The sequence below is a fragment of the Anguilla rostrata genome, chromosome 2, assembly GCF_018555375.3.
Source record: "Anguilla rostrata isolate EN2019 chromosome 2, ASM1855537v3, whole genome shotgun sequence".
Taxonomy (NCBI): Eukaryota; Metazoa; Chordata; class Actinopteri; order Anguilliformes; family Anguillidae; genus Anguilla; species Anguilla rostrata.
In genome coordinates this window covers 20,046,536-20,116,271 of record NC_057934.1, presented here as the reverse complement: position 1 = coordinate 20,116,271, position 69,736 = coordinate 20,046,536, and the positions used below count along the sequence as shown (strand labels likewise).

The window sequence follows — 69,736 nt, the reverse complement described above, 5'->3', positions numbered from 1 at the left end:
TGTCTTTTTTTAATGGTGCGTTCATGTAGCAAAATGTTTTAATACAGTAGTTCCCAAACTCGGTCCTGGGACCCGCCTGTGTATGTTGGTTATCATTACAATCAGAATTGCAATCCCATATTTTTAATAAGTCTTAAATTTTTCTTAATTAAACACTTTTCAATATGTACATTGGGATGTTATTCTTCATGGCATGCATACATATTTCTCATATAATGTGGTTTCAAATGGCAAATAACCCCTCTGAACATGAAAGGCACCTAATGAAGAAAAATAAACCGCTCTAATAAAATCCTGGGATTGCAATTGTCGTTGGAATGAAGACCAGCATACAGTATACAGGGGGGCCCAATGTCTGCGTTTGGGAAGCACTGTTTTAATACATTTAGCTTTATTTTTCTTTCTTTGTCCTGAACCTGTTGTGCCTGTGTTTGACAGTAATGCATCCGTCAGTTGCTCTACTTTATTTTACAGACAGTTTAACTGGTAATGAACAACCTTTCCATAAAAAAGCAAATCTCCAATGTTCTGTATTCCTAGTTTTTTTTTTCTCTGACAGTGTTTTGTCAAGTTTCTTAAAAAACACAACATTTCAGATGATCCACTTTTTCATTTAGAATGTTTGCGCTGACCAATGCCGACAGAAATCATAATTTAAATTATGCCGCATCTTATTGCCTTTTTCTCCTTTTGCTTCTAGACAACTGTTTCGCCCTTACTTGTGCTCAATCTCAGGCTTCTGTTTTCTTCTGGCTTTTTATTACAATCTTTGTCCTGTGGTCTAAAGATAAGTTGCAAGATGGGCTAAATAAATCAGCAAGTGTGCTGTGCACCTTTAATATAACTCTGTCATCTGTCTTGACATTGTATGTTTGGAATGTCATTGTTTTGCTCAAATGAACAACTTAATTGTATAGTCACATGCCTTGTGTGTTTTCATGTGTGTGAGAACAAAATGTAACTGAAAAGCACTCCAGTAAGATCTGCTTGCACGCATTGCTCTGGGTGTTTGTTTTATACATTTGTCACGGAACAGGAATGTTATCCCATCCAGATCAAAAGAAAGCTATGCTAATACTATGTTCAGATGACTCAGAGACAGATACTACATTCACTGGCATCATATATCAAATGTATTGCTAATATTAATGCCGCCATATCTGTGATGTTATACTTGTCAACCTCTTTAGGAGAGCTGTCCTAATTTTAGGCTTTCAAACTAAATGCATTTAAATGGATGGACGCTAGCTAGATTAGCTACAGTTAATTGCATGGTTCCTAGATAGCTATTATGAAGTTCAGCTATCAGATCAGGTGCAGTTTAAGAGTGCTTTTCATATTTTGACTTGAGTGGGGAAAAAAGCTTTTATTCGCTAATTAACTCCTGAGCTTTTATATGCACACCATACATTTTCATTTCTGGCTTGCTCTGATGAGCAACCAAGAGAAAATCTATGGAACATACATTAATATATTTTTACATGTCACTCATCAGTACACGTCAATTCTTGATGGGCAAATGTATTGTTTTCTCAGGATATAATTTGTGGGTCTCATGCATAATGGAGCCATTGTGGAAATTGTACCTTTGTGTCTTCTGTCCTCAACACAATTCTGACAAGGAGTCAGGCAGACAGAGAGCAAGAAAATATGTGTCTAAACCCATTAAAATGAGGTCGGGGGAGGTAAACAAATAGGTATCACAAATCAGTTCACTGTATACATATTAAGGCTAATAGTGTAGCAAACATATGAGCTTCTGCTCTCAAGCCTTTAGAGTTGTATTCTAATGGATGAATAGCAGAGGCTTGGCTACACTTTTATTACAATTATTGCTAATAGAAGCAATAACAGTTTAATTGTCCCATATCAAAACTACATCAGCACTATCAGCTTGATTACACAATTTATTTGTGTCATTTTCCATTCGAGCTGTGACTGCATTTTCTATTTTACAGGCTTGTGAGTGTGTGTTTGAAAGTGTTTTTCATCACAGACACAATTGTCTGTTTCATAAATACAGCCAAACTTTGCAATTATAATCTACAAGCCTCTGGAGTAGAGCAGGTAATTTGTCTGAATCACAAATTAGTTTAACAAGCTGTGAGCAGCTTGGCTTCAGACAGTGGAGTGAGTGAAGAGTTCACTCAGTGTGGGTACCAGGCACATAAACACTCATGACACAATGCCCTGATGTGTCATAGAGACGGATGAACAGTTGCTATGGATACCAGCTGGTGCAGTATGCTCACAGAATCTCCAAGGACAACTGGTGGGAAAGCATTTTACTCCATAGGGACCAATGTCCACAGAAAAACAGCACATAAACACATTTTTTTCCCTCAAAAAAAAAAAAAAAACTCAAACATTTCCCCAGGGCGTGATAAAATGACTGCTAAAACTGCAGGAAGACCACATATCCCAGAGTTCCCCCAGAGTCATCACATAATTAGTTTTTTTTTAAAAAGGGGGGGGGGGGGGCAGTTCTTACCCGTTCTTGACTGTAAAGAATAACCAAAAGCCATGCCCCATCTGCATCTACTAGGGAACGACAATGCAAAACCTTTAATACATCAATATGCCATGGCACAGAAGTAAGAATATTGTGCACACTTGAAGGGTAGGTTGAGAGGAATGAGTCCACAGAATACATTACATATTTATATCACTCAATGTACATTGAACCACATTTGCTAAGGAAACGTGAGCCTGCTCACACACTACAGAAAGTTCATAAGAGGTCCCAGTGAGACTGACACACACATACACACATTATATATAGATTCATAGCAGCAGACCTTCCTGTCCAAGGTCAGTCTCGTCTTTGTCATTGGCTGTAGTGGCGGTGACCTGCAGTCACATTCAATGTGCTGCTGCTCAGTAACATGGGTGAAGAGCTCTGAGAGAGGTTGACCTCAACAGACTGCGAGAGCAAGCTCATGTCTAATGTGAGTGCACTTTGGTTGAATGTGGGAGCTACAATCAAGGGAATTTAAAAGCACAAGATGCTTTTAACCAATCAAAAAAGAAAGAGAAAACATTAATATTTGTGTTTGCCTTTGAAACATAATAGGGTAGGCTTCACTGTCACTGTCAAATGTACACAATTAGAAAGGATAATGTATAATGGGATTTTGGTCTATTTACTACAAATTACAATAATCTATTCGCACATCTCATAAGACATTCTTGTCAGGATTACAACGTCGGTCGGCTATGTTACCCATTTAAACAGCAGGTAAATAAGTGGAGTGATTCTGGTAAAGGTGTCCCATTCCAATATGAAGATGCGTCGTATCAACGACATAGGATGGGAATCAGGAGCTTTTATGATACATGTGAAACCTTACTGTATTGTTTGGAGTCGTGCTTTTCTGTTGGTAATATAACCGTTTGATAGATTGCTTTATATGGGATTGAATTCACAAAACTTCACCCGTGACATTGAACCATGAAGACGCCCAGCCTTGTAACACCAAGCGCGATATTCATTTTCACATGACACAATCATATAGCCTAACAGAATGAGAACTAAGATGCAATGTCGTGTCATTGGTTTACTTTACTCACATACGTAAATCTACATTTACACCAAGCTTGTTGCTAGTTGTTTGGCGAAAGACACGTAGCAATCAATGTTCACAAGCGCCAGACCTGTAAAAACACATTTACTCCTGTGTTATTCGTGTTGCATTCTGTCATCTGCTCTTCGGCATCCTGATTAGAGAGTCACTGAGCGTTTGAGAAAGCCGTTGTGATTCGCAGCCCCAAGTAAAAGCGATGAACCATAGTACACGATTGGTGGGTAGTCTTCCCGTGTGATTCTTTTCCGATCGTGTCCCTGAGAGCAAATGGCTCCTCCTGCAAGAGCTAGACGGAGCTGACCGAGAGGAGTACGGGGGGAGCAGTTTAGAAAAACATAGATAACACCCCCCAAAAAACCCACAATAGCTCGCCGCCTCAAAGACAAGATGTTTTAGAGTAGGCAAATGACGGAATTTTATATGCGATTTGCACGTAAAGATACATTATTCTAAATCAGAGAGAAGGGTTCGATTTTTTTTCTTTTAAGTAATCAACTCCCCAAATGAACTCCGTCAGAGCAACCAACAGAAGACCTAGGCGAGTATCGAGGCCGCGCCCGGTGCAGCCGGAAAGGAACAACGGGGAAAGAGGTGAGAAAAAGTGTATTTCCCCCAGTGCATCATATGTGAGAAAGTATTTAAAAAGCGCGTTGCTCTTGTACGTTGACCCCGGTGCCTAATTTCATCATACGAGTTTTGAACGTCTAGCTGTTCAAACAAGGCCCCTGTAGTATATCAGGAAAAACCGAGGCTTCTCAGTTGGTACCCATTCAGCCCAGGCCGCGCTTTGTTCGGCTAGGCTTTCCACTAATCCCCGCTGGTCTTGGCTCAGACTGTAGCTGGATGACAGTTTGATACGTAGCTATTTAAATAAGTGGTAGCTGGATATCCTCCCAGAGAATAGCACACACATGTTCTAGAATCTAAGATGGTTCTATTACTAGCGAATTGTATGAAAGTGTAACTAACAAAAACCTGCATTTTTCCCGTACAGACTGCCATATTTGGGGGGGTGTAGTGTTGGCTAACAAGCTAATGTTTTCTAATTGGCTGGCTAACGTTAGCTAGGCTGATCACTAGCTTGTTGGCTAGGTAACTTGGCAGCTCTTACCAGTAATTTATCTACTAGACTAATGTGGTATCTATTCGGCATCACAAGTTACACTGTGATCATTTGGAAATATGTACTGAGTTGTGGAGTTTTGTTTATCAGCTATGGAGGTAACGCGGATATTTCTAGCTAGTCTACCAACTAGTTTATGTGAATTTGTCATTTACGTAGAGCTAGCTACGCAGTTCAGTTTTTACTCTGGCTGTTAGCTCTGGATGGTTGGCTATCTATTTTATCCACATAAAGACCGCTAATGGCTACGTTGGTTGCCCAGCTGATAGGCCCAGTAAGCGTTATCTGTAGTCCAACTGAAAGTTATGTTCGTTTAGCCTGAGTTGAGTTTTCGGGTGGCCGCTAAAATTCACCAGGCCCATGGTTGCTTCAGATCGGCATCTGTGATGATCAATGCATCTGGCACCTTTGTCTTCAAAACAGTAGTATCTGGATTGTCGAGCTAGGGGTTACGAGAGATCACACACATTGCTAACGTTAGTTGGACGGGCGATGGCTCGTTTTCAAAGATAAACACTGACGTTAATAAACGACATACGGGCGAAGCATTTCACTTGCAAAACTACCACCAGCTGGCGTTAACTTCTGGCTGCCTATGTACATTTAACGGCCGTTGGCTAGTAGGTGTATTTAACGTAACTCTGCGTGGTTATAATCATTAGAGGGACTATTTCTGCTCCTGGCGGGTGACTTCACCAGATTTTCCGTAACATAAATGTAGCTAACATTAGCTTGCCTGCTAGCTACCTAATCATTCTTCGTCTTCTGAGCCGTTAAGATTGTGAGTATCCCGGACCCCAGATTATAGTTAACGTTAGATGAACATTGTGACTAAAAGCAAGTAATAACTAGTTATGAGCAAATTTAGCTAACGCTGCCGTTTTAAGAAAACACTCACAGAAATGAACTGTGGGCCATTGTGCGAGTAGGGGGCATTCAGTCATGGAAATGCTGTTTGGCCATCTTTAGCTTGATTGCTAGACTCGACTAGCTAAATAATGTGCATTTTTTGACTGTGTTTCCGAGTTGTTTGTAATTAAACATCAAATAATTTTGTGTCCTTCACACTTAACATGTGGTTTATGTTTTTCTCAATAGCGTTATTTAGAACAAGATCCATATTGAAATGTCAGTGTCCTGATCTGGACAATTATTTTAACGGTAGTAAGTGTGTCCCAGCGTAATGTTGAGGAACGCCTTGAGTCTGTGAACATTTCCCCCCGCACAGTGGATAATGTTGCAACCGAAGGAAAATGTAATATGGGCTATGGCTTGCGTCTAGTAATACGCATGCTGATTTTCGGCTTAACATGAATGTACGTGCAGTAAGAAGTAGTGTAATTTATTTACCAGATAAGGAATACGTCATACCGAATTCATGTTAACCAATTACATCCATTTTGAGGCTATAAACTTGCTTTTAAAAATTAAATGAACCAAAGAATGGCACTTCTTTGACTGCCCATCATTAATGAAAATGATGAAGAATTTATTGAGTTTTATTTCACAGACAGAAACCAAGATCTGTATGTGCTGTGTATTGAAACCCTGGAAACCCCCTCCCCCCAAACCAGTCACTGAAAGATCAGCATTATAGATCTCTGAGAGTGTTTAATATGAGTATAGTACATTCTTTCTCCGGTAGTAACTTGATGCTTAATTTCTTGCTGATGTAAAATGTAATGGTGGAAGTTCGGGGCTGAAATTGCGATATTGTTTGGGAAACACAACTTGTGCCCAGGTTCCATCAGTGCTAGGCAGCCAACTTGCTTGAGCCATATAAATGGATATTCTTGCATGTGTGAACAAAGCTAGTCATTTTCAATAAGGATGTTTGCCAAGATATTAAATAATATAAAGTAAACTTATATGACTAGAAGACATGGTCAAAGGCACTGAAGTTAACAAACCTTCAACATTTGGATGTTATAGCTGTGGATGGATGGTCATCACTGAAGCCATCTTAGTACTTTCTCTTGGTATTGCTTTGGTAACTTTTTTGCTGTCTTGTTCTCAAAGACAGTGATCACACAGCCTTCCTGATGCACTGTTGCTGTGTGTTCACTGGTTGTTGCAGTGGATTATGAGGTGGCTCCAGTGTACTAACCTATATAGTGGATGCATTTTGACCAAATTCATGAGACATGCTGAAAAAGATTTGCCGACCCGTCAGTGTGCTGTTTTGCGAACTGGTAGATCATTTGAGGGACAGTCATGTGTTTTTTCAGACCCTAGATTGGGGCCACATCATATTAATTAGGCTATAACCTAGCTCTCATGTCTGTTGATTTAGGGATGGGCTTACCCCCCAAAAATGCTCAAGTTCAAGTCAGTGTGAGCTTCACAATATTTTTGAATTTAACTTCTTTAAGTTAAGTCTGGAAATATTACATTTTCACTTGCAAGTGATTTCATTCAATAAAATAAACGTTGTTGCATTCAAATGTATGCTTTTGTTTTTGGTGGCAGTGTCTGTGTCCAAATTTGAGAAAATACTAATTTGCTCATTTGTAGCCTATATGATATGAAAACTGTACCTAATTTGGCTTGTAGCAACTATGGCTAATTTAGAAAAATATGAAAAGGACCATATATGAAGTTATTTACCAAGTTTTTTTGCAAATCTATTGTAGATTTTGAGATGATTTGCAAATTTTTCAAATTTCAAAGTCCTGCATGGTGCATTGTATATGTCTTTTGCAATTGTCTTCAACATTGTATGAGCTATGTCAAAATATGTGAGAATTTCTTTGTTAACATGTGCTGAATTAGCATTTTGGTCAAGGACATATTGAAAAAATTTAGGCTAATCTGTCAATTTACCAATATGCAGCACTGATGTTTGTTTTTAATAACATATGCTTTTCATACTGTAATAGCTAGCAAATGAAATAATGTATAAATACATAGCTGATATGTCTGTATAACCAATGGTGCTTAAGAACTAAAGAAAAGAAAAAAACAATGAATGGGCTACTCATAAATATGTAAATAAAAATGGGAAAATCTCTGTCAGGAAAGTGTCCTTCCATGACAACAATTAGTTTCAGTCCTCAGGCACTGACATAGTAAGGGTTGTTTTCTAGGCTTTGGTGCATTTTACTGCACTGAAAATGAGTTATTTAACAGGATTGATGACCAAGTAGCCTCAACTCGTTGACTTTTTGATGGTAGTTAGACAAGTACTGTGTTGAGTGGGCCACATATTGAAACAGGGTGGTTTTACATCCACTTACATTAGCAAGTTTAGTAAGGCTGTAAATGTCCGCACGGCATTGATTGTAATGGTCGAAGGGTGTAAAAGATATGCATTTTATTAGCTTTTTATTTTCGTGCTTGCTTTTTCATTTATTGAAGTCTTCTGTAGTATATGGCCTGGGAAAACACTAGACATAGCTTTTCTACTGTTTGCATAACAATTCCTCCTGTGGTTTTAGGACTTTTCTATCAGAATGTGATAATGACTGAACACTTGGAGAGTGCAATGCTACCTGCATGAGAATGTTCTGTGTATACATCTAAAAGTATTATTATGATTATTATTAGGCTATAATTAGTGTTAGTATTAACCCTTTGTTAAGTCCTGATTCACCCTCAAAATATAAACTTTCTTGCTGGCACTAACTACTTGAAGCCAAGGAGGCTACAGTTTTGGCATGTTGCTGTGGTTACATAGGTTGGTTTGCTCAAAATCGAGAAGCTGTCAATGTTGGCTAAATCCAGTTTGGATTATTAAGCTATGTTAACTATTTGGCTGATGTTTATTATTTGCAGCTTCTTGTTCGCAATTATACAGGCTGATTCAGAAAGGCTTAAATCATCTTGAACCCCATATTACACACAATATAGCCAACATAGTTAGCTTCTCTATTTTGTGCTGGTGATACCTAGCTAGCTACTCAAGAAAAAAATTCTAATTATGTTATCGCCTTACACCTAACCAATTCAGGGTGTCACATAGTATCGGAAATACAAATCATTACATCATTAATACGTGATGTATTGTTATTCAGGAAACCACTCATTTCTATCAGAGGCTATGTCACGTTTTTTCAATTCAGATAGCTTTATTGGTATGGCAAAATTGTGGTCAATCATATTAAATTGCCATAGTGTTTCACCGAGAGAGAATATGTTGGTAACATCGGTAATGTTGGCGATGTTGCTAGAGAGCAAACCACCATAAGGTTGCCATGATTCCTAACGATACCGATCTATTTTTGCGCGTTGTATTTATAGATTTGATTTGTGAACCGATGTGTCAGTCCGGATCAATGTTTTGTTACGCTCCCACTCTAGGGTACTATAGCAGTGTTTTGATTTGAGCCTGGTAAATGCCTAGTTCCATAATCATTGTATACTATGCTTGATTGAAATGCTTTGTCACTCTGCTACTCTGCACAACTAAAGACCCTGCCATTTCATCATTGTAGGCTGTCTCACAAAATTGCAGAATTCACCCTTTGGAAACTTAATTTTTACTTTTGAAGTAAAGGGCATTTTAACCCATGCATTTCAAAATTGATTAATTGTTTGGCCACCTTGTGAAATGGGCTCTGATCCAAAATAGGGGTTGGGGGCCATGTTGATTAACATTTAGCCTAGCTATGCTACACAGAAATAAGAAATTTCTTAACTCAGACTCTTAATTTTGCTTGATCGATCTCCTCAGTGATATTGCAATTACTGCGTCGTGTTGAGAAACACAGAGGCAAAAAGATTCTGGACTTCATTCCGTTTTCTCGATGTTTGACATCTTAACCATACTCGGCAGAAAAGGCAGCATACTCATGAGATGGGACTGCCGGTTCCTGAAAACCTGTCTCCAGGACAAAGCAATTTAAACTTTCATTAACTTTGGTTCAATTCATTTTCGCATAGCCTACATCATTTCATTTATAACTGAAAGTTTAGAACAAAGGGACCATTTTTGAGAAACCGTTTTTCTTTGCGCAATATGTGAAGGTTATGGCCCCATAACTCCAATATAATTAGGCCCTGCACTACGGAGGGGGATATACACACCCTCCACCATTACTTTCAGTCAACAAAGTGAAGTGTATTTGCTTTAAAATGATTGCATCTGAATATTTCATTACGATTATGCAGTCTTCTGCAGCATTCGTTTCTGAAATGTTATTCATTGAGCACGGGCTGTTTGTGGACTTGCAGTACATTCACACGTTTCAGAAGTTGCCATAGTCACACAGTTGATGAGGAGCAAGTTGTCGTGGAGTCCCATTTCACCAATGTTGTCGGTAAGTTGGGCAAGCGAAACTACTGGCTGCGCTTCTGTGGATAGATGGGAATTGTGGTTTGCTTGCAGCCACGCCTGCGCAAGTAAATGTAGACAAGCTGTCTTTCAGAGAACTAGACAGTTTGTTTCTCCTGTGACTACACAACTGTACTCTCTTTCCTCTTATTGGAGCAGACAAGCAGTTATACCGATTCTAAATAAATTTGTCCTAAGGAGAAAGGTATCTGGACTGATGTTTATTTAGCTGCCTAATGGTGTCAATGTGTAACTGCAGTCTTATTGCATGTAGGAGTTCCTCTCAGTGCTGGGCATGTTTGGGATGAGACTGATTGTTAGATATCTGAGTATTCAAGTTACCCCTGAGGCCACTAACAAATTTCTTGGATTTTTATTTGAACTTGCATCTCATTTTTTCGTGTTAATTCTAGAAAAATTTAGTTTTGCTCAATAGCATACATTTTTGGTAAATGGTAAATGGACTGCATTTATATAGCGCTTTTATCCAAAGCGCTTTACAATTGATGCCTCTCATTCACCCATTCACACACACACACACACACACCACCGGTGAAAGGCTGCCATGCAAGGTACCAGTCAGCTCGTTGGAAGCAATTAGGGGTTAGGTGTCTTGCTCAGGGACACTTCGACACGCCCAGGGTGGGGGATCGAACCGGCAACCCTCCGACTGCTAGACAACCGCTCTTACTTCCTGAGCTATGTCGCCCCCACATTTTTAAGCCTGAGAGCCCCATTGATAACATTATAAATTTTGCTAGGTTAAGCATAACTCAACGTAGTCTACAGAGCTTTTACACTGAATGCATATTTCTACAGTTATGTTATGTCAGTTATGATTTTGTTATTCATGTAGTCATACAGCTTAGGGGAGACAGATTGAAAAAATCTGTGGATTGTTACTAGGAGGGTAGATCAGTTGTGTAAGATTTGTGTGTCAGAAGTGGGCTGTGAAAGACTGATCATGCGCTTTTCGTTTGAAGGCTCCCCTAAAATGGTGACTCCCCACTTTTTACATCTCGGTGTAAAATAAACATCTGGCTGAGACCCCCCACCTCAAATGAAATTGTAAACTGTTTACTCCTTTTATACAGCCTTTATACCACCAACAGCATACCACCATGCACCCTGCTCCTGTTGAATGGCTGAAGCTAAGCAAGTATGGGCTTGGTTAGTACTTGGATGGGATATCTCCTAGGAAAATTAAGTTGCTGCTGGAAGTGGTGTTGATCTTCCCTCTGTTTGAATAATCCCCTATGCCCCAGTACAGTGATGGGGACACTGCTGTAGGAGATGCACTGTGTAATAAGCGTAATAAGCACAACTGCCATCATAGGGTGTATAGTTGTTCATGGTGAAGTCGTTGCCTCTGTGGTGGCTGTGGTACTGAATTGATCAAACGGTAAAATATGCATACTCTTGGCACTGAAGTAGAATCGTATTTGGGTGACTCAGTAAAGCTTAATTACAAGACATATGGCTGGTTCAAGTCAATGATCCAGGTTGACACAAGTCGCTAAGGTAGTGATAGTGCTGCGGATCTTGCTTAGTACGTTCTGAATCTCCTTTGCCAAGCACTCATCTCAAGGTAAATGGTAAATGGACTGCATTTTATATAGCGCTTTTATCCAAAGTGCTTTACAATTAATGCCTCTCATTCACCCATTCACACACACTCACACACCAATGGTGAAAGGCTGCCATGAAAGGTACCAATCAACTCATTGGGAGCAATTAGGGGTTAGGTGTCTTGCTCGGGGACACTTCGACATGGGATCGAACCGGCAGCCCTCCGACTGCCAGACAACTGCTCTTACCTCCTGAGCTATGTCGCTCACAGGTGAAGCAGTTTCTTGTTTTTGGTAGGTTCTGTGTGAAATAATTGTCTGTTCATTCACTCCCTCTTTTTTCATACTTTTTTTTAATCGGAGTTGTCTTGTCATAACGTTATGCAATTATAACACAATTTAGCTTGCCATCTAAATAGCTAGTTACGTTAGTACTGGTCAGTACTGTTATACTGTTCAGTGAAGTGATTACAATTAAAACTATTTTAGGCTACGTCCACACTAATACGTTTTTGTTTCAAAACGCATAACTTTTGCTACGTTTACGCCTAGCGTCCAGCCATCCACACTACTCCGGCGTTTTCAAACCCCTTAAACTGAGACTTTTGAAAACGATGCTGACCCCGTTTTAGTTTGAAAACTCCAGGATTGCGTTTTAGTGTGGACGGGCAGAAACGGAGACTTTTGAAAACGATGACGCGGACACCCACGTTCGCTTCCTGATTGGGTCTTATCAGTCACGACGTGTCCTTCCCTGATTCGTCACGCCCCTATCACGTGACCCTTTTCCGGAATAAAACAAGCGACAATTATCAGCCTTGACTACCAGCAGTTAGTTCAACATGGATAACGAATTACAGGCGTTGCTGACCTTGTTGTCTATGCTAGCAGGCTGTTGTGCAGTTAAATTCAACATTTTATGATGCTACGACTGCCTACATGCGCAGGAGGCAAGCTATTATTCGAGCAATTTGCGACAATTCCCGTGTCCAGCGGTGTTATCAGCCCTACATGGAGCGCCAGTGTTGAGTGAGGCCGGAAGGACCAGTGCCTGGTGGGATAATTTTATCAATGAAGTTGTGGTTCCTGAGGAATGGCGAGAGAACTTTCGAATGTTCAGTCGGCCCTGATCAACCTTCGCAAAAGACTGCGCGTGCTTCCTGTTTACACCGGCACGCGCATGCCCACTGTACGTGAATGGTCATGTGATATGCGTTTTCAGGCGTGTTAGGATGGATGGAGATCATTTCTGAAACGGTGCTAAAATGCTCGTGTGGACGGAGATCGTTTTCGTTTTAAAACGCTGTTTTAAAATGAAAACGTATTTGTGTGGACGTAGCCTTAGGCACCCCTGTATCTTCTGGCAGCTACCTTACCTACTGTGTCACATAGAGAGCTACAGTACAATCATGAAAACAAACAGAAGGTCTGGCTTCCACGGAGCTAGTACATTACTTGACGGCTAACATTAGCTAACTACAGTACATAACATTCATTTAGCAGGCAGTGTTGTAGTATTTTTTCCCCGGAGAAATGTGTTTAAACTGCATGTGTCACCTGAGGAACACTAGGAGCAGTGCAGCTCTGCAGGAAACCGCAAATGCTCACAAGAATCATTGATTTTCCATAAAACATACGTTTAGTCAGAGAGGCGTCCTAGTGATGGGATAGAGGGGCTGCTTTTCTTGTACTTGAGGTTACTATGGCTTACTTCCTGTTTTGAATTCATCACTCAATCTTAAGGTGTCACTTCTTGAATGCCCCCCGTCCCCCCTGCTCCACACCACTCTTGTTGTTCACACAGCCGAAGCCTTTGATTGGCTCAATGACCATTCCTCTTGCTCTCTGAATTAGATTGATCAGCTTAATCATTAACGCCCACTGTAGAAGGACAATGGAGCCTCTTCTTCGCTCACCTACGTTAATTGAATATGCCTGTCATCAACCCAAGATTACATCTTTCATACCCCCCCCTCTTCTGTTTGGTCTTGGGGTGGTTTCAGGGCCTGCTGTCACCATTGCAGCACCCCAGAGGGAGGGGGCCTCATGTTTTACTCCCGGTTAGTCAGTGGATCACCTGGGTTCCACCGATAGGGGACCCCCCTCTTCCCTGCGGAGGTTCCTGGAGATCTTCTCTATTATAGACTAGTAAGATAACAAGCTGAGCTAAGCAGAAAGTGCATTTTAATTAGAAGTTGGCTTGTTATTGGTATTGTTAGAGCAACAGAGAATATACAGAGCTAAGCTAATGTACGAACAATTTAAGGTGTGTTCTTTAATTAGGATCAGTTACACTTATCAAGGTGCCCCACATCTGTGATGCTGTCTTAGACCTTGTAAGTACTGTCAGTGCCCTCACTCCCTACAGTTCTCTCACAGTTTATAAATTTGATGAACAAGTTTGCATAAATAGCTGCTCCTGAATTCAGGTAATTCAGGCATACACAAAAAAGTATCATCTCTGGATTTAGAGACTGGCTTCAATGGCAAAAACAGGGCAGTACTTAGCCTATTTTTTTAATTTATTTATTATTATTTTTTTTTTTTTTTGCAGTTTCTTGGAAAGGCCTGTGCTTTGCAGTTCTTTCACACTGTCTATGTATGTCCCCCAGACTCCAAAAAATAATGATAATAAAAAAAGAAATAACAGATTCCACTTGTAGTCAGGATGGTCTGTTTTTTTGGCCAAAGCTTTTTATTTCAAAAAGTTTGAAAGAGATCAGTATTAGACCAAAATGACTTTGTCTTTATGAAAGTGCGGTTACATTATAAACATGTCAAAGAATGGGTAAGGAACTGGTCTTGTAACCCAAAGGTTGCAGGTTTGATTCCCAGGTAGGTCACTGCCTTTGTTTCCTTGAGCAAGGAACTTAACCTGCATCGCTACAGTATATATCCAGCTGTATAAATGGATGCACTGTAAATGCCGTGTAAGTTGCATAAGTTGCTCTGGTTAAGAGCATCTGCTAAATGCCTGTAATGAGAAGTAGCTAGATTTGAATGCATGGGTGTTTCTAAATTAACATTGGCATATTAAAAGCGGAATGGAGTTTCTTTTCTACCCAAGCCACTAATACAAGCATGCAAGGCGGTATACAACATGTATCTGAGAATATCCATGAATGTTAAAAGCGTATTGTATTGACATTGTAATGTATTGACATTTGAGGAATTGTCGTCTGCTCCGGAGATGTCCGAACTGGAAGTTCAGTGGCGTGGGATGAATCCACTCTGGTATTAGCACGCCTCTGTTCTCCATTGTCTTTGTGTTGTATTTGGGTGTTACTCAAGCCCTGACTTTTTTTCCCCCCCTCCCCCTCTCTGCTTGGGTTTCTAGAGCAGAACCTGCACTGTTTCTGCGAGGCAAACCTTTGGGACCTAAAATGAGTGATGTCATTGCTGTTGAGTCATTTCAGTGTAGCCCTTCCTGAACGCTATTGGGGGACAGGCCAGTGATCTCATAGTGTGACAGCTCAAAATGTGTCATTAATTGTGGAAAAATGCATATGCACTAAAACTAGGCCTACTTTTTACCACAGGATGTATCTTTTTAAAATCCTACTTAAACCAGTCTGACTTTGTGCCTGTTTTCTTGAAGAATTCGATTATTTCTGTTGTCACTGCTATTGTAAGTTATGAGCACAATTATGTAACTACGAATACCTTTTCTCACTCTTGTTCCATTGCCGTTAATTGATTGAATGGATACCGATAATCGGTTAATCTGCGCACTTCTATGAAAGATTTCAGGCTACAGAGAATGAGAGAACATGACCCAGCTCCTTTTGCTTTAGATGCCCCCACAGATATGTGTGTGGAGTTCATGTGTCACTCTGTGATGCGTCTGAGCGAAATGTTTCCCTGTGCATTTCATGCTCCCTACCAAAAGAAAAACTCCCTCAAAACCCCAAAACGGTTTCATTTTTTTTTTTTTTTGTTGCCGTTAAGCGGTGGTTTAAAGCATTTTCTGATCATAAGTTAAAAAACTAGGGCTTGACATGAACCGTTGTCCGCTTGTCCGGGACAGTCAAACTTTATGATTGGACACGTGTGATGGTTTTTGCAGTTGCCTAATCATACAAGTAAAAAATAAACCTGATTTAAAAAAAAATCTGTAATATATATACGCACATATAATTGTAGCCCTAGCCTGTCTTTGTTTTCGATACTCAGTCCGTTTTCCAGCTGCGTCTGCTCGCTACAAAGGCACGGGTTAGAGAACACTGAGCTGCGTGTGTGCGCGGTTGTCATCAGCGAGCGAGGCGAGCCTCAGTCTGATGCGCTCCTCTAACGCCTGTTATCGACCGGGCTTGGGGGGGCGGGGGCATCTATCCACCACCTCAAACACAAACATATTTATTTCAAATTTATTTAGGAGGACTGGTTGCTGAAGACGGAGGAGTCTTCTTTGATTGTAAACACTGGACTACAGCATGGCTAAAAAAAATCCTGTTTAAATGTCAAATAAAGAGTAAGATATCGTTTTAAATGTTTTTAATGCAAGATTAAATGCAAGAAGTGTTCTGCGTTGTTCGGAGGCGGGTTTCAGTACTATCTGTGGTATCTCTGCTCTGCTGTGAAGCACCACTGTGGCAGCACTGTGAGAGCAGGATTGACAGGCAGGTTTAGAAGCCTCTGTGCAGAGAGCAGTCACGAATGGTTGCTAGGATTCAGGCGTGGTGAAATTTAGAGTAACTGATTTCAGAGCCTTGGGCAGTTAGAGAGACTGGATTTTTTCTTAGAGCTTTTAATTTATTTATATCTGTTGGGATGCGAAGGAAATTTAACCAAATATGAAACAAATTTACATTTACCTTTAATATCATGCTAACTCCATTATGATGCTGAACTGCATTTAATGCAATGAGTGAATTATGTTTAATGAATTTCTTAATGGTTTAGCCCATTTAATTATGATGTATTTTGCATGTACTGTATTCATTAAATCAAAGTAACTGTAAAAGTGGATGTTTGAAATGTTTGTTTTAATAGGATGACATTGTCAGTTTCAGTCAAGTAAGTTGGTGGACAAGTAAATATCAAGGTCAGATCCTGAAGGGTTTGGGCTTTTTATATTCAAAAAGGGTTTTATGTTTTGAAATATTTTCAAAATCTATATAGTTAAGTATCTGCATATTAAGACTGGCCAGGGACCCCCTACAGTACCTTTTAGCACCCCCTGTTGAAAACAGAGGCTGTTTAGGCATTTTATGTGATGGTATTCTGGGTTATTGATGGGGGTAGCCAGCCATGGACTTCCAGGAATTCAGCACTTGTGGTCATGTGACCCCCCCCCGTGCGCCCAGGCCGTTTGTCGTACCACAGTTCCAGCCTGTGGTCTGGCTCACGGGCCGAATCTCGGCTCGCTTTCACATCGCTGCTCTTCTCCCGTGCCCCGTAGCTGCGCAAGCCCGTACCGTCACCAGGCCCGCGGCCCAGATAAGTCCAGTCAGCCCGTCGAGGGGGAGAAAAAAATCAGTGGCAGCGTGGCTTATTTCCACGAGCCGTGCTTTCGACGAACGGCAGAGTTGCAGTCAGATAAGAGGGACAGACAACGAGCGCGAAACTCCGTCTAAGTATACTCGCGACTGGAGGAAGTCCCCTTTTAGCTGCGCGTTTGGGCTCCACTGACTGGGAGACTGTCGTGGTGATGCACAGAACACGAAGTAAATAATTTAACACATTTAAACCCATATTGAAAAGTAACCTGGTAAAGGTTCTTTTGAATGTTCATAACGGGTGTGTTTATTGGTGGAAGTTTGTTCTGGAGTACGCCACATTGAGTAAAAATAGCTATAGTGCAATAGAGCCTGCAAACGTCTGTTTACAGATGGTACTTCCTAGAGTCGAGTTAGCTGATGGAACACAGAAGTTGACTGTCTGGTTATTTTAGAGAGTCGGTGGTTAGGTATGTCACAGTTTGCGTCCAGCGCTCTAAAAATGGAACGCGGGCGAAATGTCACCGACGCTCCCTGCGCCAGTCACAAGGAGGCGCTCTCGTGCATAGCTGGAATATCCTGGAAGGCACGGGCAACGTGATCTGTGGTGCCGTCTTTGGGGGGCCGCGTGGCTCAGGGCTGGCAGTACACCACGAGGAAACCCGGCTGCTTTCAGGTGCCGAGAGAGGGGAGGGCAGCAGCTGTCGTCCCGGTTGTCAAACGAGGGTATGACCCGGCTTTTTAATTTCGGTTTGTTCTGCATCGCGGCATCGTCTTTCAGGTCATGTGAGGAGGGACGGCCTTGCAGGCTGAAGCCCCGCCCCTTCAGACAGCATGACAGGTCCCTGAGTCGTTTTCCTAGAACATAAAAAGCACCTTATTTCTGGGTACCTTGTCAGGTTAGTTTAATGTCTTGGGGTCAGTTGAGTGTGTTTATATTAGTTGAACATGGTAGATTAGCTGACGGTTGCTTGCTGATTGGTTGAAAATGTTTATCAGGTTAACTGACTATGTTAACAGTTAAGTTGGTCCAGCACTGCATGGATACACTGTTATCTTCATGTATGGACAGATGTGGATTTGAATGTGGATTTGGTTTTATAAGTCACTCTGGATCGAGGTGTCTTCAGTAATGAGTCGAAATGTAATCGTGAAGGTCTCAAGTAATTTTTTATTTTCATTATTATTCTTTTCAAATAAATTTGGTGCCCAACATGGGGCTGAGCATTTCCAAGTCCCACCCCAATGACTGGAATATCCAGTCATCTGCAACTGCAGGGGTGTGAGTTTTGTTCTTGGTGTTGTTTCTTAATTTTAGTCCTCCGTTTCACTCTTGTTCCTCTATTGTCTGCTTCTTTTAATTACATAAAAAATGTTATTCTGTGATGAACTCATTGGTTCATTTTAATTTCTCACATTTAATTTCAATTCCAGTATTCACTCATTCATTTCTATTTCAGCTTAGATGTAGGAAATTATTGGAGTCCCATTTTTGGTAGGCTATCTGGCGTGATAGGTATTTGGCATGCTGTTATTTTGGCCTGAATGTGTGAGCAACCAATGATCTTGTCTGATCCTGTGCCACTCGTGTTGACTGGCAAATTTCCACATCTTGAAATAACAGCGTGATTATGAAATAAAAGTCCCATTATAAACTGTTGCCATGAAATGAAAAAAGTACTGAGTAAAAAAAAAAAGAAACTACTTGGAAAAGTGCCATTATGACCTTTTTTAAAAATAAAAAGATCAATTTTGAAATAAAACCCATTATTATGAAATGAAATATGTAACAATGTTGTCAGAATGAGTATGAGGAAATATTTTGTAATAATGAGTTGAGTTTTTAAATTATTGAATTATTTCGCTATTTATTGATTTGTATATGGACGGAGGACGGAGTGTAGCACAGTGGGTAAGGAACTAGACTTGTAACCGAAAGGTCGCAGGTTCGATTCCCGGGTAAGGACACTGCCGTTGTACCCTTGAGCAAGGTACTTAACCGAAATTGCTTCAGTATATATCCAGCTGTATAAATGGATACAATGTAAAATGCTATGTAAAAAAGTTGTGTAAGTCGCTCTGGATAAGAGCGTCTGCTAAATGCCTGTAATGTAATGTAATGTAATGTATATATATCCCCGCCTTAATTCATATGACTGTTTATACTATAATGGCTCATTTACTAATTTAATTTAGACAAAAATGGGATTCCAAAGAAAATGTGCTAAATACATGCATATTTATTACTATTGCGCAGTAGAGAAAAGAAAAATCAGCTTAAGTTTTAAATAATCTGATCTTTACCCTTGTCACTACTCCACACGTTCCTCACATCTGAGTCTCCAGTTTAATTTTAGTCGAAGTCGTTCATGGCTTCCTGGCTTATAGTTCTCAGTTAAGGAGCCTTTAAAGAGACGTTTTTTTCAGTTTTGCTGTACAGTTTACAGTACAGTTTACGGATGGACCCAGTCAGTTTTTGTGTTCGATGAAGTATGTTTTACAAACGTACCAGGGCCATCAGTGGGTGAAAACACACTTCAGGTGACCGTGAATGAGTGTGTGCAGTGGTGTTATGCCTCCGGAGGCTGTGCCATTGTAAGCGCTGGTGTGAAGCTGCTAAGGCTGAGGGCCTGAAGTAGGCTGGAGAGGTAAGGATGTGAGGGGGAGAATGACTCAGGCAGGGTAATCATGGTGATGAACACCAAAGCACTCAGTGCCCGGGATGCACAGGGCCCGTCTTTCTGAGGCAGCCAAACGCCTTCACTTCTCACTGCAGCCTCAGAGCTCTGCTCTTACTGATGGGGTATTCCTGGGGAGTGCCTGTGTGTGTGCGTGTTGTGTGCGTCGTGTATGTGCATGCTTGCACGTATCTGCCTGTGTGCGTGCGTGTGCGTGTCTGTATGTATGTGTTTATTGTGTACTGTAAATAAATGACTAAGGTGTTGTGGTGCGAGTTTGCTTCTGAATGTTTCTTTTTATATGAAATGTTTACAAAGTTAATATTAGTAGTTAATATCCGTGTTAAACTCAGCTCATAGAACATGCTAGTTGCGTGCGAAGAAGCTCATGTCTGCAGAAAGTGTTAATATATTTTGGTTCCATTACATGCTGGGAATTCCATTTAGAAAATTTGGTGATGGAGAGCTAACGGTTCGAGGGATACTATTGGCTGCTTTGTGGCCGCAGTGAGCAGAGGAACGTTCGCAGAGATGCCTCAGACTGGGCGGTGGTGAGGGGCTTGTGAAGACAGGTGCAGTGAAACAATGCTGTAATGGTTTGTTCTTTCTCTCTCTCTCTCCTCTCCCACCCCCCTCTTCCCCCCCTAGATGAGGACATACCTGCAGATATGGTTGCAGAAGAATCCGGTCCAGGAGCTCAGAACAGTCCCTACCAACTGCGCAGGAAGTCCCTTTTGCCCAAGAGAACCGCGTGTCCAGCGAAGAGCAGCATGGAGGTCTGTGTGCCCTAGTGCGACCGTGCCCGTGACCGCACTCCGCCCGGCGTTCGCCTCTGTGCGACCAATAGACAAACATCTAAAACCGAACGCAGGTTTCTGAAACATGCTACAGCCAGCTGCCGTAGAGACTTGAATTTTTCTTTCTTTTTGTAGGGTGCTTCCACCTCGACCACGGAGAACTTCGGACACCGTGCAAAACGCGCCAGAGTGTCGGGAAAATCACAAGACCTGCCAGGTGAGCATCCGCTCAACCCTCGTCCGCCAGTGCTGTGGGACAGCGTGGGTGGGTGGGTGGGTGGCGGGCGGGGGGGTGAAGGGGGTTGATGGCGATGAGCGCGCGTTGGCGACGCTGACGGTCCGCTTGTTCCCCGTGCTCCCCAGCCGCCCCCGCGGAGCAGTACCTGCAGGAGAAGCTTCCGGACGAGGTGGTGCTGAAGATCTTCTCCTACCTGCTGGAGCAGGACCTGTGCCAGGCCGCCTGCGTGTGCAAGCGCTTCAGCGAGCTCGCCAACGACCCCATCCTCTGGTGAGCGCCGTTCCCCGACCGTCCGTCCGTCCGTCCGTCCGTCCGGCCGCCGCACTGAAACCGCGGAGCCGGAACAATCGCAGCAGCGCGCTAGGAATCAGAGCCGCATCGCTGTCGGAAACGCGTCCCGCACGTCGCTATGTCCACAATACAGACCCACACAATGAGCACCCTCCGCACCGTTCTTTCCCAGTCCTGCTTCATGTCCAGACGTTCTTCAGTGTACCCCTGTCTAAATTTCAGAAGTTTGAAGCGCTTGAATTGTTGTGAAAAGGATTTTGGCGTCCTGAAATGATTCCAGATCAAACTGCCGGTCCTCCATTCACAGCAAACCTACAAAGAAGGTTTCGTTGTGTTTGTTGACATGAGATCATCAATATCCCAGTTGCTAGTAACTTGTGTGGATGAAAGGTCATTTCCCTCCCAGAGTGCTTGGTGTTTTTGTTGGTGGGCCTGAGCCCTGTGATTTCTGCACATTGCAGGAAGAGGCTGTATATGGAGGTGTTTGAGTACACGCGTCCCATGATGCACCCTGAGCCCGGAAAGTTCTACCAGATCAACCCTGAAGAGTACGAGCAGCCCAACCCCTGGAAGGAGAGCTTTCAGCAGCTGGTAAGGGGGGGGGGGTGTGTGATTAAGTGTGTGAGGGAGTGTGTGAGAGGGAAGATGTCTGCTTGTGTGGATATTTGTCTCTGTGTGTGTGTGAGTGTTGTACATTCAAACTGGACAATGCTACAGAGATCAATTGTAGTGCCTTCCACATGCCAGAATACTGACCTGAAGGAGGAAACGCTGATGATTTTAAATTTACATGATATATGATCAAAAAAACACCTTGAAATCTTAAATGATCAGGAAGTGATCCTACGTGTGATTTCCTTCAACCATCATCTGTATGCTGAGCTGAAATTTGTGTGAAATGGCGTTGTTTGCAGTACAAAGGAGCACACGTAAAGCCAGGCTTTGCTGAACACTTCTACAGCGACCCAGCCAGGTACAAAGGACGAGAGCACATGCTGGTAAGCGATCTCTACTCCAGTCCCTTCGCTCACCCGTCTCTCTTGACAAACGCCAAACGCACGTTATCACGTCTTTACTGACGTTGCTCAAAATTGGCCACGCTGTGGCGTCCATTTGAGGAGAGATTGTAACGATGCGTCTGAGATACGAGGCGCATCTGCAGTTTCGTTTGCACATGTCCGGGGTATCTTACGCGAGAAGGGCCAGTGGGGGTGAAGGGTTTTTGCATTAGTCCAGCACTGAGACACCTGATTCTGCGTATTAACTTTGATGCTCTGATGAAGGCAGTAATGCCGAAACGCGTTAGCGTTATTTTAATGTGCCTATAAATAAGCAGTAAAAAGTAAGGAGTCTGTATTTTTTCCATTATTTTTGGATGTGCTACCTCACTCGTGTTTATGAGTTGTTTGATGGGTTAATGTGTATTTGGGCTCAGCACTCCTCTTCATTCTGCTGGTTGATGCACACTTTTTCCTATCTTCGATATCTGCATATTAACATCTTGATTGAAAACCAGGGTTAATTAATTGGTTGAATTTGGTGTCATAGTGCTGGGCTTAAAAAAAAAAAAAAGTAAAAAAACTTGTATAGGCAGAAATGACAGACAGAAGGCCCAGCGGAGCTGAAAGCTGGGGGCGTGGCTGCCTTCTCGTGTTCTCCCAGCATTCACGCCTCTGGTCCCTCCCTCTCTGTTCTGTCCCCTCCCCCTTGGCGCTGGCTCCTCCCCACCAGTACTACGACACCATCGAAGATGCCCTGGGCGGAGTGCAGGAGGCTCATTTCGACGGCCTGATATTCGTCCACTCCGGGATCTACACCGACGAGTGGATCTACATCGAGTCGCCAATAACAATGATCGGCGCAGGTACGAAACAGAATTTTATCCTACAGGAAGCAGCATTCTGGTAGAAGGGAAGTTGAGTTCTGGCCAGCAGGAAGCAGAATTCAGGCACATGTAAAGCAGTGTGCAGAATTCCTATGGTGACCAGATCGATACACCGATGGAATTGTAAACGCTCTTCAAGCCATTGCAACGCGCTGTCATTAGTGATTTGCCGTACGTGTGTTTGAGTTGAAAGTAGTATTTGTTGGTTGAATGTGTGGAAATATTTTTCCCCCTCACTTTTTGCAGCCCCTGGGAAGGTGGCGGATAAAGTGATCATTGAGAACACCAGAGATTCCACGTTTGTGTTCATGGAAGGGTCAGAGGATGCCTACGTGGGCTACATGACCATCAGGGTACGTTCCCCCATCTGGCTGCCTGCCCTCTCTTAGCCCCGCCCCCGCCCTCTTCTCCGATTGGGTACCTGAACTGCTGTCTCCCTCCCTCTCTGCTGCAGTTCAACCCCGACGACAAGTCTGCTCAGCACCACAACGCCCACCACTGCCTGGAGATCACCGTCAACTGCAGCCCCATCATCGACCACTGCGTCATCCGCAGCACCTGCACAGGTAAGCGCCGCATTCACCGTAACTGCAGTGCGTCGCACAATCACGTGATTGCAAAAGTGTTATAGGCACTGTAGTGCATTTCTCTATGGAGGATTGTGGGTATTGTAGTCCATAACTGTGCTTGCTCTCCTCTCCCTGCAGTGGGCTCAGCAGTGTGTGTGAGTGGCCAGGGGGCGTGTCCCACCATCAAGCACTGCAACATCAGCGACTGTGAGAACGTGGGGCTGTACATCACGGATCACGCACAGGTAAGAGCCAGCCGACGTCACCCGTCATGCCCAGTAATATCAACACGTCAGGTACACACACACACAATCAGTAGAGGTACACCACTACCCATCCACAGAAACTCTACTGAACCACAGCAAGGAAACTGTTGAAAGTAATATATACTACACGCAGATGAAGGCAGGTGACCCAACAGCTTTATTAAAATATGCACCTGTTTACAAATGATAAATTGTGAACGACCCATAAGCCCAGGAAAAGAGTATCGGCTATGCTAATCGCTTAATTTTTAGTTGCGTCATTATGAGTTGATGAGTCTGTTTCCCTGCCGCTCTTCCACTAGGGCATATATGAGGACAACGAGATCTCCAACAACGCGCTGGCGGGGATCTGGGTGAAGAACCACGGCAACCCCATTATCAGGCGGAACCACATTCACCATGGGAGAGATGTTGGGGTCTTCACCTTCGACCATGGCATGGTAACCATGACAATGCCGCTGCCTTTCGCAACTTAATGAACAGTCAACCTTTGTGTCCATCCTCACCCACCATACAGAGCCCAGGGTCAGATTAACATTAGGAAGTGAGGGGGCGGAGTCTCCGGGGTTTGAGGTGGGCCTTGGAGTCTGATTTGGAGACACCCGAGTCACTCAACATCCATTGGTCCACATTTATTTTTATTTTACAGGTTTCATTTTGTCTAGCCAATTGGTAGCTCTAATTGTAGAGAAGAAAACCAGGGCGTGATTCGGATTCAAGGTCCAGATTTGAGTGTCCGTGGCGTGCGTGGGATTCGGGGCGTGTCCCGCATCGTGAGCGCGGCCGCACGAGTCCGGGGGTCCTCACTTCCGTCTCCCGCCGCAGGGCTACTTCGAGAGCTGCAACATCCACAGGAACCGGATAGCGGGCTTCGAGGTGAAGGCGTACGCCAACCCCACGGTGGTGCACTGCGAGATCCACCACGGCCAGACCGGCGGCATCTACGTGCACGAGAAGGGGCGGGGCCAGTTCATCGAGAACAAGATCTATGCAAACAACTTCGCCGGCGTGTGGATCACTTCCAACAGCGACCCCACCATAAGGTCTGCACCCGTGGTTTTTGTGATGTCACCCTGCCTGAGGCTCCTAAACTTTCTAGCACTTAATTTTAGTGTCACTGGGAGTGTGAAAGTTTGGTTTTCTTCAGTTTTTATAAAGAATGTTGGCTGAGTGAGATGGCAGTTGGAACAAACCTTTGCAACTCTGTCTAATTGGGTCAGCCTGTCATTGGTTAAGATAAAGCACTCTACTCCTTGCTATTCCGATAAGCATTCTGTTGGCGTTGCCATGGAAACAGCCAATCTTGGCAAATGAATGGTGTGATTTCCTGTCCCTTGTGAAATAACTTCCTTGTGGAGATCTGCTTTATTATAAATAGTACTTTCTGATCAACTTTTTCTAAATCCAGAGGGAACTCCATCTTCAACGGTAACCAAGGAGGCGTTTACATATTTGGCGATGGGCGGGGCCTCATCGAAAGCAACGACATCTACGGCAACGCCTTGGCGGGGATCCAAATCCGAACCAACAGCTGCCCCATCGTCCGACACAACAAGATCCACGATGGTCAGCATGGGGGCATCTATGTGGTGAGTGGAGTTCTGTACACGTGTGCAAGCGCGCACACACACACACACAGCAGAGAAAGTGCTTGCATACACTCACTCTCACACACTGCAGTTTTCTTTTTGCTACAAAAATAATGAAGTTATGTGCTGATGCGCACACATACACATCCTGACATTACAGGCGCAGTTTTCTCTCTCACACACACACACACGCTGAACACACACACCGATCTTCCTGCATACTTTACGAGGATGGCATTTATTTAGGGAGATCGATGTTGTGCAGAAAAGGGGGTGCAATCTCACCCGAGCGCGTGTGTTCACCATTCTCCCTCCAGCACGAGAAAGGGCAGGGCGTGATCGAGGAGAACGAGGTGTACAGCAACACCCTGGCGGGCGTGTGGGTGACGACGGGCAGTACCCCCGTGCTGCGGAAGAACCGGATACACAGCGGCAAGCAGGTAGAGTGGGCGGGGCCGGAGGGCGGGGCTTGCCTCCAGTAACCCTGGACACCGCACACGTCAGTTTTATTCCGTCCCTCCCTACAGAAACCTAAGGCCTGGTTTTTCTTCTTTTTACGCCTTTCTGACACACAGGTCGGTGTGTATTTCTATGACAACGGGCACGGTGTACTGGAGGACAACGACATCTACAACCACATGTACTCGGGCGTTCAGATCAGGTGAGTCTGGCCTGAGTAAGGGGTGAAGCTGCAGCACATGGAAGTTCACTCGCAGTCGCCAGTAGTTTCTTGGAAATTTCACACTGCTGGGCTTATGGTGGGTGCAGTTTGTTTTTGCTGTTGCCGGCCACTCTCTGGTAGATAAATTGATCCATCTTTGTTGTGCATAGAAATTTGCATTAGGATGAAGATGTGTGCAGAGTTTCCCTGGGGGTGATCATGGCACGGCCACCAAGGCAGTTCAAATTGTCGTGCAAATTTGAAAAACAAATTTGAATGGCTAGTCTTTGCTGTCACTGATATTCAAAAGTGTATTAATGCTTGCATCTGTTTGAGAGTTTTCTGGCTGTGCTGAGTGGCGTATTGTGGTATACCGACACGAGCCGGTGGATCTGACCAAGACTTTTGACGTCCAATTTGTTCACAGAACCGGCAGCAACCCCAAGATCCGGCGAAACAAGATCTGGGGCGGTCAGAATGGTGGAATTCTGGTTTACAACTCTGGTGAGTAATAGTCCGTTACGATACCCCCTACCCCCATACCATACTTCCACTGAACTGCAGTCACAATTACCATACCCCCTCTGAACTGCAGTCACAGTTACCATGCCCCTCTGAACTGCAGTCACAGTTACGCAGGTGCCCTCTGAGTGCAGTCAGTCAGTTACATCCCCTCCCTTTAAATGCAGTCACAGTTACCATACCCCTCTGACCTGCAGTCACATTACCTATGCCCCTCTGACCTGCAGACACAGTTACTATGCCCCTCTGACTGCAGTCACAGTTACCATCCCCTCTGAACTGCAGTCACAGTTACCATGCCCCTCTGAACTGCAGTCACAGTTACCATGCCCCTCTGAACTGCAGTCACAGTTACCATGCCCCTCTGAACTGCAGTCACAGTTACCATGCCCCTCTGAACTGCAGTCACAGTTACCATGCCCCTCTGAACTGCAGTCACAGTTACCATGCCCCTCTGAACTGCAGTCACAGTTACCATGCCCCTCTGAACTGCAGTCACAGTTACTGTGCCCCTCTGAACTGCAGTCTCAGTTAACCTTATCCCCTCCGAACTGAAGTCAGGTACCATGCCCCCTCTGATCTGCTCAGTCACAGGCAAGGGGTTCTGGGTGTTGTAGTGTTTTACCACACACTCCCTGTGCCATCATTGTTGAGTTGCACCTCGTTATCACTGCATGAATCACACTCCACTCAGTTCAGAACCATGACCTTCGCTTTAACCTCCAGGCTTGGGGTTCATTGAGGACAACGAGATCTTCGACAATGCCATGGCCGGGGTTTGGATCAAGACAGACAGCAACCCCACACTCCGGAGGAATAAAATCCACGATGGGCGAGATGGAGGGATCTGTATTTTCAATGGAGGGAGAGGTAAGGCCAGTGTGAGAGGGGGGATAGTGACTGGGAGCTCACATTGGAGGTGTCACAAAACCAATTTGTTTCTGTACCGAAGTTACGGTTAAGACAGACAGGCAGATGTATGTCAGGCTCCAGATAAGTTTGTCCTCTTGTTTACACTGTTAGTTTTTGTTTGGTAGCAACACTACTACGCTGTTGGCCTTACCCTTGTTTTGAATTATCATGGTCTGTACTGGAAAGCTACTAGTTCATAGAAGAGATTGCACGGTCATGAGACGAGGACGTTAGTTCAGATGATTTTTATCTATTTATTTTTTTGGCTATGTCATAAAATGTGAAAGCCATCACTCAAATTCACGCACACAGAATAAGTGAAAATAAGTGAAGGTCCTGTTGAACAAATAATGAGTGCGGAGGGCTTGACTGAATAACGGTTCAATTGGGCCCTCTACTGGTTCTGTGCTGTAATTGCAGTTCCCTTGGTCTTTGAAAAACCTTCAGTGCTTTTATTCTGTGAAGCCACAGGCAGCTGCTGAAATGTTAGGGACACATTTAATCCCTTAACTGTATGTAATGTGTTCATCTTTCTCTTCAGCCTACTAACTTCACATTGTTTACTTTCTGGTACAGTCGTGTCTGGATTGTTTGCTGTGGGAACATTAGACACTGCTGAATAGTATTCACAGCCCAAAGCATCCATGAATGTCTATACTGACATTTCTTTTTTAGAAACAATCCTAACCTCTATTCCATGTACTGTTGCACAATTTTGGGAGAACTTCAGTATTGCATCAAAAAAATTTTTTTTAGAACTGTCCTTAAAATGCCAGTGGCTTGCCATGGAAGACATGACTCTCCACAATTCTGGTTTATCTGGGTGTAGTGCCTTATTTCTCTGCTTCTCTCCCACAGGGCTGTTGGAAGAGAACGACATCTTCCGGAACGCCCAGGCGGGCGTGCTCATCAGCACCAACAGCCACCCTGTCCTGCGCAAGAACAGGATATTCGACGGCTTCGCCGCCGGTGAGCCTTCTCAGCTTCCTGTTAATGGGGCGGGGAGTCTGACTCTTTCTGTTGCTCATTGAAAGCCGTGGGCTACGTGAGCTCTGGTTTCTTGGGCCTTGTATTCTCTCTAAGCTTAATTACGGAGGGAAAGAAAGACTTCAGTGATAGGAGAAGGGTGTGTCATTAAACCAAAAAGGATAGAGCACCATAATCTATCAGTCACTTTGATTTGAACCAATCGTAATGGATTGCTGTGGAGAGCAAAGTAGTATGTTCGGTGCAAACGAGTCGATGATTGGCTGCTCCTTGTAGCTCCACCTCTGTGGGTTTCATGAAACCTCACCCTCCCATCACAGTATAATAACAGAATATTATACAGGGTTCGTACGGTCATGAAAAACCTGGAAAAGTCATTGAAATTTAAAATGCAATTTCCAGGCCCTGGAAAAGTTATGGAAAATAATATTTTTTGAAAAGTAATGGAAATATAGCTAAAGTTGCATCAAATATAATTACTAATTAATCCAATCATAAACATAGTATGTATATCATAAACAGCTTTCGATAACGCTAATAAATTGAACATAAACTTTTATCTTCAGGTAACATTAGTTAACACGTTAGCTCTCTGTGTCGCGTGACAGTGGAGTGCTGCGAAAGGAAGTGATTGAAGGCTAATATTAACCTATTTAAAATTAGCATTAAAGGTAAGAATGTCAAGCTCACGATTGGTTAGAAGGGTCACCGTCAGCTCACAAGGCACATACTGAGTGTACTAACTAGCGAATGTACAGAGAAAGAGACGTTCGACTGGGGAAAAAAAAAGAAAAAAAAGGTCGCACCAGAACAATTATTTGCACTCGCACAAATGCTCCCAATTATATTTCGAGGTCGCACAGATTAAATTTCGGGAGCATATGCGACCAAAATGGTTATGTTAAACTAAAAAATGTTAAACTATTCGAATTAAAATATGAGAGAATGTATCTGTGTAAGTGTAAGTGTGTCTGTCTGGCGTTTGTTTGTTTTAGAGAGGCACCATATGTTTCAGATGCAGACCTAAGTTTACTTAGCGTTACAATAAATAATTTTAAATCGTCCCGCTGAGATAAAGTCATTTGTTTTGGTCATGGAAATTCAGTTAAAGGTTGTGGAGAAGTCATGGAAAAGTCATTGAAAATCATTGGTGAAAAAGTGTATGAACCCTGATTATAAAGATGAATTTAGTGTTTTAAATTGACTGTGTTTGACTCTCGCTGTCAGGTATCGAGATCACGAACCATGCCACGGCGACACTAGAGGGCAATCAGATCTTCAACAATCGTTTCGGAGGGCTTTTCCTGGCGTCTGGAGTCAACGTTACCATGAAAGGTAAAGTGCGATTTTTCTTTAGCTTTTAACCCCTTGAAAACAGGCTGCTAATGCACATTTTCAAAAGGAGAAGAAGGAAATAACTTTCCAGAATAACAGCGGGGTCAACAAACAGGGAAAATGTAAAATGATACCTGAGAAAAGGAATATAAGCCAATTTACAGCTTCGAGTTGATTTAAAGTTCATATATGTTCATAAGCTACGCACTGGTGCACCTTTGGGTCATTATTAACTCCTTCACGCAGATGGCAACTGTGGGCAATCCTCACCCATTTAGGGGGTGTTCTATTTAAGGCTTTATATCTCCAGATGTGAGCATCATAGAGACTCGGAAAATGGCTTAAATGAAGCAAGACACTTGTACCATTTGCAATACTAGATTAGGTTATAGAAATATTTTATGTTGAAAAAAAAGTGCCACACACCCAATTATCTTGGCAGAAATGCGAAAATGAAGTTGTCCTTCAGTTTGAAATGAAGTACAAAGAGATCACGTATGTATAACAGGTAAAACTATACGTGTCCTGGATCATAAACTTCTTGACCACTAGTCGAAATGTAAGGGAGATACGGAATGTAAGGGAGATATGTGGACGTGATATGAGATCTATGAAGCAAAAGCAGTGTACCCTGGTGTCCCTTGGTGAGAATTGCTGCCAATCATAACTTAATCCTATATTTCAATAACTCGGTTAAATCACTTTCAATTCATATATCAACTGTTTTGACTCACTTTTTAATTTTCTAGTGGGAATGACATCTCTTCATCAGTATAGGGTCTGATATATCTAGGGGTCCAAAAACCTATCCAAAATGAGTAAAATGCTTTTTGTCTATTATAAAGCGTATAAATGTGCCCCTTATGATGGTTTAAGATGAAAAATTGATATCACGTTGAAAAATAATGCAAAAACATTGTGACACACTGTGGAACACATACCTGAATATGTAACCATTCACTCTTGTATGTGTTTTTTTGTACTGTACGGAATGTAATCTTTTGTTGCATGGGGATGGGACAGCATTTGCAAATGTTACTATTTATCGCTCCCAAGGGAAATTTTACGTTCATCTAGTACATATCAGGACACGGTAAATTTCAATTTTAAGTTCGAGTATTTCAATGTGCTAAGTGACAAGTGGAGATACTAATAGCCCACATAATGTACAATAATATTACAATAAAATAATGTTCCAGCATCAGAATTTTGGCCATGTTCTGGCTTCACAGTAAATTTGAGCATCAAACATAACGCGTAACTGAGCCACCTATGAATGCTTACACTACACTATGAATCGCTGCATCTGTGAATAGCGCAAACCTCTTAAGAGGCACTTCACATTTCATTGTTTTAACAAAGCGGGCCACTGCGAGCCGTTACACTACGCTGACACTGCCCATGGTGCACTTACAGTGGCCCTATACAAACAGCTAGGCCTGTTAGTTAGCCCCCAATACAAATGCTCTGCGCATTATTAGCAAAGGCTAACGGTTGTCTCTTACAACCAATGCGAATTTAACAATATCAAAAATATGACACTGTAGATAATTGAAATGTTACAAGCAGTAAATACTTACATCTTTATATGTATACGGGGTAGACTTTGTTTCCTCCTCCTCTTCTTACGCCCCAGAGAATTTGTTTCAGGCATGCTGATGAGTTGGTAATTAGTAAAATCTTCCAAAAACCAAAGGAAAAAAAAATTATTTTGCCACAACAAGTGCTTGTATATTACCACGTGAAATGTTACAGTTTACTGCACAGTGCTGTGAGGAAGTAAGAGTTCAAGCTGTTGCACGCTGCTCTTAGTCCTCGTAATAAATTAAAAATGAGACAGGCGAATGCCATTGGGCTAGCTGGTACTGTCCTTTACTAGATGAAATGGTCATCAGTCAAACCTGAATGAACTGAACAGTTACTCTGGTCTAAGTGGGGTTTTGCACATGCCAGTTTCTATTTGCGTGTTTATTTCTCAAACGGATTGTTCAAGACAATAAATGACCACTGAATATTGAAAGGGACATCTTTATGTGTAAAACCCAATGGCAAGATTCCTATTCATTTATCTTGCTGCTGTGACGGAATACAAATTTTTGATGGTGAAAGAAAATTTTTTATGAACTCCCAGATGGTCGCTGTTGGGAGTATGTCGTGCTTGGGGGTTGCAGATGAGACTGCAGGGAGGGGGTGCTTTTTAAATGGAAAACGTGCACGACAAAGGCACTTAGAAACTATGCCAAGTATTTGGCATAGTTGTTCTGTATTTTCTACTAATGAAGCTAGAATGCATGTTTGTTGTTGCACTTCTAGTTTGGTCGCAGGAGCACTGAATGTCTGAGTTGAGTTATTTCAGCATGCCAGATTGCTGGTCACTAGTGGGCTTGTGTGAAAGGGTTAACCCACCTCAACCCTAGAAATGTTCAGTGGTCCCTTTGGCCGAGTTCAGCACTGTCGCCCTTGGGGTACTTCCTTCCTTAACAGAATCTCTACCTCCCCACAGATAACAAAATCTTGAACAACCAGGATGCCATCGAGAAAGCTGTGAGCAGAGGCCAGTGCCTCTACAAGATATCCAGCTACACCAGCTACCCAATGCACGATTTCTACAGGTAAGGTACCCTCCTGCTCCTTCCGTCACTGTCCAAACATGTGTCAGAACCTCACCAGGTCACCTCTTCCCCCCCCCTTTCTGCTCTCCGCTCAGGTGTCACACCTGTAACACGACAGACCGGAACGCCATCTGTGTGAACTGCATTAAGAAGTGCCACCAAGGGCATGACGTAGAGTTTATAAGGCATGATAGGTGAGTGTGCCATTTCCTTTTCCCTAAGGATGTTGGGAGTTGTAGTGATTCCTTCCTTCCCAGCTGTACTGGCTAAAGAATACTGGGAATTGTAGTGTTGACTTTGTAGTAGTTTTTAGTAATTCCAGCAGGTGAACATAGGATAATATTTCTATTGAAAGTAAGACTGTTGTTCTTATTTGTTTTTCAACATTATTATTTGTATTATTGCAATTACTATGGGATTATTCTGTTACTCAAAGTAGCAGCTTTTGCCGATGAAATTGGATGATAAAGGAATCTGTAATATTTGAGCTTCCGTGTAACATTTCATAGTGTTAGTGTGTGTACCCATTCACAGCATAAATGAAAGAAGAGCTGACTGCTGAAAATGACCTGTTTTCTCCAAATTCTTGGTGATTCTTGGGTTGCATTATGCAGACAGCCTGCAGGTGGCAGTGCATCACCCTCCTGCTAATCACTGATCTAACTGAACCTGTCTGGTAACCTGGCGGGAACGTAGTGCGTTGCACGTCTCGCGCGCTCACCCGCTGTTTTCGCCTCCAGGTTCTTCTGCGACTGCGGCGCTGGGACCCTGTCGAACCCCTGCACCCTCGCCGGAGAGCCCACGCACGACACGGACACTCTGTACGACTCCGCCCCCCCTATAGAGTCCAACACGCTGCAGCACAACTAAGCGGGCCGTGCACAGCACACCCCCAAGCCCCTCCCACTGCCCTACCCCCCCCCACCCACCCCCCCGAAAAGCCACAAACCCACCACTATGAACCACCCCATTCCCGCCCGGGAACCCCGCCCCTTTAAAACTGAGTGCTTCTGCCTTTCCAAAACCCAGAAGAACTCCATGTGTACAGTTATGGCGTGAGAAGGAAACGCAAATCTAGGTTATTAAAAAAAGAAACTTCAACCAGTATATATAAAAAAAACCTCCAAAAAAACAAATATAAATATATAAATATACAGACTCGGACAATGCAAGAGCTTGCCAGGCTCAGAATGGAGATTACATTTATATATAGATATATATATATATATATATATAAATTTAAAAAAGCTTACTGATATATGTGGATGTGAAGCCTTTCTGATCTTTTCTGTTCCTGCGTTGTTTCTAAGAAGAAAAGGAGAGGGAGAGATACCCGAACGGCAAAGAGAAGCAATATGTTGACTCAGGACTGGGGAGTCGTGGCGACGGCTGCAGCAGCAAATTGGGGGAGGGGCTAACGAGAGACTGCCTCGGTCCCTCCCACTGCCCCGCCCCCCTCCCGACGCCAGTCACACGGGGGACGGAAGCGGAGTCGTCCGGCCGACGGGTTTTTTGTACAGAACGACACGGATGGAGAGACGTGTGGAGCCATAGAGAGAGCACAGCGTGAGAGGGCGCTTTCCTCGACAGGAAGCAGAGCCATCCCCGCACTGCTGCCCTGGCAACTGTCTCTAGGCAACGAGCGTGCTGGTATATGTGTATGGTCATAAAATAATAATAAAAAAGAAACAATGTGATTTAGCACTTCAGCTTTTTTTAAAAATATGTTATTCTGATTCACAAATATGATTTTAATGCTTTTCTCATGTAGTTTTGTATTTTCCAGCAAAAATCTTACTGTACTTGAATGTCTTTTATTATTGTTATTATTATTATTATTATTATTATTATTATTTTGTTAGTTCACCTTAGGCTTGCTGTAATCATATTCGTGTCCCAGTATATAAGTTCTTTCTGTGAAAGAGAATAACAAAAAAATAATAATTTTGGAAAAGAAACACTAAAAAAAAATTTCTTCCAGCAATGTTATTTTAAGTGTAAGTTGTTGAAGAAAAGGAAAAAAAAAAAAAAGTAAGTGAGGCGAGGCGGGTTTTCATGAGAGGGGCGGTCGTTTGAAAGCGAAGTTTCTCGCCCACACGGTCATTTCTGCATTTGAGCTCTTCAGTCAGACAAAGAGGGTTCCGCTTCAAAACGGCAACCCCAAGGAAGGTCTTTGTTTGACGTGTATCGAACATTTACTAGTCAGCCTAGCAAGGCCCATTAAGAATGAGTGGTGTCCAGCCGAACACTCTTCTGAGGTTCATTGCATAACATTGGAACCATTTGTACATCTGATCTGTATTCGGCATTGGTGAAACGAAGTATTCAGAGAATGGCCATTTCCTTTTAAATGCAGCATACGTCTGACCGTAAACGTGAATACTGTTCAGAACCTTTCATTACTAAATGAAATTACATTTACAGCAGATTTGGAGCCATTTGTGGTGTTTATTGTCAATGCAGTTTGCCTGTAAGAATGGAAAGGTGAACACTGCCTCCTGAGTACATGTACAGAGGAATCCTTAGGCCCGGTGGTATTTTCAGGGATTCAAGGAGTGAACAAACTAATGAAAAACATAGATATGTTAGGGTATTAAGCCAGGGGGATACATCTAAGTGAATTGGTTGTTTTAATATTATCGTTTGTATTAATTTAAGCGGTTCCCCATTTTAAAGTTTTGTAGCCACTGTAGAAGTGTAATCCGTCTCTTGAAAACGCTGCCATTTCAAGCCTTCATGGTTCCGCCAGCTGGGACATGACGCTATAACGTCGCTGCGGTGTTTTTAGCCGCGGCACGGCGTTGCTGAAATGTCACCGCGACATTTTGAGAACATTGTGTTAATGGAGGCTGCCCTCTGGGTGCCCCCGACTGTTTGAGTGTTTAAAAAATAACAAAATTTATAAAAAAAATAAAAAAAAACATTGCTGGAGATAAAATCTGAAGCTTCTATGTACATTGAAGCAAAGACGTGTACCCATAATGCCCTGTTGATAGCTTCCTTTTATCTGATTTTATTTTATTTTTTTTTTTGCTTCATCCATGTGTATTGGTGACTGTGGCTTCTGCTGCTTGAAGTGTATGCATGTACCATAACATCTAGACTTAATATATTGTGGAGTATCCAATAACCATTATGTAGATGCTAGTGTGAATTAAAGGGGTTTAATTTCCTATGAAAGATTTCCAAAAAAAAAAAAAGAAAAAAGGAAATTGGTCATTTTTTAAAAAAATAAAAAAATAAACTTTATTAGAATGTTTCAGAAGTTGGGAATGTTTTTTAATGGGCAAAGTGTATTGTGAGGGGCTGGACACATGGAAGAAAATATGCTGACTTCTCTGATTGTCTGAACCAGTCAGATTGTCTGAGGCTCCTGGTCTATCAGTTGGCAAAGCATGGCTGTACTGGAGAGAAACCTGGAGGAAGTGACAGACTAAGGTGTTCACAGCAGCAATGTCTGTTCCTGACAGCCTTTTTGGGGTTTTTTTTAAAACACTGAATGTGGGCATATCTTTAAACCTAGTAATCTAGTGAGGCTGTGGCTGTACAGTCAGCAGCTGCATCTCGGACTATTACAAATTTTGGCCGAAATAATCTTACCCAATTGATTGACTCAGTAAGATATATTTTTATTGTATTTTATTGTAAGATATTATGTGTTATGTAATCACATTCTCAAATGGCAAGTACATCCATCTATCCACAAGGATTCCGTTAAGAACCAGATTGTGTGTTTGCGTGTGTATTATGAATATCTTCGGTACACCTTCTCCAAACAGTGAACCCTGTGGCTACAACTCCGTATATAAAGCATGCATACATGTAGAGGTTTAGTCGTTTGAGAAAACAGCATAAGAAAGGGGCAAGACGTGTGATGAGAGCTTTTTGTGGTATGTTTGTTGATGCCAAACGTAGTGGTTCCAGAATCTCAGAAACGGCTGCTGTCTTTGTTTATTGGGTAGGGTTTGATAAACAAAAAACATCCAGTGAGCGGCAGTTTTGCGGGGGAAAAAAACCTTGTTAATGAAAGACATCAGAGGAGAGTGGGTCGATTCAAGCTAACAGAAAAGCCACAGATGTTCAAGTAACAATAGTTTGCAACAGGGGTGTGCAGAAGGGCAACTCTGAACACACAATGGGTGGAGCTCACATGATCACCAAAACTGGATGGTTGAACATTAGAAAAATGTCTGGTCTGATTAATCTTGATTTCTGTTGTGACAAGCAGATGGTAAGGTCAGAATTTTCACGTAAACAGCAGGAATCCATCCTGCCTTGTGCCAATGGTGCAGGCTGCTGGAGGTCATGTAGTGGTGTGGGGAGTATTTTCTTGGCACACATTAGGACCCTTAACACCAATGTCATTTCACCAACATCATTTGAATGCCACAGCATACCAAATTATTGTTGCTGACCATGTGCATCCCTTGGCCACCTTCTGCCCTTTTTTGTACTTCCAGCAAGATATTGTGCCATGTCACAAAGCACACCATCTCAAGCTGGTTCCATGAACATGGTTCTGACTTCAGTCAACTCTGATGGCATGCACAGTCCTCTGATCTCAATCCAATAGAGAACCTTTGGGATGAAGCGGAATGAGAAGTTTGCACAGCATTTGTGGCTGAGAAATTTGCAGGAACTGTGTTCTGCAAGCAAAAGGGGGTCCTACCCAGTACTACATAGCTGTACCTAATGAAGTAGAGTGGTAGAGTAAAAAAATATATATTTTTGTTATACACTTAAGGCGTTTAGATTCAAGATCAAAAGATGAATGAGACAAAAGTACAGACAATGAGCTTCATGGTATTTACAGTGCCTTGGAAAGTATTCAGATCCCTTCACTTTTTCCACATTTTGTTACATTACAGCCTTATTATAAAATGGATTCAATTCATTTTTATTCACAGTCTACACACGATACCCCATAATGACAAAGTGAAAACGGATTTAGAAATTTTTGCAAATATATTAAAAATAAAAAAATCACATTTACGAAGTATTCAGACCCTTTACTCAGTACTTTGTTGAGGCACCTTTAGCAGCGATTACAGCCTCGAGTCTTCTTGGGTATGACACTACAACTTGTCAAACCTGTCTTTGGGGTATTTCTCCCATTCTCTGCAGATCCTCTCAAGCTCTGTCAGGTTGGATGGGGAGCGTTGCTGCACAGCTGTTTTCAGGTCTCTCCAGAGATGTTCGATTGGGTGGGCCACTGAAGGGCATTCACAGACTTGTCCCGAAGCCACTCCTGCGTTGTCTTAGCTGTGTGCTTAGGGTTGTTGTCCTGTTAGAAGGTGAACCTTTGCCCCTGTCTGAGGTCCTGAGCGCTCTGGTGCAGGTTCTCATCAAGGATCTTTGTACTTTGCTCCGTTCGTAGTTCCCTCGATCCTGACTAGTCTCCCAGTTCCTGCCGCTGAAAAACATCAGCGGCAGGAACATACAGCATGATTCTGCCACCACCATGCTTCAACGAAGGGATGGTATTGGCCAGGTGATGAGTGGTGCCTGATTTCCTCCAGACGTGAGACTTGGCACGGTCTAAGAGTCCTTTAACTTCAAGCAGGCTGCCATGTGCCCTTTACTGAGGAGTGGCTTCCGTCTGGCCACTCTACCATAAAGGCCTGATTGGTGGAGTGCTGCAGAGATGACTGTCTTTCTGGAAGGTTCTCCCATCTCTAAAGTGAAACTCTGGAGCTCTGTCAAAGTGACCATCAGGTTCTTGGTCAACTCCCTAACTAAGACCCTTCTACCCCGATTGCTCAGTTTGGCCAGGCGGCCAGGAAGAGTCCTGGCGGTTCCAAACATCTTACATTTAAGAATGGTGGAGGCCACTGTGTACTTTGGGACCTTCAATGCTGCAGAAATCTTTTTGTACCCTTCTCCAGATCTGTATCTCGACACAATCCTGTCTCAAAGGTCTACGGACAATTCCTTTGACTTCATGGTTTGGTTTTTTCTCTGACATGCACTGTCAACTGTGGGACCTTATATAAACAGGTGTCTGTGCCTTTACAAATTATGTCCAATCAATTGAATTTACCACAGGTTGACTTTAATCAAGTTGTAGAAAAATCTCAAGTATGATCAATGGAAACAGGATGCACCTGAGCTCAATTTTGAGTGTCATAGCAAAGGATCTGAATACTTACGTAAATGTGATATTAATTTTTTTTATTTTTAATACATTTGCAGAAAGTTATAAAAATCTGTTTTCACTTGGTTATTATGGGGTATTGACTTAGATTGATGAGAATAAAAAATAATCTCATCCATTTTACAATAATTCTGTTACATAACAAAATGTGGAAAAAGTGAAGGGGTCTGAATACTTTCCGAAGGCACTGTACATGTCCATATGTTTACCTTTTTGCAGAAACAGCAGCTTTTGTGTTGAGTCACTACATTTTCAGTTGGGCAAAGTTAACTGATGAACTTAAAAGCAAAGCAAAAAATTGAATTGCTCTTAAATGCAATAACTGCATCCAGTTTACTGATATCACCAAACATTTGGTATCTTTGTTGCAAATGCCTTTCCAGGCCTTCACTGCAGCCGCTTCCATCTGATCTTTGTTTTGAGGGTTGCTGTTTTCAGTCTCTTCATCAAATGAAATGCATGCTCGATTAGATTTAAAGCAGCTGTCTTAGCCAGTCCAAAACTTTCCAATTTTTCCCACTGATGAATGCTTTGGTTGTGTAGGCAGTGAGTTTGGGGTCATTGTCTTGCTGCAGAATGAAGCAACAGTCGATGAGGTTTGGAGGAATTCATTGTACTTACCTACATAATACCTGTCTGTACAGTTCCGAATTCATCCTACTGCTGCCATCCTCTGTTACATCATCAATAAAGACCAGTGAGCCTGTTCCAGAAGCAGCTATACATGCCCAAGGGATGACACTACCTACTCCATATTTCACAGATGAGGGGGTGCTTTGGATCATGGACTCTTTTCCTTTCTCCACACTCACTCACTTTTCCTTTGTAATGTGTTGTGCTGTGGCTGCGACTAATTGGCTTCAGCTAATTACCTAATGATTGGGCTCTATACTGTAAGAGGCCTGAGTTTCGGGGGAGAGTGGGAAGACAGTTTGAGGACTGGTTGTGTGAACAGTGGTGTCTGATTCTTTTGGGGGCTATTTGGTGAATTCTTGCTTGCCTTTTTTGTGAAGTTCTGGTTGCCAGATTAGCCTTTTTCTTAGTTTATCAAGTATTCCTGAGTTATTTTGAGTTGGAGCTAATAAAGGCGGCAAGGCAACATTACCAACTGTCTTTCTGTGTCTGTTCACCACGTGATGTTAAGGCCATCCCCAGCCATGGATGACGTCTGGTGGAAAATGCAATGGTAGCGCGCCTGGTGGACAGACAGCTTTTCAAAAAAATAAAAATACAAAATTATAATTTTTTTTCCCCTGGTGAGCCATGCCGCAGAAGAGACACCACCGACAGAAGTCACAGCGAGCCAGCCGGCCTCCCCACCTGCCCTATACCAGGAGAATGTGGAGGCTTGCCCCCTGGATTGCCTGGGGGACCTTCTAACTCTGGTGGCAGAGGCCTACTGCACCCCCAGCAGCAGCTGGTAGGTCTGGGCCCCAGAGGAGCTGGGCCCATGCCTGGGACACGTCTGGTATGCTTCTATGTTTCAGTTGATGAAGATGCCTGTCTAAAGGCTTAGGGCAAGAGCTGTGAGAAACTACACCAGCTGGGAGTTGGTCTGGCACCCCATCCTGAGGAACCCCTGCAGGCAGCTGCAGTGGGCCTTCCAGCCGAGGAGCCCCCTCAGCCTGCCACAGTGGGTCCTCTACCTGACCTGGGACCCAGAGCAGGAAGAGGACTGGGACGAGTGGAATGGGTTCAGGTTCTGGGAGTGGTCTGGAAATTCTTGCCACCATGGGAACTCTGCCTTACCAGAGAACCTGCCAGAAGCCGGTGTCCTGCAACCCTGTCTCCAGGTACCGCCGGAGGCCGCAGCTCCTCCGCCTGATCAAGGGGAGCTGATGGAGCACGGGGGCTCCCCCGCAGACAGCCACAACAGGTCCTCAATGCCTGCTGCAGCAGGCCTTGCAGAGGGTCTTTCACCTGCTGCAGTTGTAGGCCAGGTGCCTGCTATAGCCTGCTGGATGCGTCCACCCAGGCCACCAATGTCAGGACACCTGGTGTTCCATCCTGGGGGAGGCCATTGACAGGTGTAATTTCCTGGCTCTCTATTATTGCCTCCTCCCAGGGCTCGAAGCTAGGAGAGGATATATGGTGCCAGGAAGAGAATTGGGGTGCTGTCCAGCAGGGGGCAGCAGCTGTGGTTCATTGGAATCACATCAGCTGCAGCCAATTACCTAATGATTGGGCTCTATAAGAGGCCTGACCTGCAGGCCTAGGGGGAGAGTAGCAAGATAGTTTGAGTACTGGATGTGTGAACACTGGTGCCTGATTCTTTTGGGGGGCTATTAGGTGACTTGATTGTAGGCCTGAATCTAGACTGCTGTGATTGGGGGGCAAACAGAGATTTTGGGGGGTAACTTTTTATTCACGGCACAGCGTGTGCCATACAGTTTACAGGTCTGCATTGCTTTTGGCACTTTTGAGTTCAAGATCATTGACTCGGTTCTTTTGTTTGTTTTTGCACACATGCCAAATTACGTGCTTGTGGTCAAGAGGTTAATATCAGATGCAGAAGTTGCGTCAATGTCGGATTCTGTGTTTGTCTTACAAGAATAAGAACAGAAAAAATACACTTAATTCATTTGAATGAAAAGTGGAAAAGACATGCTTGTCTTGCTTTGAAATAACACATTTGATTTGTTTTCCGTGCATGTCATCGTTGTACTGTGGTCAATTAAAACTCTGTAACATCAAGAAGTTACTGTGCATGGAAAAAAAAGAGAGCTAGTGGCAAGGCTAATTACAACAGGCCCCTATGCAAGTTTTTGTTTTTATTACTGACCCCCTTTCAGCCTTCAGAAGCAAGCAAACAGGTGCACACATGACACCATTAGGCCAAGGTATTCTACAGTCAACAGTGTGTTTGGTTGTACAACTTGGGTGATTGAGAAAGTAGGTCAAGGTAGACATCAGAACCATGAACGGGGCTCAAGCTGGCTAGTGCTTGGCTGTAGTCGAAATGTTAACAAACAGTGACCAAAACACATTACAACTAGCTAGGCCGATAGCTTGCTTAGACCTACACATCTGTCCAAAAAGCTCTAGAAAGAAGCATAATTGGGCACAGTGGCTCACTTGTAGTAGGCTAGGCTATGCATAGATGCATATTTCCCAACTCATTACTGGGCTAGGAGTTCACCTGCCAGCTAGCTAAGTATTGCTACAGCGATAACCTGCATGAAGTTTAACCATTCTTGCTAGCTAAGAATCACCTTACAGTAAAAGCCGCCAGTTACCGCCTTGACACTTTTGCTCTCCTCGAAATCTCAAAAGTGACAGGAGCAATGCACAATGAATATCCCCAATCCACGACATCAGTGCTCTCGCTAGCCCATGGAATGCTGCGTCTTTTGACCGCAGGACATTTCAAAGTCTGTAGGCTATTTTACACTAAAGGTCCAAAGGTGGTCCAAAATTAACTCAAATTGTTTGTTTTTGCAGCTATATTGGCATGTTTGATTACAAGATATGTATTCATGCAAGCAAATATGACAAAGTGTTCAAGTTTGCTTTTATATTAGCGCCTTTGTTAAATAGCTGTCCCATAATCCCCACCAATCAAGGAACAGAGATGCATTGATAATTCAGGAGATGTACTGATTTTATCAGATTGAATTAATTTTCTTATATAGGCCTGCTGCAGAGCAATGCAAGCAATATTTAGTGCAATTTGTAGTCTAGGCCTAATGGTATGCTTATTCATTGAGTGGCTATGTTCTGGCCCAACAATAAGCATTTCATTTCAGTCCCACTAATCGATGTCAAATTGACCTCTATGGCCAACGTTGACTACACTGCTAATCGATGTCAAAATGTTTTGTGGGTAGAATGCACATGGAAAATGCAAACAATATTAGAAGTATTAGTCCATATTAGGATTTTTTTTTTTTTTAAGAAATGCTTCTATTTAAGCCTGTAGACTGTACATGGTACCATAATGAGGCTGGCATCAAAAGTGTATAAAGAGTTTATGAATTGCATTGCTTTTTGATTGCTGATAAGCAGTGAAATAAGCATAATTTCAAGGTATTTCATTTCACATCAGTTGTATATAATGTGAACTATGCTATAATTAAACTATAATTGTAAACTATGCTCTTACAGCAGGCTTTGTGCATGCTTCTCAAAGGACTTTTAGTTGGTACACCAAGTTATATTTTATATTATGTGCATTATTGGATTTTTTAAAAATGAAAAATAAAATACTAAATCCACCATTTCACCATTTACCCCTTTTATTTCTTGAAGAGTAACAAAGTGCCTCGTTGGTGTATGAATCTAGCGGAGCACTGATTAATATTCAATAAATTGGCAAGCATTGCCACCTACAGGTTTCTTATGGTCCTACAGTACATTGTGTTAATTCTGACAATATCTGACGCAGATCACAGCATGTGTGCTTCCCAGCCCAAACACATTTTGCAATACTTGCAATTACACTGCCTTTCTGTACACTCCTGGGAAACAGTATTACTTTTTTCCCCAGGAGGCCATATTTGAACATTAGTCACTGACGAGCTTAAACCAGTTGAACGTGAAATGCAATGCACAATCTAATGAGGTGAGAAAGTCTTAAACACCTGAAGGAAAAGTAAGGCCAGGTTAAAAGAATTCCTATGAATCAAAATGTATTATACTGTATATTTGTTTTTGTAAAATGACTGATAGCTGAGATCCAGAGTGAATTTATAAAATTCATGATGAGACATATGTTCTAATTCTCTGCACTGGAAGGCTTACTCTTGCATTTGAACCTGACAATGTTGTCCAATCGAAAGTGAATTATTTCTAATTAATAGGCATATTTGTATGAAAGATGCAGCTCCAACCCCTTTCTGCCCACCCGATGAGTGAAAAGCTGCACAGCCACCTTGGTGCTTAATGAAACACTTCAATTTTACGCAATAAACTGGATGGACAACATTGATTTATGACGAAATTGATCAGCTTGCATGAAAATATAGAAAAATAATACATAGTCCAAAGTCCATAGACAATCCATTGAAACTAGAGAGCTCTATGTTTACCTCAAACAAGGTCCTAAAATAAAGACACAATGGAACAAATTCAGCCTGGAAACTCTTGCATTGCAGCCACGTTCTCATACACAGTCAATCACCTACACACGTCACTACATGTTCTCATACTCAACCTATCACATGCACACATCACTAATGGAGTGCCTTTTTTAAACTGGCAGTTTAAAATGCTCATTGCCGGCACAGTTTTCTTGCATACTATGCTTGATCCAGCTTACAGAATTGCGCTCACCCACCACCATCCCAGCTTCCACCTGTTGTTTGGACCTGCTTGTAGGTACTGGGGGGTTTTCAAATTTATCCCATTTAAGTAGGGGATGTGTATCCTGATCCTATTCAGTGCCAAAAATCAAAATAATTACATTGCACATACATTAATATATTTAACCTAAATACGTTTTGTCCTGACTGAAGTGTGTTTATACAATATCCACATAATTAAACACTGATACACTTACAACTAATAACTACCACAGAGTTGGCAACAAATATTGATAATTTTTCTTACTGCATTTTGCATTCTACAGAATGTGACTAATTCTTAAAGAAAATATATTTCCTGCATCCATTTATAAATCATATTTTATTTGTATGCTAACTGTATTTTACATATTATCTCTACAGTATTTCTTATTTACTGCACAAAATACACACCATATTGTGCTGTCCATAGTGTTTTAAATGTTACTCTGTGTTCTCAACATAGCTGATGAGTTAAAATGATAGAATTAAGCTAATAGTTTGAGTATGTCATATTGAGAAATGAATAACTATGTTTTGAACAATGTTGGGTACTGTAGAAACTACAATACTATTTAACACAAATGATTTACTAGACAATTAAGGGATATTTAGAGGAGGGACACATAGATGTACAGTACAGACAAACCGCCAATGTCCAATATTACATTTTTTCACAATCTCAGTATTACTTCCCAATTCCATAATTCTCTCCTTCAAGGAGGAAATCATAATGCAGTTAAACAGGAGAGGGACAATATACCGGGGTGAGTCGATCAGTTAGGAAAATATTTCAGCCTAATAAAACATACAGGCAATACATTATTCATGTTTAATACTGTTTGTTTGAATGGTTAGTACACAAAGACTCAGGTGAAGGCAAAGTTTGAAGGTCCTGTAAGATGAAGAAAACAACTGAGTACAACAAGCCTGATCATGTTTTTAACCACATGAGGCGTGGTCTGTCCAATGTGCCGCAAAACAAAACGGAGAGTATCAGAGTAAGAATCTGAGTCTGTAAAATGGCAGCTAAAGCTTTGATTCCTGAGGATGAGCTCTGTTGCTCTATATGTTGTGATATTTATAAAGAGCCTGTTGTCCTCAAATGCAGCCACAGCTTCTGCAGAGAGTGTCTGAAGCAGTACTGGAAAGGGAAGAGCTCTCAAGAGTGTCCCATCTGCAGGAGAACAGCCTCCATAGAGGAACCTCCTGTAAATCTGGCTTTAAGAAGCATTGTGGAGTCCTACTTAAAGCAGAAGACTGAGAGTGAAATTGCAGACAAGAGTGATGCTCGCTGTAGTCTTCATGGGGAGAAACTTCTGTTCTTCTGCGAATATGACAAAGAGCCTCTCTGTCTCGTCTGTCATACTGCAAAAAAACACAGAAACCACCCAATCTATCCAGTGGAAGAGGCTGTACTGGATCTGAAGGTATTCTATTTTAAATGTAATCTATTTCATATTCTCAAGGCCAAGTTAAATGTGAGTATAATGTCTCTGTGTTAAACTTTCACTTCTGACAGATAGCTGTGATGTGGGCTCTTGTAAATTACATTCGGTGGAAGAAGCAGCACTGTATCTGAAAGTGTTGTTTTCAACCCTCAAAGCATGTTGAAGTATGTTATGTTTTCAGTACTATTTAATATGAGTGAAATGTAGGCATGGTAAAGTCCACAATGACTGACACAACTGTCAATCTTTGTGTTTGGGGGCCTTTTATATGGAATATGGCTTCAAACAGGAAACACTGAAATGCGCCGAGTCATTTTATACATATGTAGCAATGATGTGTCACATTAGCTGTACTAATTGTGGAAATAGAGATCACACAAACACTTTGAAAACCAGAAAATGATTATGATAAAGGACAATACCTAACTGAAGTAATGTTATATGTTTTATACTAAATATCTGGTTATATGCTAGGACAAAAAATTGAGCAAGAACCAGGAAATACAGAAATCCACTATGAGTGTATAACTGGCTGAGACAAGATATACCTTGTATCAATGAGTCAAACCATTATTACACAGTAAAGGCTTCACAAATGTTTTACACACCACTATAAAAAGCAGTTTATAATCCTATATACTAAAGCTAACTGGTTTAACTGCATTGAAAACACACAAGAACATAACATTTTCTGCTGTTTTCTTTGAGGAAATCTTTCTTTGTGTCGCCAATCTTTATATAAGTTATAGAATGGCTATTTTCCCTACAACATCTTCCATATAAAGTTACACTTTTCTTGTAGCAGGGGTATTAAAAATAATGTATCAGTAGGTTAACCTGCATCTGTTGAGCCTGACTATAACTGTGCCATTTGTGTCTTTGTGTAAGTGATAATTGGTTTATATAATTCCAGGAGGAAATCAGGCCTGCACTTAATCTTATTAAACAAAAACAGAAGAGGTTTACTGAGATTCAACATGAATGTCATAAAACAGCAGAACACATCAGGGTGAGTAAAGCAATTAGGAATTCTTTTTACACAAAAGCAACAACAAAAAAAGTTTGGTTGACACTGTCAGCAAACTGAGGATTAATTGAAATATGTTTACATTTTTTCTGAATCCAGAAATAAATAAAAAGAAACATGCTCAGCTTAATAATATGTGAACTTGGATGCCAATCCGCCATTAAATATGCAAATTACATTACATTACATTACAGGCATTTAGCAGACGCTCTTATCCAGAGCGACTTACACAACTTTTTACATAGCATTTTTACATTGTATCCATTTATACAGCTGGATATATACTGAAGCAATGCAGGTTAAGTACCTTGCTCAAGGGTACAAATGAGACAAGGACCGAAACTTCCATAAAATATTTTTATATATCTTTTATATGCATGAATGTTTTGGGCCCAATGTCTTTCTTCTGCATGTCAAAAGTAGCAAAATGAATTGCTGGTCATCAATCAAATATCATTCACCTGGCTCAGGTTAGATGACAATGATAACTCTTCATTAAGGCATTTTGGCATTGATGTATGATGTATTTGGATACATCAATGCCAAAAGACCTTAATGAGGAGTTATCATTGACTTGCTTTATTTGAGTTTTGTTTGTTGCTGGTTTCTTGCATGTGATTGGCCCTATTATGTACTACGTCATCTAACTTGTTGAGCCAGGTGAATGATATTTTATACATTCTTTTGGTCATACAAATAATATTGTCTGTTTCTCTAAGGTTATCATCTAAAGACTAGATATCCAACGTTTTTGACAGGCAGAACAAACACACTGGCTGCCACACATAAATAACAAAACAGATACACTCTTCAGGTTTGAAATTGTGTGTTTGAATTGCAGAGTCAGGCCCAGCACACAGAGAGACAGATAAAGGCAGAGTTTGAGAAGCTCCACCAGTTCCTGCGAGAGGAAGAGGAGGCCAGACTAGCTATACTGAAGGAGGAAGAGGAGCAGAAGAGTCGGATCATGAAGGAGAAATTAGAAAACATCACAGGACACATCTCCATCCTTTCAGACAAAATCACAGCTATAGAGAAGGTCATGGACACTGGAGATGCCTTCTTTTTAAAGGTAGGAGCTTGATTTGCTGACAGTGTTTTGGGTTTATGCTATTTGCAGTCATATTGAGATGCACAGTTACTGTAATACAGAGTATCAATGGCAAACATGCAGAAAATGCAAACTCCACACAGAAACTCGAGATTCAAACCCACAATCTTCTTGCTGTGAGGCAACAGTGCCGTCCCATTATTAAACATACATTATAAAAATATATGTTATAAAATGATCTAGTACAGTGTAAGACGCCCTTTTGCCTCCAGAACAGCCAGAATTCAACAAGGAACGGGAAACATTCCTTAGGTATTTTGATCCATGTTGACACAATAGCATCACACAGTTCCTGAATATTTTTCAGCCACATTCATGCTGCAAACCTGCTCCATCTCATTTCAAAGGGGCTCTAATGGATTAATATCTGGGGGCAGTGCAGGGCATTGAAGTAAACTGAAGTCACTGTCATGTTCGTGGCACCAGCTTGAGATGATGTGTGCTTTGTGACGTGGCACATTATCCTACTAGATGTATCCGTTTGAACAAGGGTAGTCTGTGGATATAAAGGGATGCACATGGTCAGAAACAATGCTTAGGTATGACATGTCAATCAAATGATGCTCAATTGGTATTAAGGGGCCTAACGTGTGTAAAGAAAATATTCCACACACCAGTACACAACCTCCACCAGCCTGCTCTGTTGACACAAGGCAGGATGGATCCATGGATTCATGCTGTTTACATCAAATTATGATCCTACCATCTGCATGTCACAGCGAAAATCGACATTTGTCAGACCAGGCAAAGTATTGCCAATGGTCAGTTATCACAAGTGAAGATGTGCCCATTGTAGCTTCAACTTCCTGTTCTTACTGTAGTCGACAGGATTGGAACCCAATGTGGTTCCCATCTGCGAACCACTGTTGTAAAAAAGCAGCTGTTATTTGACCATGTGTAGCCTTTCTGTTAGCTTGAACAAGTCTGCCCATTCTGCTCTGACTTCTCTCATAAACAACGTGTTTTCAGCCACGGAACTGCCGCTCACTGTTATTTTATTTTTTTTTATTATAATATTCTCGGTAAACTCTAGAGACTAACGTGTAAAACTCCCAGGAGGGCAGCTGTTTCTGCAATACTGGAACCACCATGTCTGGCACCAACAATCATATCAAAGTCACTTAGATCACATGTACTTGCCCATTCCAATGTTTGGTAAAACAAAAAACAAAACCGGTTCTCCATGTCTGCATGCTAAGTTAAGTTGTAGCCACATGTAGCCAACAATTTGTTGTTTGGAGCTGCAGGCTATTTGCGTTACGAGTTTCCCCGAACCATTGAAATTCTCTCCTTATATGCAAGGCAAAACCCCAAGTCCTCAAATAAAGACACAATCATGGCAAAACAGCACAACAATGATCCTGATCTCTGTAAACATAACATACTGGGTTAACCTTTGTAGCTGAGACACAAACTTGTCCCCCATGACTTTGTCTTTCCAACAATACAAAACATGATTACACTCTATAGAGAACCTAAGTTTCACACAATACTGATCCAGGTGGATGTTTTGCAACTGAGCACTGTCTCTTTATCATACTTGCTGACTCTCTGTCGGCACAGTTAACATTCAGTTTTCTTTTGGAGTTCTGGTAAGGAGCACACTTACAGGATTAATGTGCATTACACTTGTGCCTGAGTGTGCCCCAGCTGAACCTCAATGCAAAAATATCCCCACTGCTGCATGTGAAATGTACGGTATAATTTACACAAGGCTTCATTTTCATCATAGATCTGTCTTGGCTACTCTTTGCTTTATAATAGTAATGACATAGTAGATTACATATGTGTAACTAACACAAGGAAGTTCAAGACAGACTGATGAAACTGCATGCTCACGCTGTAGATTTGAAGTCAACTGATTCCATGTTGCTTGTCTGTTGCATCTCAAACCAATGCACAGACATCACATTAAGGAGCATGTGCTTCCACAGTTCTGCCTACCTGATGATGTTTTCCCCTCAGACTTCCCTGCTGTCTTTACGTTGTTCCTCATGAAACATCAGCAAGTCACTTAATTTGCTGAAACACCTGCCAAAAGTGCCCCAACAACTGCTCTTCCAGCCAAAATAATGATAAACTGGGCCTGCCCAGTATTGTAATGCACAACCGTGAGCATGCTGGGATGTTCTTGTTTAATTAACCCAGGAACCACACCTGTGTGGAAGCCCATGCTTTCAACGTACTTCCTGTCCCCCATTTACTCAAGTGCTTCCTTTATTTTGGCAGTTACCTGTACATTACAGGACCTTTATTCACGTGTGTTTACTGTTAAAATCTACATCACTTTCATTAGGCTCCTCTCTCACTTATTGTTAATAGTCCCTACTGAATACATTTATACATGCATACATCTTATCACAATTATGCTGTTATTGTGTTTTTCAGAGCTACAAGAACATCAAGGAAAGGTATGTGGACTCTCACCTTATTTCAACTTGTCTATTTAAGTCACTTTTAACTCCAAAGCTTGAGTGACTCCTGCTTGTCATTACAGAGCCCAGTGCACACTGCAGGATCCAGAGCTGCTCTCAGGGGCACTGATAGATGTGGCCAAACACCTGGGCAACCTGAAGTTCAGAGTTTGGGAGAAGATGCTGGGGGTGGTGCAGTACAGTGAGTATCTGGGGCAGATGTTGAAATCATGTTTTTTTGCAATCACTTAATTAACCCATAAAACTGAAGAAACAAGCGGTAGATTGAAATGGTGCTGAAGATAAACAATACAGAGTCAGCCAGCCTCCAATCCCTCCAAGTTTAGAAAGACACTGTGGATTGCTCTGCACTGCTCATAATTTAAAATCAGAACACAAGCAAACACAGAATTAACATAAAATATAAAACGTAATTAATGATATTGTTTATTAGCTGTGTGAATGGTGTGAATTGAATTTTCTATGAAATGCTAGTTGATTTATTAATTATAACATAAATATGTTTAAAATGTAAAGCATAAATCGCTGCAACTAACAGAAATTTGAATCTATAATATAATATATTCCGTGAGTCACCTGATCCGAATCGAGTTGTTGAAATGCGCCTCTTTCATCTTCATTCTTGACATTTTAGCTCCTGTGATACTGGACCCCAATACTGTATGTGCCTTTCTCTCGCTCTCTGATGATCTGACGACTGTAAGAGACACAGATACAAATCAGATATGTCCTGACAACCCAGAGAGGTTTATCTCCTGTTTTGGAGTGTTGGGATCTGAAGGGTTTACCTCAGGGAAACACAGCTGGGAGGTGAAGGTGGGAAATGCATTGGCCTGGGATATAGGAGTGGTGAAAAGGTCCATCACTAGGAAGGGAAATATATCATACAGCCCAGAGAGAGGATTCTGGGTCATAGTGCTAAGAAACGGTAAGGATTACAGAGCAGCTGGAGTTACTGACCTCACACTGAAGAAGAAACCCCAGAGCATCAGAGTGGAGCTGGATTATGACAGGGGGCACGTGTCCTTCTTCGACTCCAGTCACATGACCCACATTTACACTTTTAAAAAGACATTTACTGAGAGAGTGTTCCCATTCTTCTGTCCCGATTTGAATGACGATGATAAGAATGATGGCGCCCTGAAAATATGTCCAGTTGAAGTGTCTGTAACAGTGATGTCATCCCATCATCTGTAAAAAATGAAGGTGTCTGAAAAAAATTATCTATAGCTGTTGTACTAGAGGATTATTATAGAGGAAATTAATTTAATAATTATACTTAATTCATGTTTTGTTAATCTTTAATCATTTTCTTAATGTCAGTCAATACACTGTATATGCATTTTTAATAATGTACCCATACAGTCAGTATCTTCTGGGTTTTGTTTTGAATCAAATCATTGGACAAAACTATATTTTTTTTCATATAGCAGATGCATTCTTGTGACGTCAAATGTTTTTCTACCTGATTAAAAGAGTTGCTGTTTGATGATAGTAGAGTTACATTTATTTTTGCTATATACTTAAATCATGTGGATTTGAGATCAAAAGATGAATATGAGACAGAAGTACAGACAATCAGCTTTTATTTCATGGTATTAACATATGTATATGCTTTAACATTTTACAGAAACAACACTTTTTTGTTGAGTCTCCCATTTTCGGTTGAGTAACATTAAGTTAAATGATGAACTTACAAGTAAATCAAAGCAATAAAGTCTAATATTTGGTTGAATGGCCCTTAAATGCAATAACTGCATCAAGCCTAAAACCCATTTTGGCCAGTCCAAAACTTTCCACTTTTTCCCATTGATGGTATGCTTTGGTTGCATAGGCAGTTTGGGGTCATTGCTGCAGAATGAAGCTCCAGTCAATGAGGTTGGAGGAATTTCTTGTACATAGTGTAACCCAACGATAGGAGGCGCCATCGGGGAGGGGTGACGGGCGCAATAATTTAACACAAACACCAGAACGGATATGGTTGTCCCGGTCAACGTAACCGGGACTTTTATTTTGAAAACAAAAAACAAGCAAAATAATACAAACAAAACGCTAGCTCCAAGTGAGCCTAACTATACGGGTCTTTTGGGCCCTGTCTAAAGTCGGGCAGCTAAGCTGCTTACCGACAAGACAAATCGTGACAAAAGAGTGGTCAAAAAACAAGCATAGTTCAGTACACGGTTCAGTTCCTCACACAGAAAATGGGTCAAAAGGTAATCGGGCACTCAGACAGAAAACGGGTCATTCACAGGTTCCAACACAATATCTCTAGCACTCACACAGACTTTTCACAAAGCAAACTTCAAACTCTCACACCTTCACAGCTCTATTGGCTCCTACTTATACTGAGCTTCATTAGGTAGAATGGTTTTCAGGTGGGTTTAACAAGGAGGCAGAGCTGTCAATTGGAAGGGGGTGGAGCCACCGGAATGGAAAATACCGGCTTTCCACTACAGCTCCCTTCATGGCCTTACAATAGCCAAACAAAATCTGTCTGTATCGTTCCAAATTCATCCTACTGCTTCCATCCCCTGTTACATCGTCAAGAAAGATCAGTGAGCCTGTTTTAGTAGCAGCCAGACATGCCCAAGCTATGACACTACTTCCTCCATTTCACAGATGAGGGGGTGGTTTGGACGATGGACTGTTTTTCATTTCTGCACACTTTCACCTTTCCATTGCGTAAATAAAGGTTTTATTTTGGTTTCATCTGTCCATAAAACTTTGGAACTCTTCTGGCTCATTTCTGTATTATTTGGGCAATTCTAATCTGATCTTTTGATTCTTTCTGCTGATGAGACGTTTGTGTCTTGCTGTGTAGCCTCTATAATTCTGCTCTCAAAGTGTTCTGTGTACGGTGGCTTGTGATACACTTTCCTCTGGTGATGTCACTGAACGTTGATGTTGCTGTAGGGTTGCTCCGCCGCTTGTGTAGGCAACACAAGCAGTCAGTGCAGAGAGACAGGGCAGAAAGGAGTTTTTATAGACGTGCCTACTCTGCACACTGTGCACAAAATAAAAATGAAACAAGGAAATTGGATTAACATACACTATATAACCAAAAGTATCTGGACACCCCTTGGTCTGGGGCTGTTTTTCATGGTTTCGGCTAGGTCTCTTAGCTCCAGTGAAGGCAAATCTCAATGCTACAGCATACAATCACATTCTAGATGATTCTGTTCTTCCCCAACAGTTTTGGGAAAGCCCTTTCCTGTTTCAGCATGACAATTCCTCTTGGCACACTGTGAGGTGGAAGAACCTGACCGGCCTGCATTGAGCCCTGACCTCAACCCTATCCAACACCTTTGGGATCACTTGGAAAGCGATCTGCAAGCCAGGCCTAATTGTCCAATCAGTGTCCAACCTCACTAATGTTCTTCTGGCTGAATGGAAGCAAATCCCTGCAGCAATACTCCAACATCTAGTATAAAGCCTGCCCAAAAGAGTGGAGGTTGTTATAGCAGCAAAGGGTGGACCAACTTCGTTTTTGGATGAGATGTTCGATGTCTGGTGTCCACATACTTTTGGCTGTGTAGTCAGACTCGTCTGACTCCAATTTCAACTGACTTGGTCCGGGGCGACATGAACGAACTCATCTTGAACATTTCTCTCCAAAAATCAGCTTTAAAAATGCAGAGCTAAATTAACTTATAAATTAAATTATATGGTAGTTAAAGAGGATCTCAGCAAAAACAGAAGTGACAGCCAATGTCTGGCATTGTCTATAGCAGTGGTCTCCAACCCTGGTCCTGGAGGACTACAGGGTCTGCTGGATTTCATAGTGACTCTGCACTTCATGAATCAATTAGAGCAGTTGATTACACAGTTAACGCAACTCACCTGGTGTCTTGGGTCTTAATTGGATGCTGATTTTAAGGTGAAAACAAAAATCAGCAGACCCTGTAGCTCTCCAGGACCAGGGTTGGAGACCACTGGTCTATAGGTAACCTAAGTTAAGTAGGTCAATGGAGTTTACTTTCTAAAAGTAGCTTTAGTTGACTTTTCTCTTATTGGTAGCTGTGCTGCAGCTTAACTACTTCCTGTGTCGAGTGATTGATAGCTTAGTTGACTACATTTTCATTTTTAGCTTCTCCAACACTGTTGTCCGACAGTAGCCTAATTGTCACACAGACAGCAAGGCTATGTACAATATTTCCCATAATCCGCACAATTTGTTGTGTACGGTGAATTATAGGCTTATTAACTGAGTGGCTATGTTCTGGATCACCAACTAGTAATTTGGAAAAAAAAAAAAAACAATTTTGATCTGAAGCCACCCCCTTCAAACAATTTTTTGATCAGCTGCAAGGCTGTTCGAGACCACTTCTCAACCTATAATAGATCAGTGTTTTGTACTTATCAAACGACCAATGTCAAAAAGCATTAATTTCTTTCTACCACACTAATCAATATCATATTGACCTCCATGACCAAGGTTGATCAGACTTATAACCATTGTCGAAATGTTTGGTGGGCAAATCTTAGTTGCCAGCCCTTGGTATATGGTTAACTTCAATTTGGGTTTTGACACTGCAAATGTAGAATGCAAATAACTATTCAGACATATTTACACCCTTTTTAAGAAATATAGCTATTTAAGCCTGAAAACATACATGGGACCATATGCCTGGCATTATACGTGTATAATGAGTTTGTGAATGAGTGCATTGCTTTTTGATGGCTGATAAGCAATGAAATAAGCATAAATTAAGAAGGTATATAATTCTACATTGGCTTTCAGAAAGAATATTATCTTAATGCTCTTACAGCAGGCTTTGTGCATGCTTCTCAAAGGTATTTTATGATGCAGTGTTATATTTTATGTTACTTATATGTGCATCTTAGAATTAAAAAATAATAAAAATAAACAAAAAAAACTCTTGCTGCTGCCGACCAATGTTCTCATACTCAAGCAATTGCCTACACACATCTCTACATGTTCTCATACTCAACCAATCACCTACATACATTTCTACATGTTCTTATACTCAACCAATCACCTACATACATCTCTACATGTTCTTACACTCAACCAATCACCTGCATACATCTCTACATGTTCTTATACTCAACCAATCACCTATATACATCGCTACATGTTCTTATACTCAACCTATCACAAGCACACATCATTAATGGAGTGCCTTTTTTAAACAGTCAGACGTTTCAGGTGCTGCTCATTGCCTGCGCTGCTTTTTGCACGCTACACTTGCTACAGCTTAAAAGAATTGTGCTCACCCACCACCATCCCAGCTTCTACCTGCCATTTGGATCTGCTTGTAGGTACTGGGGTGTCATGGTCCTGTTTTCCTGTCTGTGTTTCCCCTGTTGGGCCGCCAGATGGCGGCACTTCTGTTTTGTGTCCTGCTCCCCCCCTGTTAATTGTATGATTGTTTCATTGTCTCGTTATCCCATCATTGTTCCCACCTGTGTCTTATCCCCTCCTTCTGGTTTGATTGTTTTTTGAGTTCACCTGTGTCTTGTTACCCCTGTCTATTTAAGTTCTCTGTTCCCTTGACTCGGGTGCTGGTTCCTTGTGTTTGTTTCCGATGTTGCAAACTGTATGTACAATGTACCATTGTATTTTGTGCCTGACTGTGTTTTGTTTGACCTTCCCTTGTGCTCTGCCTTCCCGTGTTCTGCCCTGCTTGTGTTTGTTCCCGAATTCTATTTGTTACAAACCGTTTGTACCTGCCTGTATTTTGTTCCTGACTTGTGTTTCGTTTGACCTTCCCTTGTGCTCTGCCTTCCCGTGTTCTACCCCGCCTGTGTTTTTGAGTTCCTGTTTTCTGTTTCATTAGATTATTTTTTGAGTTTGTGTTTCACCTGCCTGTATTTTGTTCCTGACTTGTGTTTTTGACCTTCCCTTGTGCTCTGCCTTGCCGTGTTCTGCCCTGTCTGTGTTTTTGAGTTCCTGTTTTCTGTTTCACTAGATTATTTTTTGAGTTTGTGTTTTAGCCCATTGTGGCCTTGTCTGTTCCCTGTTTGTTCCTTTCGTTAGTAAAGTCTTTGTTAATTTTCCCTTTTTGAGTTTCGTGTTTTTTTTTTTTTCCCCACTCTGCGCCTGGGTCCCAGCACCCGTACCGTGACATGGGGGGTTTTCAAATTTCTCCCATTTAAGTAGGGGATATGTATATCACGATCCCTGTTGGATAGGTTAGTGCATGTCTGTGCATGTACAGACGTACCTAAAGCAGATCCATTCAGCGCCAAACTAAAAATAATTACTTTGCATATTCATTAATATATATAGCCTAAATATGTGAGTTGTCCTTACTGTGTGTTTATACAATATCCACAAAATTAAATACTTACATCGAATAACTTGTCACAAGGGATATTGATTTTTTTTTTTTCTTATTGCATTTTGAATGCTGTAGAACGTCACTAATTCTTTAAAAAATAAATAGTATGTATGCATTTATACATTATATTTTATTTGTATGCATATTGTATTTGATGCATGTTTTCTACAGTATTTCTGATTCACTGCACCAAATACACACCATATTGTGATGTCCATAGTGTTTTAAATGTGACTCAGTTTTCTCAAAATAACTGGAGTCTGGTAGAATTAAACTAATTGTTTTTAGTATGTGATATTCAGTAATGAAGAATTATGCTTTGAAAATTGTAGGGTAGGGTACAAACTACAATAATATATTCAATGCAAATAATTGACTCAACAATTAAGGGATATTTACAGGAGGAACACATAGATGCACAGTTAATGCATATAAGTGAGACTGCACAAACACAGCCAAATAAAGTAAGAAAAAGTGCTACAAATGCTCAGGTAAGTACACAGTAATGCAGTAACAATTCATAAGTGTGAAATAAATCCTGTTGAATTAATAGTAGAAGTACTCTAGTGTTGTAGCTTCCAGATAATTTCCCCACAATGCAATACTGTATTGTACAAAATATGCAGTGCTTTACTGTGACAAAATATATCTTGTATGACATCACCTATTGCTATTTTATCCATGTAGCAAACTGTTATTCTGCTACACTAGCATGTGCTAATGCACTAACAGCATACAAACCACTATAAGCCACTGTCCAATTTTAAATTACTTTACAATCCCAATACTACTTCCCAATTCCATAATTCTCTCCTGTTATTCCTTTTGAATTTAATGTTTTTATAAGTGCTGGCTATTTCATCTTCTTCAAGGAGGAAATCATAATGCAGTTAAACAGGAGAGTGAAAATATTTCGGGGTGAGTTGATCAGTTAGGAAAATATTTCAGCTTAACTGAAATATACAGGAGATACATTATTCACGTTTAATACTGTTTGGATGGCAGTGTCGGGCAGATAAAGACTAAGGTGAAAGCAAAGTTTGTCAAGCTCCTGCAAGATTAAGAAAATAACTGAATGCAACAAGCCTGGTCTGATTTTAATCACATGAGGTGTGGTCTGTCGAAAGTTCAGCAAAACCGAAAGTGAAAATTTCACACTGACAGACCGAGTCTGTAAAATGGCAGCTAAAGTTTTGATTCCTGAGGACGATCTCTGTTGCTCTGTATGTTGTGATATTTTTAAAGAGGCTGTTGTACTGAAATGCAGCCACAGCTTCTGCAGAGAGTGTGTGCAGCAGTACTGGGAAGAGAAGAGCTCTCGAGAGTGTCCCATCTGCAGGAGAAAGGCCTCTATGCGGGAACCTCCAGCAAACCTGGCTTTAAGAAACATTGTGGAGTCCTATTTGAAGCAGAAGACTGAGAGAGAAACTACAGACAAGAGAGGTGCTCACTGCAGTCTTCATGGGGAGAAACTTTTATTATTCTGCAAACATGACCAAGAGCCTCTCTGTCTTGTCTGTCAGACTTCAAAAAAACACAAAGACCACCCGGTCTGTCCAGTGGAAGAGGCTGTACTGGACCTGAAGGTATTCCATTTTAAATGTCATCTATTTCATATTCTCAAGGCAAGATTTAATTTGAGTACAATGTCACCGTGTAAAACATTCAGTTCTGACAAACAGCTGTGGTATGAAGTCTTGTAAATACATTCAGTGGAAGAAGCAGTGCTGTATCTGAAAGTGTTGTTTTCAACCGTTAAAGCATGTAGGAGTAAATATCAATGAAGTGTAGGCATGGTAAAGTCCTGATTGACAGTTGTGCTTGGGGGCGTTTTATAAGGAATATGGATCCAAACTGGAAGCACTGACATATACAGAGTAATTTTATAAATATATAGCAATGATGTGTCACATCAGATGTACTGATGCAAATAGAGATCACCCAAGACTCATACAAATTTATCAAAACTCTAATTTAATAAATGTGAAGATGTAAATAAAGTACTGTTATATATTGTGTACTAAATATTTGGTTATATGCTTAGACAAGAACCAGGAAGTACAAAAGTCTGAAATGAGTGTATAACCAGCAGAGACAAGGGCTATGTATACACACAAGAAAATCGTCTACCAACAAGTCAAACTGGTTTATAAATGCTTAAACATTTCTTACACTATTCTACAAGTTCAATGAAGTACAACCCAGTAATAGTTGGTATGTGATATCCAACACGCTGGAAAATGTAACTTTTTATTTGACTGAAAACACATAACATAAAATGTTATGATGCACTATGAGTAAGTTCCACTGGTCTTTTCTTGTAGCAGGACTATTTTCTCTGCTACATTTCCCATGTACTTCTGACCTCTGCTTGCATTACAGCAGTGGTATTGCTGCGCCATTTGTGTCTTTCTGTAAATAATAACTGATTCATTTAACTCCAGGAGGAAATCAAGCCTGCACTTAATCTTATTCAAGAAAAACTAAAGAGGTTTACTGAGGCTGAACAAGAATGTGAGAAAACAGCAAAACACATCAGGGTGAGTAAAGCAGTACGTTTTAGCAACACACAAATCCAAAAAAGCATAATTTTTGGTTTATGCTATGTTTTATAGAAATAACAAACACACTGACTGCCACACATTTACTATTACATTTACATTCACAATTACTAAACATAGCAACACTATTCAGGTTTTAAATAGTGTGTTGTGAATTGCAGAGTCAAGCCCAGCACACAGAGAGGCAGATAAAGGCAGAGTTTGAGAAGCTCCACCAGTTCCTACGAGAGGAAGAGGAGGCCAGACTAGCTGCACTGAGGGAGGAAGAGGAGCAGAAGAGTCGGATCATGAATGAGAAAATAAAAAACATCACAAGACACATCTCCACCCTTACAGACAAAATCACAGCTATAGAGAAGGCAATGGGCACTGAAGACACCTCCTTTTTAAAGGTAGGATCTTGATTTACTGACAGAGCTCTGCGTTTATCATGACCGTTTCCAGCTACAGTATATTGAGGTGCACAGTTTGTTACTGTGATACAGAGCACCAGTACCATTTTCAGTAATGGGTCTGTGGAGCAAGGCCTCACCAGCAGAATGGGGAAGATGATAATAAACTGCTAGCAAGCAAAATATCACATTTTTATATTATTGAACATATATTATTAAAATATGTATAATATAATTACACTCACTGGTCACTTTATTAGGTACACCTTCCTAGCACTGAGCACGACCCCCTTACCCCTCCAGAACAGCCAAACTTCTTCCTGAGATGGATTAAATAGCGTACAGGAACCATTCCTTAAGGATTGTGGTCCAATGCCATCTTAATAACATCACGCAGATCCAGCAGATTTTTCAGCCACACATTCATGCTGTAAACCTCCCATTTCACCTCATCCCAAAAGTGTTCTATTGGACTGAGTTCTGGTGACTATGCAGGCCAATGGAGTAAACTGAAGTCAAATCCTTGGAACCAGCTTGAGATGTCGTGCTTTGTGACATAGCGCATTATCCAACAAGAAGTATCCATTTGAAAAAGGGTAGACAGCAGGCATCAGACCTGGGTCAAATATAGATATACATATAAAGTATTTTAATTACTTTTAAATACTTATTTAGAAATTATTTGAAATTCAGCATTTACAAATACTATTTACTCCTAGCACGTTTCCAGTCCACCTGGACTACTTTTCAGCTGACAGTGCTCTTATGTGTGCGTGCATGCGTGCATGTATATGTGTGTGTTTGTCACACTGTCTGTATATGCCCTATACTGTCAGAGTGGATCTGCTGCTGCTGGTCCTGAACCTGCTCCCACCAGCAGTGCAATCTGCCCCTGTGCTGTCCTGCCTGTGATCTCTCCTTTGCTGCCTAGCCTATGATCACTTAATGTGCTTAAATTACCTGATCTTTCAGGTAAATCTCCATTAGCTAGCTTAACAACATTAATATAACGTTAGCAACCTAGTACAGCAAAATTACTTTCAAAGACAACAGAATAAACTTTGTCTCTGTTACTATCAAATGACTGTTAGCTAGGTTTTCATTTAGACCATTTAACTATCTAATTTGATTTCTTACCCTGAGAGTCAGGCAATATTCCACGGCATTCTTGAATGCTGTCACTGTCATTGGATTCTACCACGATGCGTTTAAAAGCTGCATTGCCACATTTGATTGGCAAGAAATGGACAGGCATGACAAGTCCTGATTGGTAAGAAATAGACCAGAAAGACAGGGAGATTTGATTGGTAAAAATTGCGCAGGGCAGAGCACGTGATTGAAAAGAAATGGAAGCCAAAGTCAAACTGGGACCACGCGATTGGGAGCCAGACTCTCATGCTAGTGAAGTAGTTGGTGGGCTGCAAAGTTTTGTTCTTTTAAACGTATAAATTTCTGTTGTCCAATTTGAGTGCGTATCTAATGTTTTTATTGGCTGGTATACCTACATGTCCAAAGGGGAGGCATATTCTCTGTGGGCCTGGAGCATTTGTGATATTGTAATTGGCAGGAAAAAGAAGAAGGAAAACAAAAACTTGAAATCCCCAAAGTTAGAGGCTTTATTATGTGGACGTGTGAAGTTGTTTGAGAATTCTGTCTGTTGACATGAAGTGAGAGTCTGCGGTCATTGTGGTTATTTCTGTAAGGAACCCTGAAAAATGCCAAACTCTCGGTGCTGTATAGGTATGGGGCATGCTACCCCACCAAGATGTAACCTGGTGTGATGGCATAACCATGTCAATATGCCTCATTTTCCGTTTATTTTGGCAGTTACATGTGCATTACAGTACCTTCATTCACGTGTGTTCACTGTTAATATCTACATCGCTGTCATTAGCATGGCTCCTGTCTCTCACTTGTTATTGCCTGTCTCTCATAATGGTCTCTACTGAATACATTTATACATGCATACTGCACATCCTATCACATTTATGCTGTTGTGATTTGTTTTTCAGAGCTACAAGAGCATTAAGGAAAGGTATGTGGACTCTCATCTCATTATACTTATCTGTTTATAGTCATTCAACCAAAGCCTGTGACTCTGCTTGTCATTACAGAGCCATGCGCACTGCAGGATCAACTGTCTCGGGCTCTATAAAGCTGGCCAAACACCTGGGAAACCTGAAGTTCAGATCTGGGAGAAGATGCTGGGTGTGCATACAGTGGTATTTTGGGCAGATGGTGACATCATGTTTTTTTCACAGCTTAATGAACCCATAAACTATAGACCAGTGTATCTGAATGGTGTGAAGATAAACAGTACAGAGTCAGCCAGTCTCAGTTTCTGTCATGGTTCTGTGTTTTCCTGTCTGTGTTTCCTTGTTGGGCCCAGATGGCAGTGACCTGTTTTGTGTCCTGCTCCCCCTGTTAATTGTATTTGTTGTCTCGTTATCTATCATTGTTCCCACCGTGTGCTTGTTATCCCTCCTTTCTGGGTGCATTGTTTTTGAGTCTCACCTGTGTCCTTGTTACCCCCTGTCATTTAAGTTCTCTTGTTCCCTTGACTCGGGTGCTGGTTCCTTGCTTTGTTTCCTGTGTTCGCGTATGACCAGCCTGGTTTTTGACCTGGTGTTGTGTTTGCCCTTGTCTCTGCCTCCCTGTGTTCTGCCCTGCCTGTGTTTTGAGTTCCTGTTGTTTTCTGTTATTAGATATTTGAGTTTGTGTTTTGCCCATCGTGGCCTTTTCTGTTCCTGCTTGTTTGCCTGTCCTGTAAGCTTTTAATTCCCTTTCGAGTTTGTGTTTTCCTCTGCGTTTGCCGGTCTGCCCGCCGTCCCCCAGAAGAGCGTTCTGTTTGACCACCGAAGGAGAGGCCGCCAGAGCCTGGCCCCGAGCCACACGTGTTATGTGGAGCCTTCATGTAGCCTGCTTGCGCTCATTTGGTCTCCTGTGTTAGGTGCCTTCACGGCCTGGCTGCCCGAGTGCCGGAGGGGCTCTGCCACGCCAGCACTGCGCCGAGTCCGGTCAGGGGCCTTCACGGCCTGCTCTGCCCCGAGTGCGACGCACGAGGGCCTTCACGGCCTGCCTGCCCCGGTGGCCGAGGAGGCCTCACAGGCCTGCCGCCCGAGCCGGAGGCGGCTTCCACGGCCTGCTCTCCTCGATAGGTCCGACTGGAGCGAGCTTCACGGCCTGCTCTGCGCTCAAGTCCCGAGCCGGCCTTCACGGCCTGCCTCAGCCGAGGTCCCGAGCGGCCTGTTCCTAGCCGGCCTGCCTCTGCCTCAAGTCCGGAGCGGCCTTCACGGCCTGCTCTGCCTCAAGTCCCGGAGCGGCCTTCACGGCCTGCTCTGCCTCAAGTCCCGGAGCGGCCATTACGGCCTGCTCTGCCTCAAGTCCCGGAGGGGCCTTCACGGCCTGCTGCGCCCCCAAGTCCCGGAGGGGCCTTCACGGCCTGCTGCGCCCCAAGTCCCGGAGGGGCCTTCACGGCCTGCACCGCCCCAAGTCCCGGAGCGGGCTCCGTCGCCGGCTCTGCCCGCCGTTCCCCAGGAGAGGCGTTCTGCTTCGCCCCGCGCCCAGGAGAGGCCTCCAGAGCCGCCCCGAGCCCCGGAGGGACCGCCTGCTCTGACCCTCGTTCCGCGGGGGCCGCCTGCTCTGACCCTCGTTCCGCAGGGGCCACTGCCGCCTGCTAAACCCAAATTTCGTGCTTCGCTTCTGCCTCGAGCCCCGGGGGGGGCCTCCGGATCCGCCTCGAGCCCCGGGGGGGGCCTCCGCATCCGCCTCGAGCCCCGGGGGGGGCCTCCGCATCCGCCTCAAGTCCCGAGGGGTCCTCCGGAGCCGTCCAGAGCCCCGGAGAGGCCTCCAGAGCCGTCCAGAGCCCTGGAGAGGCCGCCTGCTCCGTCTGTTGTCCCGTAGGGGCCGCCGCGGCCTGCTCTGGCCGCTGTTCCGCTGGCGAAGCCACCTGCCTTGCCCCCTAGCGTTCATGCTCCCCCTAGCGTTCGTGCTCCCCCTAGCGTTCGTGCTCCCCCTAGCGTTCGTGCTCCCCCTAGCATTCGTGCTCCCCCTAGCGTTCGTGCCCCGAGACCTCGCCCTGTCCATGTTCCCCACCGTGTGTCTGCCTGTGCACCTGCCCCCTTGTCTAGTTGTCTGCCCACTTGCCTGTCCGCCTGTTTGCCCGCATGTCTGTCAGCCAGTATGTTGGCCTGTTTGTCTGCCCCCCAGGCTGTCGACCCGTCGGCCAATCTGTTCTCCCGCCTGTCTGCCTGTCTGTCGGTGTGTCAGTCTGCATGTTTCTTGTCATGTCTGCCTGTTTGTCAGGTTGTGTGTCAGGGTTCACCCCTCTCCTTCCCTCTGTCTGTCCCTTAGCGTGTCTATAGGTCTTGCCATGTGTCTCCCCGCCTGCTTGTCCCTTTGTCTGTCCTTGTAGGTCTCCCGGTGTCCCCGTCCGAGTCCTGTCCCCCCGTCCGAGTCCAGTCCCGAGTCCTGTCCCCCCGTCCGAGTCCAGTCCCGAGTCCTGTCCCCCCGTCCGAGTCCTGTCCCCCCGTCCGAGTCCAGTCCCGAGTCCTGTCCCCCCGTCCGAGTCCTGTCCCCCCGTCCGAGTCCTGTCTCCCAGTCCGAGTCCAGTCCCGAGTTCTGTTCCCCCGTCCGAGTCCAGTCCCGAGTCCCGAGTCCCCCCCTCTGTCCTGTCCCAGTCCCGAGTCCGGTCTTGTCTCGTCCCAGTCCTGAGTCCTGTCTCTAGCTCCCACCCTCTGTTCACTCCCTCCCCGGGTCGGCCTCCTGGGACGTCAGGAGCCGTCCCTTGGGGGAGGGGTACTGTCATGGTTCTGTGTTTTCCTGTCTGTGTTTCCCTTGTTGGGCCGCCAGATGGCGGAACTTCTGTTTTGTGTCCTGCTCCCCCCTGTTAATTGTATTATTGTTGTCTCGTTATTCTATCATTGTTCCCACCTGTCTTGTTATCCCCTCCTTTTCTGGGTTGATTGTTTTTTGAGTTCACCTGTGTCTTGTTACCCCCTGTCTATTTAAGTTCTTTGTTCCCTTGACTCGGGTGCTGGTTCCTTGTGTTTGTTTCAAACGTGTGTTTCAGACCGTATGTACCTGCCTGCGTTTTTGACCTGTTTGTGTTTGTTTGCCCTTGTACTCTGCCTCCCTGTGTTCTGCCCTGCCTGTGTTTTTGAGTTCCTGTTGTTTTCTGTTTTATTAGATATTTTGAGTTTGTGTTTTTGCCCATCGTGGCCTTTTCTGTTCCCTGCTTGTTTGCCTGTCCTGTAAGTAAAGTCTTTGTTAATTTTCCCTTTTTGAGTTTGTGTTTTTTTTCCCTCTGCGTTTGGGTCCCCCCTACCCGTTACGTGACAGTTCCTTCAAGTTTAGGAAGTTCTTATGGTTGCACTACACTCGATTTAATTTCAGAACACAAGAATTAACATAATATATAAAATGTCATTAATAATATGGTTTATTAGTTGTGTGAATTGTCTGCATTTAATTCACTATGAAACGTGTTAACTGATGTATTCATTTTCATAATATAAGCATGTTTTATATTTTAAGAATAAAACCTAAAACATTACAGTATAAAATCCATCATTAATATGTACAATATACTGTGTATGTGACCTGATCTGAATAGAGTATTTGAAATGTGTCTTCTTTCAACTTTCAAATATCTTTCTTTCTTGATATTAGCTCCTGTGGTGCTGGATCCCAACACTGCAGCTCCCTGGCTCTCTCTCTCTGATGATCTGACCACTGTGAGACACACAGGTACAGGCCAGAAATATCCTGACAACCCAGAGAGGTTTAAACTCTATGTGAATGTGCTGGGATCTGAGGGGTTTACCTCAGGGAAACACAGCTGGGAGGTGAAGGTGGGGAATAAACCTAAGTGGAATATAGGAGTGGTGAATGAGTCCATCAGTAGGAAGGGAGAGATGACAGCCAGCCCAGAGAAAGGATTCTGGGTCTTAACGCTGAGGAATGGTGATAAGTACAGAGCAGGTGGAGCTGCTGACCTCACACTGAAGAGGAAGCCCCAGAGCATCAGAGTGCAGCTGGACTATGACATGGGGGAGGTGTCCTTCTTCGACTCCAGTGACATGTCACTCATCTACACTTTTAAAGACACATTTACTGAGAGAGTGTTCCCATTCTTCTCTCCCTGTGTGAAAAAAGATAAGAATGAAGGACCCCTGCAGATATGCCCAGTGAAAGTTTCTGTAACAGTTATGTCATCCCATTGAAGGTGTTTTAAAAAAAAGAACAAACTACATGTACTGGAAGAGTATTATAGAGGAAATCCATATTCCTCTATAACTATTATGTTCCTCTGTAATGATTCTAGTTTTTTCATTTTAATTTTCTTTTCATCATTGATAATTTAGTTGAGATTTATCATTTTTTGATAATGTACATATACAGGTAGTATCTTCTGGGTTTTGTTTTGTACCAAATCATTAGACAAAATTATTTCATATAATTTTTGCTCATAAAGTAGATGTGCACCTGTAGTGTAGTCAAATACCTTTATATTTGATTAAAGTCATTCCTGTCTAGCTGGGTTTGTAAGGTAGTGTAGAAGCTTGAAATGTGTGAGTATAGTGAGTGTTCGTTAGTTTGATTCCATCAGTCCTCCTGTGTTCTTTTCAGATTTTACTTTGCAATTCACCCTGTCAGTACAATGCTGTAGGATTTACTGTACATCTGGGCCTTAAGTAGCCTCACCTTCAAACTTCAACCATGATTAAATAATTGCCATTGGCAAATAATCACAAAGGTTTCTCTGATTGTGCCTTTCATTGTATTCTCTTTCTTATATCATATCAGAGAATGTAAATTACAAAAAAGGATTCCACAAAAAAGTATTTTTAATTAAATCCCTTTACTCATTGGGTTGCACACTAACATATAGCAACATGCACTAAGGTCTTTAAAATAAACTTCAGTGATTTTCTATAGCTTCATATGGTCATATCTGCACAGTTCAAAGGAATGCTTATTTTTGAACATGTCTGGTGACTTTAAAATGGCAGTTATTGGCAGTTTGTTATTTTTTGTTTAATTATTTCACAGTTAACACACTGAATAACACAAAAGAATAAATAAAAAGTCAGTGACTGTGATTTTAAACAATGACTGCACTTACATAAGGCAATAACAATAAAGAATAAATTCAAGTACAGCATTTCTCCCAAAAGTTTCATATTCTGCCTGTTATTTTACTGTAATAGTTGGCTAAAACATTAACAAAATCTGTGTCTTTTTACAAATATATATCAGCAAAGTACTATACAACCTGAAAATGGTCTTGTTAATGAACATTTCTCTGTAATTACACTCATTATTGGTAACAAAAAAAAAAAATAATAATAAAATAAATATATCCTACACTCAAGACCTTGGTACAGAGCCAGTATCAACCCAAATCACTTGGGTCAGAGGTGTCTGTGCTAACTACTCCACTACTTTTGTGTCCTAAGAGCAACAAGCACTAATTAGAAGGGGAAGGGGTACTGTGGGCGGGGCCCAATGGAAACCACAGATTTAGGCACCATGACTGTTGGACGGGGCTGAGACATACAGTGCACTCCAGAATTATTGGCACTCTTGATAAATATGCACAAAAATGCAACAACAACAAAAAAATGCTAAACTACAAAATAATACAGTTATTGACATAAGCTTTATTTTCCAACATGTGTAAACTAGTGTGCTTGATTAATGATTCATTGGAATCAACCAAAGTCTTACATTTTTTAAATAAAAAATATATTTCCCCAAAAAACATGTTCCACAATTATTGGCTCCCCTGGTTTAATACTTTGTGAGAACACCCCTGGCAAAGATGACAGCCATGAGTCTTTTCCTGTACTTTGTGATAAGGTTAGAGAACACATTTGGAGGTATTTTTGACCATTGCTCCATGTAGAACTTTTCAGAATCATTGATATCTTTGGGTTTGCGCTTATGGATTTCCCCTCTTTAGTTCAGACCACAGGTTTTTGATGGAATTTAAGTCTGGAGACTGAGATGGCCATTGGAAAACATGGATGTTGATTTCACTTAAGCATTTCTGTTTAGATTTTGATATATGCTTGGATCTACCTATGACCAAGTCCTAGCTTCTTAGCAGAGACAACCCAATTTTCTGCAAGAATTTCCTGATACTTTGTTGAATTCATTATGCCGTTGATCTAAAATAGTGCCCCGGGACCACTGCCAGCAAAACATCTCCAAAATATCAATGACCCACTTATATGTTTGACAGTAGGTATGAGGTGCTTCTCCTGTATGCATTCCTCTTTTGCTGCCAAACATGTTGATGGTGTGCATGGCTAAAACGTTCAATTTTGGTCTCATCTGACAATAGCACTCTCTTCCAGTCATAATTCAAATTAGGTTTGGCAAGTTCCAGATTCTTGATTTTGTTTATTGTGCTCAGTAAGGGCTATCTTTGTGCTACCCTTCCAAGGAGTTAGTTGGTATGGAGGTGCCATTTTTTTTTAGACTTGTTGCCTGCAAAGAACAAACCAATCTCTGCAATTCTTAAACAGTGATCCTTGGGTTATTAATGGCCCTCACAATCTTCCTCATCGTCCGTGGGGACACCATGCACTTGCTTCCTCTTCCTGGCAAATTTGCAACCATTCCATATTTTTTACTCCTTTCTATTATTGCCCTTACAGTGCTAAGTGGTATGTTTAACCGTTTATGTCTTTTTTGTACCCATTACCAGACTTGTGACAGTAAATTACCAACCATACCAACTCTTCTGAATTGACAGTTGTTTGGCTTTTCCCATGCTGATGGATGACAAAGGGATTTTGTATGCTTGTTACCTCATTTTTCTTCTCTAGTGAAACTGGAAGTGATAGAATGACACAATATACTTCCTTTAGCCTGAGATGAACTAAATTAAGTAAAATTGTATTGCCAATTTCATTTTGTTTGATTTCACTTACAATAATTGTTAGGGGTGCCAATAATTATTGCACCTATGGTTTTCAGAAAACATTAGATTATTAAAAAAAAAAAAAAAAACATTGAAGCATGAGAGTAAATTTATTGAAATAAAAGTATATAGGTTTCCCATATGTTTGAACATAACATATAGATTATTATCTGTGTTATTTATTATATGCAGCCTTTTTTCTTCATTTTGATTAAGGGTGCCAATAATAATGAGACTCCTTTACTGAGAAACTCCCCCCGTATTTCAGTGCTGATTTATACACTGATGGCAATAATCCTGGAGCCTTGCAGAGCTGCCCAGAGAGGGAGTCTGTTACAATGATGTCATTCTAGTGAATGTGTCTGTAACATTGATGTACAGTAAGATCATTTTGTTGTAGCTGTTAATACATTGCTTGCTTCATAATATAATATTTTATGGAATAGCTTTACAGCTATGCATATAGCATACGTACTCTTTTAGTATGCATTTTATTTTACTGAATAAATACATTTGATAGCAAATGATAAATACAGTTCTGTTTGTTAAGGTTTAATGCTTGTAAATGTTATTGCTTGGCTTGCAGCTCTTCTGTTGAACTGGTTTATTGTTGTGATTATCAGGTCACATATAGGATCATTTAAAATACATATTCACATATTCAATAGAAACTTTAACTATTTTCTACTATATTATTACCTGTGTGTACTATCAGATGTGATGAACTTCAACAAATGGAAAACCTTATGTGCCTTACTTAAATTTTTTTAATTTTTTTAAAGCATACTGTTGCTACTAAGATAAGCATTGGAACATGGTCTTTACCAAAGCACTGCTTCAGCGCATCATGCTTGGACATTGAGAACAGGTGAAAATGTCTTATTGTACCAGACAAGGAAACTGGCACCTGGCTTATGTCACACACAGATTCTTAACTAAAATTATGAATGTTATATTAGATAAAATATTTAAATGTCCAATTACAATGGTCTATTCACAATTCACATGAAAAATATGAAGGCATTTCTGACATTTTGAGTGGAAACTACTTTCATTATCCATCCGTCCATCCATTATCTATGCCCGCTTATCTAGAGCAGGGTCGTGGGGGGTGATGGAGCCTATCCCAGCATGCATTGGGCGAGAGGCAGGAATACACCCTGGACAGGCCGCCAATCTATTGCAGGGCATACACACCATTCACTCACACACTCATACATACCTATGGGCAATTTAGAGTCTCCAATTGGCCTATCTGCATGTCTTCAGACAGTGGGAGGAAACCGGAATACCCGGAGGAAACCCACGCGGACAGAGTGAGAACATGCAAACTCCTCACAGAAAGGCCCCAAGCCAATATTCGAAGCAACAGTGCTATCCACTGCACCACCGTGCCACCCCTACTTTCATTATTATTATTATTATTCTCATTATTATTCTCATTATGATTATATGCTGTGATTTATCTATAATATGTGACAGTGACTTCAGCTAGCTCTATTTTAATGTGAAAATCATGTAATTAATTCTGACATACAGCTATGAAATCTCTGCTTTGCTACTGGAATATATGTTCAAAACATTCAGAGCTAACTCCTGTTCCTGAAACACTCCCAGAAAACTCTTCCCAGATTAACATATCGGAATCTTATATAAATTAGACTGCAATTTACAGGCGGCCTTAAAGTTCTTTTGAAAAACAATGGGTCTCGCATTGTTTGTTTTATTTGTCTATACTGCTGTTGCAGTCTAGTTATGTTCT

The 69,736-nt window shown here is 42.1% G+C and overlaps 2 protein-coding genes across 6 annotated transcripts; both read left to right on the top strand.

Annotated features, from left to right (window-relative positions):
- Positions 1-3,809: 3,809 nt before the first annotated feature.
- fbxo11b (F-box protein 11b) lies at positions 3,810-35,586 on the top strand. 4 transcript variants are annotated; one of them, XM_064321095.1, is made up of 23 exons: positions 3,810-4,175; positions 20,312-20,439; positions 20,596-20,677; positions 20,824-20,968; positions 21,451-21,580; positions 21,904-21,987; positions 22,721-22,853; positions 23,121-23,227; positions 23,329-23,440; positions 23,582-23,688; positions 24,012-24,149; positions 24,535-24,752; positions 25,118-25,298; positions 25,616-25,738; positions 25,874-25,959; positions 26,387-26,463; positions 27,208-27,351; positions 28,252-28,362; positions 29,608-29,715; positions 32,219-32,327; positions 32,423-32,521; positions 33,068-33,148; positions 33,641-35,586. In XM_064321095.1, exons 1-23 carry the CDS (start codon positions 4,088-4,090, stop codon positions 33,687-33,689), a joined length of 2,640 nt encoding a protein of 879 aa, XP_064177165.1. In that variant the 5' UTR covers positions 3,810-4,087; the 3' UTR covers positions 33,690-35,586. The 4 variants fall into 4 exon arrangements, with proteins under 4 accessions (XP_064177165.1, XP_064177163.1, XP_064177164.1 ...); XM_064321093.1 differs by having other exon boundaries at positions 33,638-35,586; XM_064321096.1 differs by lacking the exon at positions 3,810-4,175 and adding an exon at positions 5,150-5,488 and having other exon boundaries at positions 33,638-35,586.
- Positions 35,587-44,741: 9,155 nt separating this feature from the next.
- LOC135247538 (zinc-binding protein A33-like) lies at positions 44,742-66,204 on the top strand. Of its 2 annotated transcripts, none has more exons than XM_064321084.1 (6): positions 44,742-45,190; positions 46,125-46,220; positions 47,080-47,310; positions 49,738-49,760; positions 49,847-49,965; positions 64,713-66,204. In XM_064321084.1, the coding sequence occupies exons 1-6, from the start codon at positions 44,783-44,785 to the stop codon at positions 65,264-65,266; spliced, it is 1,431 nt and encodes a 476-aa protein (XP_064177154.1). In that variant the 5' UTR covers positions 44,742-44,782; the 3' UTR covers positions 65,267-66,204. The 2 variants fall into 2 exon arrangements, with proteins under 2 accessions (XP_064177154.1, XP_064177153.1); XM_064321083.1 differs by lacking the exon at positions 64,713-66,204 and adding an exon at positions 50,419-51,271.
- The last annotated feature ends 3,532 nt before the right edge of the window (positions 66,205-69,736 follow it).

What these genes read in the sequence shown, in the direction of transcription:
- fbxo11b (XM_064321093.1), top strand. Translation starts at nt 4,088, where the DNA reads ATGAACTCCGTCAGAGCAACCAACAGAAGACCTAGGCGAGTATCGAGG. An exon ending in ACATCACGGATCACGCACAG is followed by an intron (nt 23,689 to 24,011) that starts GTAAGAGCCAGC and finishes CTCTTCCACTAG; the next exon opens with GGCATATATGAGGACAACGA. An exon ending in GAGTTTATAAGGCATGATAG is followed by an intron (nt 32,522 to 33,067) that starts GTGAGTGTGCCA and finishes TTTCGCCTCCAG; the next exon opens with GTTCTTCTGCGACTGCGGCG.
- LOC135247538 (XM_064321083.1), top strand. Translation starts at nt 44,783, where the DNA reads ATGGCAGCTAAAGCTTTGATTCCTGAGGATGAGCTCTGTTGCTCTATA. An exon ending in TACAAGAACATCAAGGAAAG is followed by an intron (nt 49,761 to 49,846) that starts GTATGTGGACTC and finishes TTGTCATTACAG; the next exon opens with AGCCCAGTGCACACTGCAGG. An exon ending in GCTGGGGGTGGTGCAGTACA is followed by an intron (nt 49,966 to 50,418) that starts GTGAGTATCTGG and finishes TTGACATTTTAG; the next exon opens with CTCCTGTGATACTGGACCCC.